General features: G+C 44.9%; 1 protein-coding gene across 5 annotated transcripts; it reads right to left on the minus strand.

Annotated features, from left to right (window-relative positions):
* Positions 1-7,934: 7,934 nt before the first annotated feature.
* Positions 7,935-55,629, minus strand: LOC115099147 (DNA-directed RNA polymerase II subunit RPB3-like). Of its 5 annotated transcripts, none has more exons than XM_029616520.1 (4): positions 55,501-55,629; positions 23,318-23,530; positions 21,816-21,851; positions 18,370-19,108 (listed from the first exon to the last, which is right to left on the minus strand). In XM_029616520.1, exons 2-4 carry the CDS (start codon positions 23,401-23,403, stop codon positions 18,964-18,966), a joined length of 267 nt encoding a protein of 88 aa, XP_029472380.1. In that variant the 5' UTR covers positions 23,404-23,530; positions 55,501-55,629; the 3' UTR covers positions 18,370-18,963. The 5 variants fall into 5 exon arrangements, 2 of the variants coding, with proteins under 2 accessions (XP_029472380.1, XP_029472379.1); XM_029616519.1 differs by lacking the exon at positions 55,501-55,629 and adding an exon at positions 54,030-54,289; XR_003858691.1 differs by lacking the exons at positions 18,370-19,108; positions 21,816-21,851; positions 55,501-55,629 and adding exons at positions 7,935-8,059; positions 54,030-54,320.
* Positions 55,630-72,089: the final 16,460 nt, after the last annotated feature.

Here is a 72,089-nt window from a genome sequence, read left to right on the forward strand (position 1 = left end):
ACATGTAAACTCCATTTACATATATAAAGTCCATTTAAGCATGTAAAACCTTTTGAAAATTACTTCCATAAATATTATAGACACACGGTAAAACATTTAGGGGTAGATTTTTTTAAAAAGCGCGTTCGCGTACTTTTGTTTGCGCACCAGGCGCAAACAAAAGTACGCTGGATTTTATAAGATACGCGTGTAGCCTTGCGCGCGCCGAGCCGCGCAGCCTGTCTCCGTTCCCTCCGAGGCCGCTCCGAAATCGGAGCGGCCTCGGAGGGAACTCTCTTTCGGAGGGAACTCTCTTTTGCCCTCCCCTCACCTTCCCCTCCCTTCCTCTACCTAACCCACCCCCCCAGCCCTATCTAAACCCCCCCCCCTTACCTTTGTCCGTAGATTTACGCCTGCGAGAAACAGACGTAAATCTACGAGCGCCAGCAGACTGCTGGCGCGCCGTGCTCCGACCAGGGGGCTGGTCCGAAGGCCTGGACCATGCCCCCGGGCCGGCGCCACGCCCCCGAAACGCCGTGCCCCGCCCCCGAAACGCCACGTCATTGGGTCCCGCCCCCGACATGCCCCTTCCAAAAACCCCGGGACCTACGCGTGTCCCGGGACTCTGCGTGCGCCGGCAGCCTATGGAAAATAGGCGCGCCGGCGCACAAGGCCCTGCTTGCGTAAATCCGGGCGGATTTACGCGAGCAGGGCTTGTAAAATCCACCCATTATTGTATATTTATTTATTTATTTATACAGCTTTTCTATACCGTTGTTGAGAGAACTATGTCTCTATCTCTACGGTTTACAACATATTAAGAAAAAAAACAATAAATTAATAAAATCTCGTAATATAGAATAAAAATTACATTCAATCGACTAATACAAATAAAAACAGTAAAAGTAAATAAAATGTCATTAAAAAATTATGAAAGAAAGAATAAAACTATAAAACAAAATAAGCTCAAGTTAATAAGATCAGGTTAGTAGCTCTCCGTCTAAAATTCATGCTGCATCCTATGTATTACTCACAAAAAGCTTGCCTGAAGCACCAGGTTTTTAGATCCTTTTTAAAAGTTTTCAAATTTGACTGCAGTCTTAAATCTGGTAGTAAGGTGTTCCATAATTTTGGACCGGTGATAGATATCGCACGGTCTCTAACCTCGCTGAGATGTGCAGATTGAAGAATAGGCCGAGCAGACAACCAAAAATACCCAGATGCCTCTGCTGTACTGTGGCCTGTCAGAGGTGAATGAACTCTGAGAGACTTTCTGACTATTACAGATTCGAAGGATGTAGAAGATTTGGGAAACTTGTAAGCTCTGCACAGCAAGGCATCAATGACTGTTTGCACCACAATACAGGGAAACTGGGTCCAGGCTGCAAGCTTTTGTCTTACAAATGCATAATTTCAACGGACAGAAACCAGTTGAGAAGATCCTATGAGGTGACAGTTTTTCCTGGTGCCAAGAAACGGAATTCAGGCCTAACTCCTATTGAAGCCACAGACTTGCGATTTGTGTACAAAACAAAGAAGAACAACAGGATACTAGAAGAACACAGTGCATCAAAGCCAGGGTGATACAGGAACTTTTATCATGGAAGGGTGGTTTCAGGAAAGACTAGTAAATGAATGATTTTTACAACTGAATGGAGGATGTCCTCACAAGCATTTCCTATACATGATAGATTGTCATGACAACAGCATCATGTGCTTGTGGGCGGTTACACCTTTCTGGAAGTTTCGGCAATACTGAATGTTTTAATTATAAAAGAAGGTTCTCTTCCTGTATGGGATGAGATGCTAGTTATTACAGATAGAGGGCATTTATATCGCATTTCCCAGGAACACTTGTCTTGGACTCTCTTTTAAACAGCTGAATAAATTATATTTTAAAACCTCTTGCTGAATAAGAAGTGTTCTTGTTGCCCTGGCTTTGAGTCCAGAAATTATAAACAAGATCTTACCATAGGAACGGTAAGCAGACCTTTGTTGGCAGATCTTAATTCACGTTGGGGGATATGTAGTCTAATAGTTGAATTTAGCCAATCGGTCTTTTCTCCGTATAAGATTTTATGAATAATGCACAACATTTTATACTTTATTCTAAATTCAATTGGTAACCAATGCAGACTTTGAAGGACAGGAGAAATATGTTCTCTCCGTTTGGAATTAGTCAATACCCGCGCCGCAGCGTTCCGTAATATCTGTAGTGGGTGAATCGATGATTTAGGTAGGCCTAACATAGTAGAGTTGCAATAGTCAATACCTGTAAATAACATCACCTGAAGTATGTATCTAAAATTGTCTCTAGAAAGTAACGGTTTCAAACGTTTAAGCATCTTCAATTTACCGAAGCCTTCATTAACTTTCTTTTTGATATGAGCCTTTAGGTTCATCTCAAAATCTATAAGTAAACCTAAATTCCTGGCTACATCGACCAATTTAAAACAAGTATCATCATTTAGCACTACAGTTTTCTGTTCTGAAAACACATTTTTCCTATCTAAAACCATAAATACTGACTTATCTAGATTTAAAATTAATTTAATTTGGATTAGCAATTGACTAATGATATTCAAATACATCTGAATGCTTTTAAAAGTATCTTCTAAACTCCCTTCAATTGGAATTAAAATTTGGATATCATCTGCATAGACATAATAGATTAGATTAAGACCAGTTAAAAGATGACACAATGGCAATAAATAAATATTAAAAAGGATAGCATAGGCACCTTAGAAATGAGAATCATATTTCCTGTAATAAGCAATGCATTTCAATATAATAACTTGACTCCCAGAAGTCTTCAAGTTAACATGCATACACATATGGGAGGAAATTTTAAAAAAAGATTTACATCTGTAAAACTGGGTTCTACATGAGTAAATGGGCTTTTGAAAATTGCTAATTTTACACATGAAACTTGTTTGAAATTTCTTTCTTGAAAATGCACATTCTTTTGAAATGAATGTGCAATCTGAATCAAAAATGCCCATTTTTGGTTTGGTTCATTCCAAATGAAACTAAACCCGAAAGGCTCAAAAAATATTATTTTGAGGAGGAAATGGTGCATGGTATTAGTGAATAGTGCACATTATTTGCTAAGAAATTAAAAAAAAAAGTCCATTTACTCATTCTGTAGTACTAGTCAAAGGGTAAAAGGGGCAGGAATGATCCCCAATCACTCCTTCTCCACTGGTTATACTTTAAAAATGTCACCAGTGCTGGCCAACATCATGTTGTTTTTCAGTCATAATGTACTGTGAAGCAAGCTTTATGGATAATTTCATTCTATTTGATGTGTTTTCATTTCAAGGAACAATAACTAAATCCGATACTAGCTTCATGACTCACTTTTAACATCATGGACTCAATCTCAAAGAGTTTCTCAGTTTAAATCTATAGCAAAACTCATTTCAAAGTAGCCTATTTATTTTTGTACAAAACATGACAAAAAGCAAAATTAACTGTGAAAATTAGGGGAAGAAAAATCTATTATTTTTTTCTAAATCTCAGGACATATTTACCAGACACTTATGAACTGCCTTCTCTGGAAACTATTCTAAAGATCAAAATCACAGAGCATATAGAAAGACATGGTTTAATGGAACACAGCCAGAATAGATTTACCCAAGGGAAGTCTTACTCACAAATCTGCTTCATTTATTTGAAAGGGTTAATAAACAAGTGGCTAAAGGTGAACCGACAGATGTAATGCATTTTCAGAAGGTGTTTGACAAAGTCCCTCATGAGAGGCTTCTAAGAAAACTAAAAAGCCATGGGATAAGAGGCGATGTCCTTTCATGGATTACAAACTGGCTAAAAGACAGGAAACAGAGTAGGATTAATGGTCAATTTTCTCAGTGGAAAAAGGTAAACAGTGGAGTGCCTCAGGGATTTTTACTTGTACTGGTGCTTTTCAATATATTTATAAATGATCTGAAAAAGAATACGATGAGAGAGGTAATCAAATTTGCAGATGATACAAAATTCTTCATAGTTAAATCACAAGTGGATGTGAAAAATTGCAGGAGGACCTTGTGAGACTGGAAGATTGGACATCCAAATGGCAGATGAAATTTAATGTGGACAAGTGCAAGTTGATGCATATAGGAAAAAATAACTCATGCTGTAGTTACACAATGTTAGTTTCCATATTAGGAGTTACCACTCAGGAAAAAGATCTAGGCATCATTGTGGATAATACATTGAAATCATCAGCTCCGTGTGCTGCAGCAGTCAAAAAGGAAAACCAAATGTTAGGAATTATTAGGAAGGGAATATGAATAAAATGGAAAATGTAATAATGCATCTGTATTGCTCCATGGTGAGACCGCACCTTCAGTACTGTCTACAATTCTGGTCGCCGCATCTCCAAAAAGATATAGTTGCACTGGAGAAGGTACAGAGAAGGGTGACCAAATTGATAAAGGGGATTGAACAGCTTTCCTATGAGGAAAGGCTAAAGAAGTTAGAGCTGTTCAACTTGTAGAAGAGACAGCTGAGGGGAGATATGATAGAGGTCTTTAAAATCATGAGAGATCTAGAACGGGTTAATGTGAATCGGTTATTTACTCTTTCGGATAGTAGAAAGACTAGGGGGCACTCCATGAAGTTAGCAAGTAGCACATTTAAAACTAATCAGAGAAAATTATTTTTCACTCAATGCACAATTAAGTTCTGGAATTTTCTGCCAGAGAATGTGGTTAGTGCAATTAAGGGTAAATTTTCATACCTTCGCGCGGACGTACATGTGCGTGCGCTACTCAGTGCATGCACATGTATGCCCGATTTTATAACATGCATGCCCAGGCGCGCGCATATTAAAAAATAAGGGGTCAGCACGCGCAAGGGCGTGCACCGACGCCCGCGGCCTTCCCCCATTCCCTCCCCTCAAACTAACCTTCCCACCCCTTCCCCTAACCTTTCACCCCAGCCCTACTCTAACCCCCCTATCTTGGTCTTACCTTTTGCGCCTGCCTCTAGGCAGGCGCAAGTTGCACGCGCCGACAGCCTGCCACAACGCGATCCTCCGACACAGTGGCAAATGGCCGCTGTGCTGGAGTCCTCTGGCCCCACCCTCGCCCCCTCCCTCACCATGTGCCTGCCAAAGCATTTTCAAATGGAGGAATCATTGTGGGGGATTTCTAACTTGAAAATGAGTCTGCAGGTCAGCAGGTACTTGGACCTGCAAGCTGCAAAAGGGACTACCAAACCTGCTTCACAAATAAATGTCTGTAATATTAAATTAGCTGTGAATTGTGGCGGTTAGGATTTTATTGTAAAACAAACTATTGTTTCTTGATTACTAATAGATGTCTCTGCTGCAGACATGTGTGCATTCATGTTATCAAAGCATGATATAATTATAGTACCAACATAATTTAATTGCCAATTTGTCATGGTTTGCTGTGACAAGCTTGCTTTTGTATAACTAGAGTTCCTGCTTTGTTTTTTGTTGTTTTTTTTTTTTTTACTTTTACTGAAGTTACAGTTTCATTTCTATTTTCTTAGTATCAAAATAAACACAATTTTGGTTAAAAGTACTGAGCGCCCCCAGAAATAAAGGTTTAACTGAAGAGAAGCACAAGAACTTGATCAGTGAATGACACGAGACTTTAATAATCAAAAGAACTGTAGAAAAAATGATTGCAAGCTAAAAAAAACTCTCTTTTAAGTAGCAACTGCATTGCCTTTACTGGTCTTAATTTAACTGCTTGGACATTACAATAGTCTACTGCACAAAATGAACTTTTCATAGCTGTCAAAAGTTCAATCACTTGCAGCCCGTCTACTAAGTAACAGTTATTCCCTATCTTAGCATTCATGTCAGGTTCTGCCTGAAGAGTAAATTGATTTACAGGACCAAGCATATCTCATAATGTTGTGACTTTAGACATGAAAAAATAAAATCAACCAAATCTTCACAAATAAAATTATTATTTCATTTGCTTATGCTGGAGAGGGGGACATACCCTTGACTTGATCTTTGATCATGTAGTATCCTTGGAAGTCAGTTAATAACAATTCTATCACTCCGATACTTTGGTCGGGTCATTTGTTAATCCAATTTGATTTTAAATCCGGTTCTAGGCTTCTTAAATACTGGTATCCCCAGGTTAAAAATTCCTGGAGGAGCTTGGTTGGTCCAGGGGAGTTTGAAGCGCAATGGGTACAATTGACTGAGAATCTGATTTTTTACTATGTTTCCTGCCTTGTTGATAAGTGGAATCAACCTTTCCTGAAATGTTAGATGCTGTTGCTCCATAATGAATGTGCAGTTAAATAAAAAGGATGGCTTGCTTTGCACAGCAGTAAAAATGAAGAAATATATTTTTCAATGGTAAATTCTATCAAAGTAGCTAGCAATTGAATATATCTCCTACCCATAACACCCAAATCCTGCATGCAACCTACCCCAAGGGTTAAAATAAGCAGAAAAATGCCACTGCTAGCAGTTTCTCTCAGTGGCACAGACAGAAAGACCTTCTCAGATCAATAAAAAAAATGTGCGGTCAAAAACAGTCTGAGTTCAGCCACCTTCCCGGACCACCTCCCCTGACCATCCCTGCCAAGAAAGCGCGTGGCACGCCGCATACTTAACGTATAAATACTGCTGTGTCATCAGGAATAGCGGCACAGAGCACTGAGTGAGTGCGGCGATTGGCTGCATTAGAAAATGCTTAGCTCTGATAGGTTGCATTCTGGTCTCCTTGCCAACCTGTCTGATCCACTCTATGACAGGGCTGTGAGGTCACTTATGACTCACAGGAAAGGGCTGGATTTTGCTATCTCCTATTTCAAACGGCCACTAAAAAATCACTGCGAGCCAAAAGAATGAAACTAATATGATATGTTGTATTCGTGGGGGATCATGATGCGTTTCAGGAACCCATGATTACAACGAATAGGGCCTTATACGTTGCGGATTGCCAATGCGTTGAAAATGAATGCACATCCCTACAAAGCACTAGATTTTAATTGGTGGTCTTGCAAGCATATTTTAAATGTTAACCATGTTGTACCCATATTGTTCCAAATTAACTGCATTATATTTGGGCACAGGCGTACATTTTAAAAGGAGCTTGCACGCGTCCATGCGCGCGTGGTTCCGATGTATGCGCATGGATGCGGTGATTTTATAATATGTGCGTGCCGGCACGCGCATGCCATAAAATCTGTTGGCCGTGCGCACATGTGTGGGTGGCACGTGCAGGGGGGGTGAATTTTAGTAAATTACATGAGTCAATGGAGTTGGGCCTTCTCCCATTCCTTTTCAGTCCAGTCTAATTAAGGAGTGGACTGGGAGGAAACTTCCCTACCCTTCTACCTAACCGTCCTTCCCTTTCCCCTTTCCCCTCTCCACCCCTAACCCCTAACTCCTTGCTACCTAACCGAAAATGTTTTATTTTTCCACTTACTGCTCCTCCTGAGCAGAAGTAGTTTGCTTGCACCAGCCGGCTGCCGGCACGCACTTCCCTGATGACAGCGGTACCACTGTCCCAGTTGGCCTCCGTCCTGCCCCACCCCGCCCCATGCAGCCCTCGCCCCCTGGCCTGCCCCTTCTTCAGGGCCCAGCACTCGTGTGCATTTCAGGATTTACGTGCATGGTCGGGCCCTTTTGAAAATGCAAGCAGCACGCGCAGGGCCCAGCCACGCGTGTAAGTCCTGATTTTTATGCGTGCGGCCATTTTAAAATTTGGCCTTTAATTAATTAATCATTTTTCATAGATTTAGAAAGCAAATATCTGAAGATACCAAGAGATGTGCTGGATAAAGTTGCATTGTTGCCATGCTAGTCCACTTGAATGCATGGAAATAAAAGTTAATAAACACCTTTGTCTTGGACTAACTTAAAACATTTCCTGACTAGCTTTCAGGGGCTGTACGCCCTTCCTGAAGTCAGAACAGAAGGAGCAAAAAAAATCTCAGTTAAGGTTACCTTTTTTGTCATTTATAGTTAGGTTGCTATTAATTCATATATTCATCCAAAGAACAGTACTTCCTAAATGGTGGTGTTTCTTGTCCAAGGCTCTTCACCAACAGGTGGTCTTCTACTCAAGTTTCACTGAATCTGAAAGCAGAAGAAATTTTAAAAAGCAAAGAAGTAGCAATTTAATGAAGCAAAAGTTAAAGCTGAGACTCTATGCTTCTGTCTACAATAGCCATATCTATCTCCAGCTGCTTGCTCACTGATCTTTGTTTTACACATTAGAAAGGTTCAAGCAAGAAAGCGATTTTATTAAATGAAAACCTTTATATATTGCACCAGTGGAGACTTTTTTTCTTTTCTTAATTTGCTTTTGTCCAGACTACATAATCAGTCTTGTACAAATAAGTACTGCATAGTAAGTGGACAAAAATATAAAAGGATTCCTTCCACACAACTCCCCCTGTACGGCAACATAGCCGAGCAAGAGCTGAAAAGAACCCTCATATTTGTTGAGATAGAAAACAAAAATAGTCACTAGATTCCATGGTCTTTTTTACTACATTAATCTGTATTATTATTTTAATGTAATTATTATTTTGGATTTTTCTCTCCCATATCCAGGTAGTTTCTGTTTAACACTAGCTACAAAGTACACTTGTTAAAAGTGCACAAATATTTTCCATCTCTGTGGGAAATTCATAATTACACCCATTAAGTTCATAAAATGATCCTAGAATCTAGTGTGAATTTTCATCCCACAATATGTTAATCTTATTTTTGTGCTCAATGGTTCATATGGCTCTTTTTCATTACAGGCAGATCCAGGACTCCCATTCCATGAAAAAATGTTTTCTTCTTCTGCATTATTTAGATCCACTGCAATATTTGAATTTGTATTTTATTTTATGTATCTTCCCTCTTCTCCCACATATTCACTTTTAGGTCGATATAGTTCGAGTCATAGGGCTTATGGGGCTGACTGTGCACCATTTTGGTAATCTTTCTATGCATTGCTTCTGCTCAGTCTATATTCCTCTAGAGAAGCAATTTTCAGAGACAGATACAATACAGTCTATGATGTCTCAGCAATAATGTCTGTTGAGACACTACCACTTACTTTTATCTACTTATCATGCCTCTCCATATACATATTAGCAGTCCATTCTCATTCCACAGTCAACAACCTTTAAGGTCATCAGATAGGATCACCATCAGAACCCTTTCCTGGGTGTGGATTATCAGTACCTCATTCTTCCCCTACCCCACCACCACCACCACTGGTTTCTGTACCTCAGATGCAGGATTGCATTTCTGTACCAAATTATTTTCAATAAATGTGTATTTCAGTGTTAGTCTTGATTTCTTTTTCTTCTTTTCATGCAATGTTATTCTTACAAAGTAAAACATCAAGGCGGTCAATATTTAAAGGATTTCCCAGCCAAAACAAGTTTTCACTGGTTGAATATAACTGGTTAAATAGCTGGCATCATCTAAGTCTGTGTGAGTAAAACCGCAAACTGCACACATTTAACTGGGCTGGCCAGAGATGATTTTGGGGCAAGTTTTTGAAAATTAGCTGGTCAGTGTAATATTCAGTACTAACCAGCTACATGTACCTCCACAAGTCCATCTGCACACATAGCTGCCCTTTAATCTACCCATTCAATTTTTGAGTGGATAGATTTAGCTAGATATTCAGTCATAAACTTAGCCAAGTAAATGCAGCCCGGTATCCAACTAAAAGAAACTTGGTAAACTTAACTGGTTATCTTTACCTTCTCAGTGGGGTCTGAATATCAATCCTTAAGAAAATTATTATTATTATTATTTATTTATTTATGTATTTAAGGGTTTTTATATATTATTATTATTAATAAAAAAAATAAAGAAAACTGGCAAGAATATGCTACAAAATGTAAAAGCTGTGGTAAAATACTCTTTTTACATGCTTTGCTTATTACGCTGTGAAACTATTTCTAAATCTTGATGATTTCCATTCAGTTGTGCAGGTAATGATCCTCTCTGGCTTAGATTATTGTAAAATGCCATCTACCGTATGTCAGGCTTTCAGCTTCTGCTTTGGCAGGGTTACAGACGCTGCAGAATGCTGTGGCCAGGGCTCGTACCGGAGCCAAGCTCAATGAACATATATCACCTGTTTTGTCCTCGTTCCATTGGCTCCCTGTCCCATGGCACATCAAATTCATTGTCTATAAAGTACTGGGTGATAATGCTCTTTAGTGGAAGCATCAAAAAGGTTTTATACTCTGCACATTGAGATCAGCTGGGCAAAACCTGTTAGAAGTCCCCGCCCTTCAGATGCTGCATCTTGCCAATGGTAGAAGGTCCATTTTTGTGGAACGCCTTACTGATAAATTTAAGAGCTGAGGTAGATGTAAAATCTTTTAGAAGACATCTTCTGTTTTGTGAAAGCTTTCAGGGGGTCCAGCAATAATGCCTAGCTTGTTGCAGTCCTGGTCGCGACGGTCGCAACCCGGCCCTTACCTCGGTCCTGTTCCACCTCTGAGAGCCTGCGGCCTGTTTCGCAGCGTTCCCGCGGGGGGGACACTGCCAAGAAATCCCTCCTGGATGCCATTTCCTTAGGCACGCGCGTGCGCAGCAGCCGCGCTTATGAAGGCCTTTTCCCGCCACTGAAGGCTCCGCCTTACCCCTGATGTCAGACGCTGCGGCCTATGTAAGGTCGCCGTGGAGCCCAGAAATTCGCCTTGCAACGGGGTTCCTTGCGGTTCCCAGTTGCTCCGAGCCCCGGAGTGTGCTATTGCGTTAGCAACTCCGTTCCTGCCTAAGACTTGCTACGCTTCTGTGTCCAAGTCCTGTCTTTGTTTCTGCTTGGTTCCAGTACCTGTCCTGCTTCAGTGCTTGCCTAGTTCCAGTACCTGTCCTGCTTCAGTTCCTGCCTGATTCCGGATCCCTGCCTGCCTGCTTCAGTTCCAGCTTTCGTGATCTCCTAAGTCCCAGCGGCCGGGCTCCTACGGGCTCCTCCCGGGGGAGCTCTGGCTTCCAGGGTGAATCCCCTAAGTCCCAAGCGGCTGGGCTCCTACGGGCTCCTCCCGGGGGAGTACCAGCTTCCTGGGTGAAGCTCACCGTCCACCATCGCCTGCCTGGTATCCGCCTCCCGGCCTGCCCTCATGCAGAGACTATAGTCCATCTCTCCCCAGTCTCCCGCAGGCCGGCCCAAGGGTCCACTAAAACAGCTAATTCACAACATAGCTAGCTCTTTTTTTTTTTTTATCTCCAACTAGGGCAGGCTTCAACTATTGATCACTCTTAAATGTATACTCTATTTGCGTTTTTTCAATGGCATCAATGTGTACAGGCATTTATGTGTACAGGCCAGCCTATGTGGTGGTCACAGTATTATTGTTTGTGCATATTCTTTATTAAGGATGTTGTTTTGAAACTTGCCCAGAATAGGGCGAGTAATAACAATTGTTTAAATAAACAGATAAAACAGCTTTACCCTTTGCCTGTATTTCCAACTATATTTAGACAGTGCACTGTATTCTTTCAGTAAGAAAATAAGCATTAAAACAAGGATGCTGGAAAACTAGATTGGAATCCTCAAAAGAAACAGATGACATTAGTTGCTAAGTTGTCAGTAAAACGTGAGAAGTGACGCTCCAGACAAATTGTGAAAAGAAACAGTACTGTGTTTTTCTCTAAAAGTGAAGGGAAAGCAAGGGCATGGTGGAAGAACAAATGGAGAAGTTGCAGTTCAAATCCCACTGCTGCTGCTGCTTGTGACCTTGGGCTAGTCACTTCAGCCTCCATTGCCTTGTGTACAAACAGACTGTGAGAGCCTTCTGGGCACAGGGAGATACCTAAATGTAATCTACTCTGAAAGGTGAAATACAAATTGAAGAAATAAATACAATTTGAAGAAACCTAAGCATGACCTAGTAGTGCCATAGGACAATAGGGGTAGGCAAGGAGCAACTTGAATGGGAGCTGTGGTAAGGACCCTAACATCAGTAGCTGGACTATAGTGGGTGTCAAATAAGGCACTGAGGTAACCCGCATAGAGTGGTCTTTACAACCTAAACGCTAGAGGCAAGACTGTATTAGGTTTTCAAGGAAGCCTTAGGGTAACCTTGCATGGACTGTCTGTGGTTAAAGCTCAATGAGCAAGGGGAAATTAGACAATGGCTACATTAGTTTTGGTAGCTGATTGTTTAGACAACTTGGTAATAAGACATGGAAGATGACCCGAGTGTTGGATTTAGTGCTGGTCTTGTAAGAATCACAGAAAAAGATGACAAGCACTGATATGGCCCTATTTATTTATTTAAAATCATTTATTAATCACTTAACTGATAAATCTCTATTAGTGGAGATGGTAGAGGCCAGTGCTTTAACAGATTCTGGGAATGCTGGGCACTGAAATTGAAGGCAGTGGTAGGAAAGGGATGGAAAGTTAAGTGTAAAGACATCGATGTGGGGAGCTGATGTTGGGTTGAGTATGGGAATTTATATGTTCATCTACCCAACTGGACAGACTGCATGGGCCGATTTTGTCTTAGTTTATTGCCATCATTTCTAAGTTCCTACATCTCAGAGTGTCATCTTCGGTTCATTGGAAAGCTTTTACAGAAACAGCTTTAGAGAGCTCCTCCCCAAACCTCAGTACTTTGTACTGTGTGTATTTATAATTGAGAACCACAACTCTGAGCCAACAAAAATAATCTGGTGGTTTTGAAATGAAAGTGAGAGGTATGTAGTCAAACAGGAGAGTTGCCTTAGACAGCTATTATTCTTGCTTGCAGAATTGTCCAATGAGTTTCCAGATCCTTTGGCTCAATAATTGATGTCACAGATGGGGGGTGGAGGGTGGGGGAACCTCATGTTTAATTTGTGATATTTTTTTCTCGATTGCGGTTTTCTTTTATTCCTTTTCATCCCACATATCTTTGACTCCTTCTTCAGCATGAGAAAGGAAGGGAGTATGAAGCAAAAAAAAAAACAGTTGTAGCAGGGCAAATTATGGCATGCATTATCCCATTTACAGTCTCCATTATAGAAATGTTACATTGCATGATGGGGACTGAGAGCAGAGAATGGAGCAGGAAAAAATAGGTGATCAGGTCAAACAATGGAATTAATGAAGACTTGAGGTGAAAAAAAAAAATGTGTTCTGTGCACACAGCGCCAATTCAATGGAGCATTGTTATTGCTACTGTTAGCAACACAGAAGAGGAGATGAGAGAGAAAAGCAACAACAATCAACTGGAAATAACTTTTCTCGAGCTTGCATGACCTGGAGATCCATGCCTGTAAAAAAAACAGAAACCAATAAAATAACATCAATAAGGGCTGATTGAACGTATTACATTGATAGGTTATTGTTCTCATACCACATCCCACTAACTGGTAAAATAAAAACATGACACTGAGAAATCTTGCAAACCTAGGAAGGATTGCGTGCAACCCCATCCCCCTTAGCAGCCACCGCTGCTGTTGCTGTGACATACATAGTAAGTAACGCAGTGAACGATGGCAGAAAAAGACCAAAATGGTCCATCTACTCTGCCCAGCAAATTTTTTTTTTTAAAGGGTAGTAGCAACTGCCACTCCATGCAGGCTACCAGTCAATCCTTCTGTTAAGGGTAGTAGCAACTGCCACTCCATGCAGGCTACCCGTCAATCCTTCTGTTAAGGGTAGTAGCAACTGCCACTCCATGCAGGCTACCCGTCAATCCTTCTGTTAAGGGTAGTAGCAACTGCCACTCCATGCAGGCTACCCGTCAATCCTTCTGTTAAGGGTAGTAGCAACTGCCACTCCATGCAGGCTACCCGTCAATCCTTCTGTTAAGGGTAGTAGCAACTGCCGCCGCATAACAGAAGGTTTGGAGGTAGTCTACACTGCTTCTCCCTTCCCCAGCTTCTGTAGCCCCCTCCTCTAGCTTCCTGGGCCATGTGCACAGAGGTGCAGCAGGGGTAGACAGTCAAAGAGAGGTGAGGAGAACCTGCCAGGAGGAGGGAGGGGGGCGGGGTTGTACAACATTGAACTCTATGAAATCTGAAAATCTAAGGCCAGGGCCAGCGGAAGCACTAGGCGAGCCAGGCCTAGGCCTAGGGCACCGAACATTAGGGGGCACCAAATAGCAGGTGTAATTGTGTGAGCAATAGCTGTGTCAGGATCATTTTCAAAGTGAAAGCATGCACGTACTTATGCTATGAAAATTAGTACAAAGTCTGCAGGTCTAAAGCACCTGCAGACTTTACACCGACTAAAAATTCCCTCCAAACTGTTGTGTTGTTTGCTTATTGTGCATTTAGGTATTGTAAGCATGAACCCTTAGGCCGAGGCAGGGTTGACACAATCTGCAGGGAGAAGCCCCTCAGGTCCTGACCATCAGCTGGTGGGCCCGGATGAGGAAGAGGCCCAACTGGAGCTTCGCCTTTACAAGCCCACGTTCCCCTCTGGGTGACGGGGCCAGCAGTTCTTAGGTGGGGACCACTGCTGGTGGAGAGATCTGTCAAGGCCGGGTGGAACAGGAGAAGATGAAGCATATCCAAAGGCAGGCAATTGTCAGAGGCAGGCAGCAAACAAGAATGTCCAGGAATCAGGCCGAGAATACCGGGTACCCATCCATAGGGCAGGAGTGATGGATAGGCAGGGCAGGAAGGCAAGGAGCAGGACAAGCAGATAAAGAACTCGTGGAAGAACTGAAGATGGACCACATTCACTGAAAACAAAGGAACTGGAGAACAAGACACAGGAACTGGAGAACGCTAGAGCAACTCACACTACTGGGCTGTAGAGAGAACTGTTGTCAAGATAGGATTGAAGGGGGAGAGAGCGGGCATTTAAAGATCAAGGCTTGTGAGGTTATCCATGGATACCATGGGAGATTTCCCACCATGTGCCTTTAAATCTGGTGACGTCAGGTGCATGCACACCTAGTGGTGGCCATGGGGAGAGTCGGTGGTCTCCTGCTGTACATCACGTCTGGCTTGTCAGAATGAGGCAGCCTGCCACACGTCCACACGGGGAATCCTTGGTGGTGGCTTGGGCCTAGAAGGAACATTAGGGGCAGTTAAGAGCTGTCAGTGTTAGAGGAAGGAGAGTCCAATGCTCTGCAGCTGGTGGGGACTCTAGATAAAAGGTTCCTGCACCTAGCAAGCAGGGGTGGATTTCAGGAAAATATCAGCCCGGGGAATTTTTTTCAAAACCGGCCTACAGGATATACTATCTGACTCCCTCGTACACATTCTCTCCAGCACATATGTCAACAGCTCCCTAAAGCATGTCAAGCCAACTCTGGAACCTGGCAGAATTTATCCTAAATATCTCTAAAGGAAAATTAGTTTCTTACCTGATAATTTTTGTTCCTGTAGTACCATGGATCAGTCCAGGACACCTGGGTTGTGACTCCGCACAAGTAGATGGAGACAGAGCAAGATCTGTCGGACTTGGCTATATATAGCCACGTGCCTCACACAGCCCCTCAGTCTTACATAATGTCAAAGTAGAACAAGCTAAATAACTATTCCCAATGGGTCCCAATTCAAAAACCCCAACTGGAACAAAGCTCCCCAACCGGAGAAGCAAACCAAGAAATCAAGAAATCAGATTAGGTGAACAAACAAACAGCGAGCGGACTCTCCGTTACTTCAGACCAGCAAAAAACATGGGTGGGATCCTGGACTGATCCATGGTACTACAGGAACGAAAATTATCAGGTAAGAAACTAATTTTCCTTTCCCTGTATGTACCAGGATCAGTCCAGGACACCTGGGATGTACCAGAGCTATCTTACCGAGGGTGGGAACCAGAGAGTCCCGCTCGGAGTACCCTCTCTCCAAAACCCCCAGAGTCAGTGGCCTGAACGTCCAACCGGTAATGCCTAGTGAAAGTGTGCAACGACTTCCAGGTGGCCGCCCTGCAAATCTCTTGAGGCGACACCTGCGAGGACTCTGCCCATGAAGCCGCGTGCGACCGTGTCGAGTGAGCCCTAAGACCCATGGGCACAGGCTTACCCCGTACCACATACGCTGAGCCAATGGCCTCCTTGAGCCAACGAGCGATTGTAGTCCGGGAAGCCGCTCCACCTCTTTTTGGACCAGAAAACAGAACGAAGAGGTGATCAGATACCCTGAAAGGATTAGTGACTTCCAGGTAGCGAAGGAGGACCCTCTGCACGTCTAGCTTCCGTAGTTCCCTGGATTTCGGATCCGACAAGTCTGCAACAGGGAAGGCAGGAAGCTCGATCGATTGATTCAAATGAAACGCCGACACAACTTTTGGTAAGAAAGAAGGAACCGTCCGTAAGGAAACCCCTGAATCCGAGATCCTCAGGAACGGCTCCCTACATGACAACACCTGCAACTCCGAGACTCGCCTTGCCGAGGCGATTGCGACGAGGAACACCGTCTTCAACGTAAGATCCTTGAGTGTCGACCGCTTTATTGGCTCAAAAGGCGACGAGCACAAGACGGAAAGTACCCAGTTGAGATTCCAGGACGGACAAGGATGGCGCAATGGAGGGCGCAAATGCTTAGCCCCCCTAAGAAAACACGCTATATCCGGGTGTAGTGCCAGAGACACCCCATGCACCTTGCCCCTTAGGCATTCAAGTGCTGCAACCTGAACCCGTAGGGTACTACACGAGAGACCTTAGCAAGGCCAGCCTGAAGAAAAGCTAGAATATCGGAGACGGAAGCCGAAATAGGATCCACGCTGCGCTCCGCACACCAGTCATCAAAGACCACCCAGACCCGGACATAAGCCAAGGACGTGGACTGCTTCCTAGCCCGCAACAACGTGGAAACCACCGCATCCGAATAACCCTTTCTATTCAGGTGCTGCCTCTCAAAAGCCATGCCGCGAGACAAAAGTGATCCGCATCCTCCAAGCAAAACCTGAGGAACCGTTGATAAAACAGCTGGATGCCGATATGGAGGTACGCTTCCGTGAGGTCCAAGGACGCCAGAAACTCGCCCGGGTGGACTGAGGCAATCACAGACCGAATTGTCTCCATTTTGAAATGGAGAATGGGAAGACATCTGTTTACCCCTTTTAGATCCTAGGAAGAGCCTGAGGAGTAAATGTTTTCATCTAAGAAGTGGGGTCCCTTATTAGAGGAAAGGAGTTGAGTGTATTCAAGGGCTGTATTTGCTGCAGACTCAGGTTTGTTCCACTTGAGAGGAGAGTGCCTGTCTGCTACTTCATAAGGAGATCTAAAGAATTTAAGAAGACTTCAGGAAAAAGGGTAGAGAAAGATAAAGGGTAAGAAATGGCATCCAGAGAAATTAAAAGACTTTATTATTAGAAGAGTGAGGTCACAAGTTTATTAATCTTTCTGCTGTACTATTATTTATTTACTTTATTTTAAATGCTACATTGAGTGCTGCAAATATTCTTCAGACAATTTAATAACTATCAGAAAAGAAATTGGAAACCACATTGCTTCCTAGTGTGCTTTTTGGATGCAAAAAGCTGTGATTATTATCAGTGCTTGTTAGAGTGAAAGGAAAGGGGCTTGAACTGGGACAATTGCAAAAGGACCTTGGAACTATTGTTCTCCTCTCAGGGAGCCCTGGAATTCAGAAGTAAACGTAGAGACAGAACTGCGGGCAGAAAGAGTCCAGCCCTCTTCCTATAGGCCCCTGGGTGCAGCATAAAGGATTTGTCCCGCCCGTAGGAGGAGGTGTGGACCTTTACATGAGAACTCATGGAGTAATGGACCTTTGAGAAAGTTATTGATGCTGTATCTCCATCACAATATCATGTTCATGGCATCCCCACATCCCAGAGATACATAACAAAATTGATGACTTTCTTTCACTTTAAATGGTCTTCTTGCTTGTCTTTCACACCAAGGGTGGACAAACAAGGAACATATGGAGGCTTGCCACCAAGAGGCATAGGATCTAATCATGCAGTCACTCTCTGAGAGCATCCACAGTTTTTACTGGTGGTCACTGACTAACAGAGAGGCTTTCTTGTAGAAATAAAGCATTTCCTTTTGCTGGCCACTATCCAAGCACAGCATCATACACTTCATATGAAAGTGTAGGGCATCAGAAATGTCCCTCCCCATTTTAAAGACACAATTGGCAGGGCTAATTTTTTTTTTTTTGCTAAGGTCCTGTGGTGTGATGAGTGGAGGAGTAGCCTAGTGGTTAGAGCAGTGGGATGTGAACTAGGGAAGCCAGGGTTGTGAACTAGGGAAGCCAGGGTTCATAAAGCTGTAAAGAGTTAAGGCTGTGTACTCATGCCCACTCCAGAACCTCAACAGCTTGTAAGCATTTAGACTAGTCTCTCTCCCTTGGCTCCTGGTATATATGAAGATGGAGCTCCGCTAATCAGTTCTACAGGGTTCTTGTTGCGCCGGTTGTGGACCCTTGGGTTGAGGTAGGGTTGACGCTACCAGTAGGAGGGATCCTATGGCTCCCCACCATTGGCAGACACTGAACGAACACCAGCATTCACAGAAAAAATAATTTTATTGCATATAACTTAAAACAAATACACAAACTAATTAAACTGGGTACTAAAACTCTCTAGAAATCTAGAACAAGATTCCAATTTAGCAGTTTTATAAACATTTTAAGTATGCAAAATTGAGGCCAGACTTCCTGCACACAGACTGATGTATTACGCTAAAGTCAGCAGTCTGGAGAAAAATCTGCAGCTAGCAGGGATTGCAGAGAATAAAAACAAATTTTTCCCTCTCAGAATAATTAGAAAGCATGAGCTGTTGGGAACGGGAATTGTATATATTCTTACTATGCTTTCCCCCACTCAAACACATCTGGCAATGTAATCAAAAGAGATTTACAAACAGGATATGTCGCTCTTATAGTACCATCATAAGAATACATCATTGTCAGGAGAAGGGGGAACCTCCTTTCGGAGAATTTGGTAGATAGTAATGGAGATACTGTGGTGCAGGCAGCCAGACAGGTATTGTTTGCACTTCAGTGCCTTGGCAGAGGTGCCCTAATGTCTGTTTCCAAGTTCTCACACTAAAGTTTATGACTCGGTAATTTCTGAAAAAGCACTCTGGCAGGGGTGTGGTTTAGTTAATGGTGAGCATGTCACTCTGGATCTCGTGACTCAGTTGGGTCTGCAGGTCGCTAAGTTTTTTCTTCAGCCCAGATAATGCAGAAAGCACAATGGTTTCTGGGCGCAGAGAGCCACAGGACTCCACATTGTAGTAAAACCTGAGAAAGTAGAAATAAAACATCAGTTCAGTATCAACACTTCTCCTTTTGTAATAGTGAGATGGCCTGGGATAGATAGCACGATAGAACAGATCCATTAAATACTAACTACTGGTAAGTACCAGCTCCACTCGCCAAATAGACTGGGATAGTGTGACAAATAGTTGTAGCCAGCTATTTAATAGACTTAGTTTTTGGGTACTTGCCAGGTTCTTATGGCCTGGATTGGCCACTGTTGGAAACAGGATGCTGGGCTTGATGGACCCTTGGTCTGACTCAGTATGGCATTTTCTTATGTTCTTAAGGATGGAGGCCTGCTGGCGTTTCACCAATACCAGCCCTCGTTTCCCAGGGGTTGAACCTTTGGGTACCGGTGCCGGCTGGACTTAGTATGTCGTCGTTGATGGAAAGACAGAGAGGTCAGCCCAGAGGCAGCAACAGTGGAATGGAGGAATCTTTACTGGATGAGGTGGAGTCCCGGAGACCCGGGTGCCAGACAGGGGGCACCTGAGTAAGAACAGGCTGAAGCCTGAATAGGCCAAGTCCAGGATGTACACTGAAGAGGCATCGTAGAGCAAGCTGGTCAGGGCCAGCGGCAATCAAGAATCAGTGGCAAGACAAGGCTGAGGTCTGGACGAGGAGAGAGTCGGTAGCATAGTCAGGCAATGCAGAGGTCTGGGCTAGGAAAGAGTCAATAGCGTAGTCAGACAAAGCCGAGGTCCGGGCTTGGAGAGAGTCAATGGCGTGGTCAGGCAATGCAGAGGTCCGGGCTTGGAGACTCAATGGCGTGGTCAGGCAATGCAGAGGTCCGAGCTTGGAGACAGTCAATGGCGTGGTCAGGCATTGCAGAGGTCCAGGCTTGGAGAGAGTCGATGGCATGGTTAGGCAATGCAGAAGTCTGGGCTTGGAGAGAGTCAATGGCGGTCAGGCAATACAGAGGACGTGTCCGAGAAAGCAATTCAATGAAAGGTTAGGAATCAGGAATGCAGGAACAAAGGAGAACAGGAACAGGAACTAGCGAGCATCAGGAACCAGGAATGTAGGAGAATCACCAGGAAGCAATGAGTACACGACCAGCGTGGAGACTTGTTGCAAAGGCAATCATTGGAAGATGAGCCTGGCCTTAAATACCGGAGTTCCAGCGACGTCATCATCCAGGGACGCAGCCAATTTCCCGCCATGGGCCCTTCATAAAAGTCAGTGATGTGTGCACTCGCACCTAGGGAGGGGCGTGGCGCTGGACAGCGGCATCTCTCCACGGGCCATGCGGAGAGGCACAACGCAGAGCACAGGAGTCTGTAGCTGAAGCTGAGGCACCGGAGGTGGCCCCAGGACGGAGCTGGTGGCCCACCGCCACCAGGGATGAGGAACCAGGCACTGGATTCGTCAGAGAGAGGTAAGGGGACAGGTCCGCGGGTCTGCTGCGGCACGAGTAATAGTTCTGAAGATTATCGTAGTTAAACTAGGCCTGGAAGTGAGTAATTCAGAACACATTCCTTCCATATAGGTGCAGCCACCTCAACATCAATTTTGGGCATGTTGTAAAGGCACTCATGGCAATAGATAGATGGCAGTTTTTCATTTCAAACCTTATATGCACCCTGTTTTTAATCAACTACAGTGGACCCTCGAGTTACAACCGGCCTGACATATGAACAACTTGGGTTACAACCAAAATTTTAATTTTGAGTTTTAACAAGTCTTGAGTATGCTGGCCAAGGCCATGTGTATTCGCTCGTGTGTGCGGTTGCTTCTAATTGGGCGTTTTTTCCTGTCAATCGTGGTTTTTTTGGGCTTGGTGGGTGGGAGTTCTGCTCTGCTGTTGCAGTGATTGGCTGCTACTGCTGCCGATGAGGCCTGTCCATCTCAGGCGCACCCAGAGCTGCAAATGTTCACAGGAGCAGACAGGCAGACCCGGCATGGCATTTCAGCAAGCAAACGGCATCACTGGTGACCAAGGAAGCTTCTGTGCAGCAGCAGAAAGGGAGTGTAGCACTCAGCTGGCTACAGGAAGGTATCAGGAGGGAAGGAATGAGTATGCTGGGAGGGGAAATGAGTGTTTGGGGGCCTGAGATGTGCTCTGAGAGGGTGCAGAGGGGGAATCCTCCCCCTCCTCCCTTCCTGCAAGTCAAAGATGGAAAATTGAATGGTGAGTATAGTATGAAATTGTTGTTTCTGGTAGGCTAGGCACATTTTATAACTTTTTGGTGAGTACACTAGGAAAATTATTGGTATTTCTGGTAAATTAGACATATTGTTCAACCCTTTTTTATTATGAAAAGGTTAGGTAAGGGGTGTTTTGGGAGGTTTGGAATGCATTATGGGTATTTCCATTATTTCTTATGGGAAAAATAGTCTTGACTTACAACCAACTTGAGTTACAACCAGCACTCACAAACGAATTGAGTTCATAAGTCAAGGGTCCACTGTATTCCTATCTTGTGTCTCCAGACCAAAACAGATTCAGAAGGTTTGGCTATGCATTTGTGTCTTTTGGCCAGCAAAGATGTCCTCCATGAGAGCTCAGGCTGAAGAACCAGGAGGATCTTGATGACCTGGAGAAGGACTAGATGAATTGGTGGGGTAATTGGTAAAAGTGGTAATTTTACTTCATGTTACACATAAATCGAGATTTAAGCGAGTAAGCCCCACTTTATTTTTACATGAATATAATTTTAAAATAGATAGGAAAAAGTAAAATACTCACCTTCTATGCACTGCATGTATTTGAGCATAGGTTTTGCTGCACGGTAAAAATATGCATATTTTATAATATGTGCATATGTGACATGCATGGGTTATAAAATACTATGGTAAATCTATGTGCAACTAAATTTATTTATTTATTTATTTATTTATTTTGTTTAAGGGTTTTTTATATACCGAGGCACATTTGCAAAACATCACCTCGGTTCACAATGTAACATAACTTAGCAACAAGCTTTACAATAACAATTTTTTAACAGGGAGAGGGTTAACAAGGGTAGGAGTAGAACATACGAGAATTACATACATATGTACATGTTAGTTTTAGCAAGTGAGTTCATCAAAGCAGTCAGAATAATTAGCAGGGGAAAGTAATAAAGGGAAGGGGAAGAGGGGAGTATACCCACTGAGGGCGGAGGGTAGGGAGAGTAAATAGATAGGGCGAGAGTCAGTCGGGTGGTCATATCGCATCTTTGGGAGGGGGAGTCAATTCGTTAGTCAGGGTACGCTAGTTTGAACAGCCATGTTTTAAGATTGTGCTTGAATTTTTTGTGGCAAGGTTCCTGGCGTAGTTGGGAAGGCATTTTATTCCAGTGGGCAATTCCTGCAATGATAAATGATCGCTCTCTAAAGGTGGTATGCTTCATGAGCTTGGGAGAGGGAGTCTGGAGTTTGGCCTGGTGTGGCGTTCTTGTGGGTCTGGTTGGAGTGTGAAGCAGGAGATGTTCTGGGAACCATTGCATGTCGTGGTTATGAATGGCTTTGTGTATGAGCGTGAGTACTTTATATACTATCCTGGAGGTTACGGGGAGCCAATGTAATGATTGGAGGACGGGAGTGATGTGGTCATGACGGTGTGTATTGGTGAGGATGCGTGCAGCAGCATTTTGTAATAACTGTAGCGGTTGTAGAGTATTTTTTGGTAAGCCTAGGAGGATAGCGTTGCAATAATCAAGTTTAGACAGGATCATAGCTTGCAGTACTGTGCGGAAGTTGGAGGTGTGAAGAAGAGGTTTGATTCTCCTCAAGGTGTGGAGTTTGAAGAATCCGCTTTTTATAGTGGCCGAAATGAATTTTTTGAGGTTAAATTGGTTATCTATCATAATGCCAAGGTTGCGGACTAGTAGGGTAGGAGGGCAGCTGGGTGGTGAATAAATACTCGTGTATATGCTACTGCGCACAGTTGTTTGAAAGTTATCCTCTCTGGATACAAAATAGCTGCAGACATCAGCCCTACGGGGGCTATTTTAAAATTGTTCTCACTTTGTCTATGGGAGAAAAGCTAGGTGAATCAGGCCCTAAACTGAGTTGGTCCTATGCTAAGTAACCTACATTAATGTGCAAAAAGTCTATCCTGATTCTGAGAACATGTACAATACCAGATGTAGGAGACTTTCATTTACAAAGTCAATATCTGCTATTTCGATGAAAGGATAAATCTCACTTTTGCCTCAAACTCATGTAGACCAAAGACATTACATAAACAGTCAAATATAGACTCACTTCAGTACGTGGAACAACCATCCATCCTGGGGGGGGAAAAGCCAAAACAAAGCACTGTATTGGCCTGTTCTTTCCATATCAACCATAGTCTCATATGATTTCTTTGTAGTCCGTTTTAAAAGGTTCCATCATTTCACAGCACTACTTCAGTTTTAAAGCCACAATCATCACTGTGATACCAAGATAAAAGGAGCATTTTCTGGATAAGAGCAACTGAAAAAGAATAAAATGCATATTTTAGTTGAAAGAGATGGGGGACAGAGTTACAGTTAACCTGTATTATGCAAGAAACTGAGGGCACTGACAGAGCAACCTTAAAATATGTTGCCACTTATTTTGAGCGCAGCTGCACTCTGCATGCTGATGAACAATTCTTCTGCCATTACTTCGGGCACAAGCTTCCAGGCACTGAAGTGTTGCAGCGAGCACGAACCGTTTCTTATTCCATGAAAAAAGACTATGCCCTAGCACTCAAAATGGCTTGGGGGGGGGGGGGGGGGTAGGGGGAGAAAATATTAAAGGTTGCACATAAAGCATGGCCTCTCAGTACAATGAGCGAGGGAATAAAAGTCTTCAAGAAGACTGCAGAATTCCTGTTTTGAAAAGACCCCCCAAGTCTGACAATCTGAATTCCATCAGCATGCCTAGGCGGGTTTAAGATGAGCATGGAAGAAAGTGCAAAAAATAAATAAATCATACTGTAAAACAAACAAGCAAAAAGGTTCACCCTCCATCTTCCATTTCTAAGTGCATCAGAAATGACACAGATTTATTGAAGCATAAGATGTCAAGGTCAAGCTCCCACTTTCTCAGTTGCAACAGGAGTGAGTGATTAGTTGGCATGAAATATCTTCAAAATGAACTGAGCTTACAAACTGGCAGGTTCTAAAGCACTAACACTAATTTAGAAGAAATTAGGTTGTATTAATATTTTATTATTATGTTTTGTTGGGCCCCCTCATTTCCAGTTAGAATTAGAATTTCCTTCGCCTGGCTCCACGTCAGAAAGAACAGGCAGATCCAGTCTTGGTTTTACCCTATTGAAGGGCTTCCCAAACTTTTAGCCAATGTGACCCCAAAATTCACATGACCCCAGACAACCAAAACAAATTAGTAGGAATGTGGCTCCCACCCAACAATCACTCCACTCTCACTTTTACCACACTCAGGTTGATCTTCTCTCTCAACCTCCATCCCCTCCAAAGGACCTCCTCTCTTAATATCCTCTTCAGCAGAACTCCTCTCAACCTATGCCACTCCAGGAGATGTAATTCTCTTACATCTCCCAGATGCACTCATTTATCCTGCCATCCCCTTCTCTCTGACCCTCCCCATCCCTTTTCTCTTCCCCCCAGTTGATCCTCTCTCACCACAAGCTCTCCTTGCCAGCTGATCCTCTGTCATCCATCCCTCTCACCCCCATCCACATTCTTGCCTGTCATCCCCCATCCTCTCTCTCTTACCCCACCTCATCTCTTCCCCTCCAAACCTTCTTTCACATACTCCCAGCTTATCGCCTCTCGCCCCCCAGCTCCTCAGTTGATTTTCTGTCATTCCCCTATCTGCACCCTCCACAGCCAATCCCTCTCACTGATCCAACCTTCAAATCCATCCTGCATCTGATCTCTTCCTTCAAACAACCCCTCTTCTAAAATCCCTCTGACCAGGGTCAGCAACAACATCTTCCTTTGGGTCCTAGGCCAAAGGTGGATGACATCTGGTGGGGATGGCTGATGACAAGAGCAACATTTTTCTCTTTGATAGGTTTAGTGATGGGTGAGGAGAGGAACAGTGGCAATTTCCACTGGTCCATGCACACACAGCCCTCCCCTCCCCTCATGGCTGGCTCCAAACCTGATGGTGATCTGCAAGCAGCAGTAGCATTAGTACAGGGCTTGTGAGATAGTGTAAACTCACAGACCCTGCAATGTCCCTAAAGCCTCCTTATGCAGGGCCTCCTATTACCACAAGCTCACGTGAGGGTAGAGCCACTGCAGGGACTGTGAACACAATCTGGCTCACAGGTCCCATGCTAACTTATACTACTAATGCTGTTGGCAGCTGAGGCACTGGTAGCCCCAGCTGAAAGTTTTGTGATCCCATTTGGAGTCCTGACCCACAGTTTGGGAAGTCCTGCCCTGTTGCATGCATGGGATTGCCTCATTGATTTTATTTAAGAAAACCAGAACTAGAAGGTTCTTTCCTCAGACCTGGTTTAATATAGCAACGTTGTGAAACAGATATTAGTGAATTCTCACTACGAACAACTCCAAGCACAGCCAAGATCAATCTGTGACTTGCCTATAGAAGACAGCAGTAAGAAAGAGAAACATTTATGCTTTTTTATATTTTTTTTCATATAATTTACAGTGTGTCAGCTTGACTATATATAACCACATATACAACTAAAATAAAAATATTGTACTAGTAATGATTGATGCACTTTAGGTACCGTGGCATTCAGAGCTGTCAAAGGGGAAGTAGCAGCAGCAGTAGTAGTGAAATGAACACTTCAAGGCACAGTGAGAAGGGCAAAAGCGCCACAGCAGTAATGGGATAAATACCTCAAGACACGGTGAGATGGGTTAAGGAGCCACAGCAGCAGTATTAGCATGAATGGACACCATAAGACACCTAAAGAGGAAGAAATGGCACCAACAATAGTGGCACGAACACCATATGACACTTAGGGGCTGATGCAAAAAAGTTGTGCTGAAGGCGGGCACTGAGTTTTCAGCGCCCGCTTTCGTAACGCGCCCCCAGGCATCTCTCCTGGGGGCGCGATGCAATATATAAATTAGGGCTCATGCTGTCGAGGAGGTACTAGAGGCAATTGCGTGCCCCTAGCCCTTTACAGTGTGCGCTGGAGAGGAGTCTGCTCTCGGCGGCTGTGCCCCAGTTAAGAAAACAGACGCTGAATTTATCAGCGTCTGTTTTCCTAACCATCTGTCCTGAAAGGGGATCGGTCCTTTTCACTGACAAATGTCAGTGAAAAGGACCAATGGGCAATAAGTGAAGGAGTGAATAAATGAATATTAAGTGCCCGACACTTTAATATTTATTTATACACTCCTTCTGGTGCCGGTAGTCAGGTTCAGAGAATGGACTCAATTTATCAGCGTCCATTTTCCTAACCAGTGCATGCGCCAGGGATTCAGGAAACAGACGCTTGTCAACTGAGTGTCCACTTCCTGCACCCGACTGCCAGCGCTTTTTTACAAATTATTTTTTTAAAGAGTTGTTCCTCCTACTTAATATCCCAACGATATTAAGTAGGAGGCAGTACAGAAAAGCAGTTTTTTCTGCTTTTCTGTACTAGTTTTAGTAGCGCTCAGTAATTAATGCCTGCTCTGGGCATTAATTGCATAAGGGGATTAGTTAGCGCCTATACAACCCGCATTGAGCACATTGTATTGCACACTGTATTGAATCGGCCCCACAGTGTGCTCGGCTGAGCACACTGTATTGCATTGGCCCCTTAAAGAGAAGCAAAGAGCACCAATAATAGTGGCATGAGCATCACAAGGCACCTGCAGAGCAACAGTGGGATAAACACACCAAGACACAGTGAAAGGGCGAAGTAGAAGAAATAGCAGCATGAACACCTGAGGTTTAGAGTGTGGGGACGGCGCAAAGCAGATTGCTAGCAAAACCCCAAAGTGCGGGATATAGGATGTGGCAAACAGCAGAGTGGCATCAAAACCTCCAAAACTATACTGCCACCAAGTATAGGTGAACTCTGTATTCAAGAAATCCAAACAACGATCACTCAAAATGATAACCCTATTAATATTCAGACAACAAAACAGAAAAAGTTCACATATCCAAGATGAGATGATGAATTGGCAATGAGATAAATCGCTCTCATGTACCCTTTTTTCTGTTTCGTTGTCTGAACATTAATTGGGTTATCATTTTGGATTCATCCAAACCTCCAAGGCCTAGAATGTGAGGCACTACAAACCCTTCCATCCCCAAAGACACCTATGGGGGCCTAAACCTATGCGGCTACACTAAGCCAAGCCCATCCAAGGCCGCCCCAGATCCCTGAAACCCCTATCCCCATATACTCCTTCCGTGGAGGAGGGGGGTCATTGGTGAACAAAAGAGCAGGAGCAATGCCTATTCACTCCTGCCATTGGCCCTGGAAATAACATCAAAGTGATATCACTTTGGCAACATTCTCAGGGCTAGGTAGTGGCATAAAGTTGTGCTCCCTCACACACACACAAGCAGGATCCCACACACATTCTCTCCCAAAGTTACCTTATACACACACACATTCTCTCCAATATACTCTCACTAGGCTCACACATATAAACATGATCTCACTCTCACAGGTTCCCATACACACACACACATATTCTCTCTCTCACGCTCAAACACACATACTCACACAGCCTCTCACTCTGAGCCTCTCCCTCTCTTCTGGCCTCTTATTCGGCTGACACAAGGCAGGATCTGCAGTAGACTTACAGGCCTCTTCTTCGGCTTCACGGGTCAGGGTCCATGGTTGCCTTCCAGGCCTCTTCTTCAGCCACTGTGGAATGGGGTCGGGAGAATGCAATACCCTGGGATGATGGTCCGTAGGTTCTCCCATCGGGTGGCGAGGCAGGAACAGAAGACGTGACCAGCTGGCCCTCGGCACAGGAGACAGAGGCGACTGTGAAGGCAGATGGAGTGGTGAGATGAAGAAAGGAAGTGTGTCTTTGTCACTGGAAGTCTGCGATCCCCCCAGGAGGAGCCCATAGGGACCCAGACCGCTGGGACTTAGGTGGACCTTTGAGAGGTCAAGGAATCGATGCAAGGGCTGACTGGAGCTTCACCCTGGAAGCCCACGGTCTCCCAGTGAGGAGCCCATAGGGACCCAGATCTCTGGGACTTAGACAGGCCCTTGGAGACGGTAGTCCAGAAGAATTCCAAGGTCAGTGCCAGAGGGTTGTTGCTCACCAGTCCGGTCACGCACCGAGGGATCACCACTTGCCAGTCCAAAGTCACATGCCAGAGAATCACTGCTTGCCAATCCGAAGTCACACACCAGAGAATCACCGTAAGCCAGTCCGAAGTCACACACCAGAGAATCATCATCAGCCAATCCAGTCAGGAACCAGGAACACCAAGGCAAAACAGGAACAAGGATCCGAAGCACAAGGAACTCACCGAAGCAAGCAGACTAGACAGCACTGGAGAACGTTGCCAAGTCAAGGAATGGTCAGAGGAAGTCTCCTTTTATACTTCCTCTGGCCCTGTGGATAGGAATCAGCTGAGAGCACTTAAAGGGACGAGGTCTTGGATGGAAGGGAGTCTTCAGAGCTATAGGAATGTAGGCCCTCGTGGAGCGAGTACCGATTCCTATGTGCAATAGAACTCCCTGTGTTCACGTCTGCGATCGCAAGCAATGTGGAGTCTTCAGGAACGTAGGCCCTCGAGGAGCGAGTACCGGATCCTGTCTTGGCAATCTGAAATCAAGAAGAGAGAGCGGGGCCCCCGTGGAGTGGGTACTCCTAGTAAATTTGAAAAGGCTGAGCAGTGGAGGATTCCCCTGGCTGACTCGGATTGTTGTTGCAAGTAGCGTGGACTGCCGAAGCAAGTCCTGTTGGAGTTCCTTGCTACTCGTTAGAGGTTAGCAAACAAAGACCTTTTAAAGTGGAAATGGATGACGACACTATGGGGGGACGCCCCCGAGGTTCATGCCTTTGCTGGTACAAAGTCTGGCGTGTGTGCACACCCTTAGATCATTGGGAACATGGCAGATCCATAGCGTCAAGCCAGCCCGGGGACACCGGGACCAAGAGGCAGGGAGAAGCCACGGCTGCATCTGTCCGTCAGAGCTGAAGGGAGTCACTTCCAAGGTAGAGAGGGTGGAACGAGGGGCGAGAAGAGGCACGAATGCAACAAAAGTGAGACATCTTTGAGAACCGGTCAACAGTTACCCAAATTGTGTTGTTTCCTCCAGAACGTGGTAAGTCTACCATGAAGTCTGTGGCGATGTGTGTCCACGGTTCATCAGGTACTGGCAAGGGTTGGAGCAAACCCCAAGGATGACCAGGTGGCATCTTCTGTCTGGCAGAATTTGCACAGGAAGCAACATAGGAGAATGTGTCTTCCTTCATGGTGGGCCACCAATAAAAGTTTTGTAGCTTAGACAGAGTTCTGCATTGGCCAGGATGTCCTGCCAGTTTAGAGTCGTGAGCCCATGCTAACAACTTCTTTCTGAGGTTCCTGGGTATGATAGTCTTTCCTGCAGGTACTGAATGAGAAGCTGCCAAAATAATCCTGAGTCAATAATGTGTTGCGGTTCCTCTGGGATGTCCTCTGAGAGGAATGATCGAGACAAGGCATCTGCTCTGATATTCTTATCTCCAGGGTGGTATTTTAGCACAAAGTTGAATCTGTTGAAAAACAGAGACCATCTCGCTTGTCTTTGATTTAGGCGCTGTGCGTGGCAGAGGTACTCCAGATTCTTATGGTCTGTATAGACAGTGACTTGATGTTGCGCTCCTTTGAGCCAAGGGCGCCATTCTTCGAATGCCATCTTTATAGCCAGGAGCTCTTTATCTCCTAGTCCATAATTTTTCTCTGCTGGAGAGAAGCGACGGGAGAAGAATGAGCATGGTTGTGGAACCTTTGAATCACCGGCCTGGCTTAGTACAGCCCCTATGCCCACATCTGAGGCATCAACCTCCACGATGAAGGGCTTAGTGAGATCTGGATGTTGAAGACACGGCTTGCTCGAAAATGCATCTTTTAATTTCTGGAATGCAGCTATTGCCTCCGGAGACCAATTTGTATAGTTGGCACCTTTCTTTGTCATAGCTGTAAGCGGAACTGTGAGTGAGGAGTAGTTTTTGATGAAAGTCCTGTAATAGTTGGTGAAATCTAAGAAATGTCTGATAGCCTTCAGACCAGTGGGCTGTGCCCAATTCTTGATACTCTCCAGCTTCTGTGGATCCATTTGAAAGCCTTGGTTGGAAGCTATGTAACCCAAAAAGGGCACTGATTCCTTGTGGAATTCACATTTGGATAGCTTAGCATAGAGATGGTTTTCACGGAGTCTTTGCAGTACTCTTTTGACATCCTCTATGTGGGTGGTCATGTCTTGAGAGAATATCAAGATGACGTCCAGATATATAACTTCACAGTTAGAGGAGATCCCGGAAGATTTTGTTCATTAAATTTTGAAAGACAGCCGGGGCGTTGCACAGGCCGAAGGGCATCACTAAATATTCAAAGTGACCGTCCTGGGTGTTGGCCGTTTTCCACTCATCACCAGCTCGAATGTGAAGTAAGTTGTGGGCTCCTTTCAGATCAAGCTTGGAGAAGATCTTGGCTCCCTGTAGTCTGTTGAAAAGCTCTGAGATCAGAGGCAGGGGATAACCATCTTTCACTGTTATTTCGTTGAGACCCCTGTAATCGATACATGGACGCAAGGTTCTGTCCTTCTTCCCCACAAAGAAGAAGCCTGCGCCAGCAGGACACTTGGAGGGTCTTATGAAGCCTTTTTGGAGATTTTCCTGAATATATTCGGACATGGCTTTATTCTCTGCCACGGAGAGAGGGTACACCCGTCCCTTGGGTGGTTCAAATTAATAGCGCAGTCATAGGTTCTGTGAGGTGGTAGTACGTCCACAGCCTCGTTTGAAAAGATATCTTGGAAAGATGCATATTGAGGCGGCAAACCCGGCATTACTGGGGTGGTTGGCATGCAAGATATAGGAGCGACCTCCGTCAGGCATTTCCCGTGGCAGTCTGGACCCCAACGTGAAAGTTCTTATGTAGCCCAATTAAACAGGCATATGCTGCTGCAGCCATGGTAATCCCAGTACTATGGGGTGCATGGCCTTCTCTAATACAAAGAAGGAGATATATTCAGAACGGAGAGCACCGGTCCATAAACATACTGGTTCGGTGAGTTGGGTTACTTCACCCGGTAAGGGCTCTCCATGAATGGAAGACAAAAGTAGTGGAGTCTTCATAACGGTAGTGGGGATCCGTAGGTGCTCCACTAAACGTTGTAGAATGAAATTGCCTCCTGCCTCTGAGTCCACCAGGGCAAGAGTCTGGTACTCTAAAGGTCCACAGATCAAAGATACAGGGAGAGAGAGTGGTAGAAAAGGAGCGGTAAGACCTAAGAAGAGTCCTCCAGCAGGACTTAGGTCTGCCAGTTTCCCGGACATATAGGGCATGATTGAACAGCATGGCCAGCTTGTCCACAGTACATTCACAGTCCCAATTTCTTCTGTGTTCTCTGGATGTCAGATGGCTGCGGCCTAATTGCATAGGTTCTTCTTCGCCAGCATCTGGAACCAAAGGAACCGGCCTGGGAATGGACTTCTCTTGCTTCACCCTGGAAGGGTTTTCTGAGTCTCTTGAACCTTGTCACGAGGTTGGTGATCAATCCTTGTTGCAAACTTCACTAGTTCAGCCAAAGTCTCAGGCATCTCACGAGCGGCAAGCTCATCCTTCAGACGAGAATTCAGTCCTTCAAAGAAGAGGGTCCTCAGGCATTTCAGGTCCCAGGATAATTCACACGCCAGTGTCTTGAATTCAATAGTGAAGTCAGCTAATGGTTTATTACCTTGCTTCAAATGAATCAAAGAATATCTTGCAGTGGTATACCGGGCAGGGTCATCGAAAACTGATTTAAACAGTCCGAGGAATCCTTCAAGGTCATGAAGAATTGTATCCTCGCGCTCCCACAGTGAGGAGGCCCAAGACAAGGCTCGTCCATCTAGATACGACAGGATATAAGTAGTCTTGGCATAAGCTGTGGGAAAATGGCTGGGCTGCAGGGAAAAGTGCATGCAGAACTGGTTAAGGAAACCTCTGCATCTCCAAACCTCCCCCGAGAAGCGGGTAGGGGCAGATAGAGGTACAATAGTCTTGACAGTCACCTCCGATGGTATGGCTTCTTTACCTGTGGTGGTAGGAGAGTTCATCTGTGTGTGCAGTAGGTTGAATGCAGTGTTCAAGCCCTCCAGCACATTCTGCTGTTCGGAGATTTGCTGGGCCAGGCCTAGATTGGCCTGCAATGCAGTGGGCTGAGCTGGATCCATGGAGTTAGCAATCTGTTAGGAATGAGCGGTGATTGGGTGGATCCTTGGTTACCATGGCAGATGACCACACCCATGGGGAGGAGCCCCGTGAGGAGCCACAGTACTAGGCTAGACTCAGACACACAAACACAGTAAGTTCTTTATTAAACAGCTTTGAAGAGTGCCACCAGAGGTGGTAATAGTGAGGCAGTCTGGTAATTGCAGTCCCAGGGACCTCGGCAGAGGGAGCCCTTCTTACCCCATTGGTAATGGGAGGTTCTGAAGCAGGTTTCCCAGCAAGGAAGTACTGTGGATGAGATAGACTGAGAGTTATTGTACTCACTAGGTGTTTGCTGTAGATAAGCGATTCCACCAGGTTGTAGAAGTAAGTGCAGACACCAAGGCAGGGAGAGCAGGCCCTCGAGGAGCGAGTACCTGTTCCCTGTAAGGCACCTGAAATAAAGCAGAGGGCCCCCGAGGAGCAGGTACCCAGGTTAGCACTTACCCCGAAGGGCAGAGAGAGAGCTTCCAGCGGTAGCATGGAAGCGGCAGAGTAGCGTAGACAGGAACAGAACATATCCAGAATCAAGTCCTTGCTAACTCAATGAGCTAGCAAAATAGTAGATGTTATATACCCGGATGGCATGACATCAGTAAGGGGGAACGCCCCCGAGGTTCGCACCAAGGGTTGCATAAAGACATGGGTGACGCGCAAGCACGCACCCTAGTAGGTACCTGGGAGGAGCATGGCGGGAGGCAGCACCATAGCTGTTCCGGGGACGCTGGAGAGGTTGGCTTGTAGATGCGGCAGTAGCCATCTTTCCTAGGTAAGTGGGAGGAGCCGTGAATAAGGTGAAGCAAACGGGGCGAAGCCATTTAGCACCGACGGACGCAACAATTTGGAAATGCTTACCATCTCTTTTCAGTAGATCCTGTTAGAATTCATTACAATAATCCAACCTGCTGCTCACTGAATGCAAACTTTACATTGGTTAAAGCCTCTACTAACATTCTAGGACTTCCGACCTGTTTTACAACAGATTACTGCTACTCACTATTACTAGGCCTACCCTCAGGACAATTAAAACCATTACAGCTACTACAAAATGCCTCTGCAAGACTACTATTAGGGAAAGGGAAATTTGATCACATCACCACTTCGCTTATTGATCTACACTGTTTGCCAGTACAATCAAGAATACACCATAAAATACTAACATTCAACTTCAACATAATCAATGCCAGTAACTCCTGCTTATTAGGCATGACTCTCCAACAATATACACCACAACGAACACTTAGATCACAAAACAAAGGACAACAGTACCTACACCACAGAAACCTCATCTATCGCAAATAATATTTTCTATAGCAGGCCCCAAAATATGGAACTCTCTACCTGAGTCGCTACGTCTGATTACAGAAAGAAAGTGCTTCAAACGTAAACTGAACACATGGCTTTTCAAAAAAGCGTATGATCTAACATAAAACAACAACTAGTAGAAAATTACATAGATATAATTTGATGAATGAACGACAATTACTAAAAGACTTAAACAGTATTAAGACAACTCACTGATTACCTCATGAAGGTTACTTAATAAGATCTGGTTGAAGACATCCACAGGATAGCAAAGAAAGGAGAAGTGGTGATCGTTGGAGACTTTAATATGCCAGATGTAGACTGGAGAATCCCATCTGCAGAATCTAATAATAGTAGAGAAATAGTAGATGCCCTGCAAGTAGCTTTGTTCAAACAAATGGTAATGGAATCCACGAGAGAAGGAGCTATACTCGACTTAGTGCTCACTAATGGAGATAATGTCTCAGACGTCCAGGTGGGTGCCCACCTCAGCACCAGTGATCATCAAACGGTATGGTTTAATATCACAAAAAAGGACACGGAAAAGAAGCACAAAAACCCAAGTTTTGATGTTCAAAAACACAGACTTTGATGAAATGGGGGAGTACCTGGAGGAAGAACTAAAAGGCTGGGAAAACGAGAGAGATGTGGATCAACAGTGGACCAATCTAAAAGGAGCAATTACCAAGGCAACTAATCTATATGTTAGAAAAGTAAAGAAAAGCAAAAGAAAAATGAAACCTATCTGGTTCTCAAAGGAGGTGGCTGACAAAATAAAGGCTAAAAGAACAGCATTCAAGAAATATAAAAGATCCCAAAAGGAGGAGCACAAAGAAGAATATCTGGTAGAACTGAGGGAGACGAAGAAATTAATCAAGATGGCAAAAAGTCAAACGGAAGAGAGGATTGCCAAAGAGGTAAAGAGTGGTAACAAAACATTTTTCAGATACATCAGTGAAAAGAGAAAAGAGAAAAGTGGTATAGTGAAATTGAAAGGTGGAAAGGATCAATGTGTGGAGAGAGACGAAGAAATGGCAGAAATATTAAATGAATACTTCAGTTCTGTGTTCACTAAAGAGGACCCTGGAGAAGGACCGTCACTAGTTAACAAGAAACTGGAGGGGAATGGAGTAGATGTAACTCCATTTACAGTAGAAAATGTATGGGAAGAGCTGGTGAAACTGAAAGTGGACAAAGCCATGGGGCCTGATGAAGTTCATCCCAGAATACTGAGGGAGCTCAGAGATGTGCTGGCGGGTCCGCTGTGTGACCTGTTCAATAGATCCCTAGAAACTGGAGTGGTGCCGAATGATTGGAGGAGAGCGGTGGTGGTCCCGCTTCATAAGAGTGGGAACAGAGAAGAGGCTGGTAACTACAGACCGGTTAGCCTCACTTCGGTGGTGGGAAAAGTAATGGATTCACTGTTGAAAGATAGAATAGTGAACTATCTACAGTCGGGAGAATTGCTGGACCAGAGGCAGCATGGATTCACCATTGGAAGATCCTGTCAGACAAATCTGATTGACTTTTTTGACTGGGTAACCAAGGAATTGGATCAAGGAAGAGCACTCGATGTCATCTACTTGACTTCAGCAAAGCTTTTGACACTGTCCCGCACAGGAGACTGGTGAATAAAATGAGAAGCTTAGGAGTGAGTGCCGAGGTGGTGGCCTGGATTGCAAACTGGTTGACGGACAGAAGACAATGTGTGATGGTAAATGGAACTCTCTCTGAAGAGAGAGCGGTTTTAAGCGGTGTACCGCAGGGATTGGTGTTGGGACCGGTCCTTTTCAATATCTTTGTGAGCGACATTGCGGAAGGGATAGAAGGTAAGGTATGTCTTTTTGCGGATGACACTAAGATCTGCAACAGAGTGGACACGCCGGAAGGAGTGGAGAGAATGAGACGGGATTTAAGGAAGATGGAAGAGTGGTCGAAGATATGGCAGCTGACATTCAATGCCAAGAAGTGCAGAGTCATGCATATGGGGAGTGGAAATCCGAATGAACTGTATTCGATGGGGGGAGAAAGGCTGATGTGCACGGAGCAGGAGAGAGACCTTGGGGTGATGGTGTCTAATGATCTGAAGTCGGCGAAACAATGTGACAAGGCGATAGCTAAAGCCAGAAGAATGCTGGGCTGCATAGAGAGAGGAATATTGAGTAAGAAAAGGGAAGTGATTATCCCCTTGTACAGGTCCTTGGTGAGCCCTCACCTGGAGTATTGTGTTCAGTTCTGGAGACCGTATCTCCGAAGAGACAGAGACAAGATGCAGGCGGTCCAGAGAAGGGTGACCAAAAAGGTGGAAGGTCTTCATCAAATGACTTGAGGAGAGATTGAAGAATCTAAATATGTACACCCTGGAGGAAAGGAGGAGCAGAGGTGATATGATACAGACTTTCAGTTACTTGAAAGGTTTTAATGATCCAAAGACAACGACAAACCTTTTCCGTAGGAAAAAAATCAGCAGAACCAGGGGTCACGATTTGAAGCTCTAGGGAGGAAGATTCAGAACCAATGTCAGGAAGTATTTCTTCACGGAGAGGGTGGTGGATGCCTGGAATGCCCTTCCGGAGGAAGTGGTGAAGACCAGAACTGTGAAGGACTTCAAAGGGGCGTGGGATAAATACTGTGGATCCATTAAATCAAGAGGCTGTCAATAAAGAGTGGGTGGCTCGCCAGAATGATGGCTACTGCCTGGAGATAATACCCTTATTCAATAAACATACACATGGTTACTGTGACTCCAACATCGCTCTAAGCTACAACAGCAAGAGGAAATGTGGAAAAAAGGATTCGCACTCACAAAGCGGGGCGTAGCTGGCTTGTTGCGGCGGTTGCTACCCCAGACCAGGTAGGCCTGATGCTTCACTTTCAGTGCATATCCAGCATAGCTCTCTGCTTTAACAGCAGGGGAGAAGAAAAACTGATGCTTCACGCATATCCAGCGTGGCTCTCTGCTTCAACGGCAGGGGAGAAGAAAACTGATGCTGCGCACATGTCCAGCGTAGCTCCCTGTTTAAACGGTAGGGGAGAAGAAAAACTGATGCTTCACGCATATCCAGCGTGGCTCTCTGCTTCAACGGCAGGGGAGAAGAAAACTGATGCTGCGCACATGTCCAGCGTAGCTCCCTGCTTCAACGGTAGGGGAGAAGAAAAACTGATGCTTCACGCATATCCAGCGTGGCTCTCTGCTTCAACGGCAGGGGAGAAGAAAAACAACCAATAAGGGCTGAATGGCATATTCTGGGTAGAGCAGGTGGGCATGGGTGTGGCTTGCTTGTTGCGGCGGTTACTACCCCTACTACCCCTGACTGATCGGGCTAGATGTTTCACTTGGAAGCAGCTCCGTCACTGCTGTCTGCATTGATGGTGGGGGTGGAAGGGGAATGGAACCAAGGAGCTAGGAGAAACGGATAGGTATGAGAAAAGGTGTGAGAAGCTTGCTGGGCAGACTGGATGGGCCGTTTGGTCTTCTTCTGCCGTCGTTTCTATAGATCTAATTTATCATGAATTACTATTTAAAAATCTAGCTAACATGTTTTGAATTTGTGTTGACCTATAATGTGAATGCTGCTTTTGTAAACCATTATGATCTTCTTTTGGAATTATGATATATAAAATGCCTGACTGGGTAGTGGACTTTGAGGATCACTGGTCTACCTAAAAATATACTTGATATGGAAATTCATGAGTACTTTTAGCCAGAATGAGTGAGGGAAATTTTCAGACACGTAGATGGTTTTGAAAACTGCCAATATACTACCCGCAAACAACAAAATATATTGCCCCTCATAGTTAAGTCACATGGGGTGTGTGCATGGCAATACATTTAGTTTAATTTTGTGTTATATTTTTAGGTTCTTTTTCTTTTTTTTTTTTAGTTTTGTATTTAAAGTTTTTGATTTTAGTGCACAGTAAATCAAATGGGTACGCACTCAAATAGCCAGCATTAACTAGAAATTGTGCATGCTATTTCAAGTTAGTGCACAATTTTAGAGTTAATGTGCAATATTTGATTTAGTACTTGTTATTTGAGTTAGTGCACACTATTCTGAATTAGTGCACACTTTCAGTTTAATGTACATTATTGTTAATGTGTGCACTAAAAACAAAAAAAAATGAAATTTTGTGGATTTTTGTTGTTTCCTTTAAAAAATGACATGAAATGATATAATTAAACAGTGTCATTAAGTCATTTCAAATAAAGCATATCTCTAATGACTACTAAGATATATCATAATCAGAAGATGTATTCAAATGTAAATTTACTCAAGCAGTGTATATTGGACAGATATTTCATAATGACACAAACCTCGTCATGTCCAGCAAATTGTGTGCAGTGGAATATATAAAGTTAAGAAATTCAGGATAATTGAACAGAACTGTTCATAGCAAATTGACCATGTGGTTCAGAAAGATGTTGTTTTATTTTACTTATGTTGAGCAAGGCAACAAATTGCAGCATAAATATAAATTTCACTGTCAGCTATGAAATAAACCACTGCCATACTGATGAATGTACCTGCAAAAATTGATGCCTCTGAAATTTGATTCAAGGATCATATATAAAGGCCTCCATAATAAAACGTATGAATTCAATATACAGGCTCTGAACCATATCGTAGGGCATGGGACTAACCCAGTATATCAATTATTGTGAAACATCCATTTAAAAAAGGTTTTAAACTTTGGTCATTGCATATTCAATTGTGATACAGATGTTCTTTTATTCTCACTGGGAAAAAAAAACCCTGCTTTGTCAAAATTTAGAGTTCAAGAGCAACAGAGAGAAATCCCATAACATATGAAAAAGATGAAATGTAAGTAATTTGTAGCTTCTACACTAGTCTTGGAATAGTAATTTGTGCTTTGTGGCAAAGCTGGCATTAATTATCTTCAACTTAATTTGCTTTGATTAATTAATTGCTTTAGTAATTGTTTCACAATACAGGAAGTCCTCAGACTTAAGACATAATTGGTTCCTGAAAACTGTGTCTTTAGTCAAAACTTTGTAAATTGAAACTGATTAACCCATAAGAACAATGGTATAAATCGAGGGTTGGTTCCACCATCAGAGCCCAAGTCCTCATTTTCAGCAAAATAAACCAGAATTTAGTAATATACAGTGCTGTAAAAGCAGTGACACATTTTAAAGCATTACTTTTTGAAGAGTAAAGTGCTAAGATATTGTCTACTGGAAATTAAACCAACACCATTTTGAGAGGGCGCCCCTGCTACTCTTCCTACTGACATCATCAGCTCACCGAAAGCTGTGTCTGTTGGGAAATGCTCAGATTTCTTAAGTCTAAAACAAGTAAGTTGGACAATGGGTGTCAGTTTAAAAATGTAACTGAATTATTCTCTCGAAATAGAGCCAGGACCTCCTGTAAAAATCAGATGGAAAATCTGTTCACATAATATAATTTATAAAACTTCATAATTTTATATCTGCATATTTAAACCATTTTTCATTCAAAACAACTATTGAAAGCAAGCCTTTCCACAAGGAATACAAACAATTAATTGTTTTAAATCTATTTACAAGTAAATATCTGCAGGTGGATGTGAATCGTGTGCCTGATCGTTTTAACGATCAGGTTCGGCTGGGGGGGGGGGGGGGGGGGGGGGGGGGGAGGGGAATCTGATCGTTATGAGATGTGAATTGGAATCGGTTCCGATTCCAATTCACATCACTAATTTCTTTTAGTGAGGCCCGCACCGATAAAAAAAAACCACACCCGACCCTTTAAAATTACCCCCTTAGCCTCCCCCACTCTCCCGACCCCCCCCCAAAAAAAACCTTTTACACATACCTGGTGGTCCAGGGGGGCCGCGGGGAGCGATCTCCCGTTCCCACGCTATCAGCTGTGCTAAAAAAAAATGGCGCCAATGGCCCTTTGCCCTTACCATGTGACAGGGCAAAGGTAGCGCCGGTGCCATTTTGAATATTGGCAATACGGCCCGCATGCAGGAGATCACTCCCGGACCCCCGCTGGACCCCCAGGGACTTTTGGCCAGCTTGGGGGGGGGGGCTCCTGACCCCACAAGACTGGCCAAAGGTCCAGCGGGGGTCCAGAGGGTGTCCACCCTCCCCCGATTTTTCACGATAAATCGGGGGAATTTCTATTGTATTGCGACTAACGATTTTTGACAATTTAAAAAATATCTGACAATTTTTTTAAATTGTCAAAAAACAATTCACATCCCTATAAAATTATGCTCTACCCACATAAATGGCCTATTACGAGATTGTCCACCTGATGTGCTCTTGCATGTGTGTCATGTTTGTGTGCAAGTTTACCCAGAACAGGCGGAGGCATTCCTGGGAGTGGGCTTGGGGAGGGTTTGCACTTATGTAAATACTTTTTGCATTTTCAAAAGCATATGCCTAAACCTTACTACAACATTTTCAGTACACATAATAGCAGATGTAATTGTGTGCAGGTACATTTGGTAGGATAATATTCAAAGCAGACTGATGGTTGTAAGCCTGATTTGAACATTTGTCTAACTTATATGCGCCTATTTGCCAGCTAACTCATGCAGACTATTATAACATTTCCCTCTGAATGACTCACTTGTTTATTAAAACACTCATATACCACGTTATCTATGATTATAAGTAGTTTATAATAAAAACATTCCTAATTTAAATTAACACAATATAACAAATAAAACAACAAAATGGAAACAGAACAAAAAAGGAAAGGAGCTTGTTGTCTATCAAAAGATAATGTGGATTCTTCTGAGAACATATCAAAGAGCAATAGAAAATAGTGTGGGCAAATGTTTTCCTAAACAAATAGGTTTGCAGGTCCTTTCTAAAGGTCTTAACGCACTGGTGCTTATCCAAAGAATCTGGTAAGCCATTCCATAACAAAGGACCTGCCACGGAAAAACTCCTCTCTCAAGATTTCGACAGTCTAATAAGGCGCACAGATGGAATATCTAATAAACTTTGCCCAGCTGAACGTAAATTCTTCTGCTGCCTGTAGATTTTTAATAATGAGCTGATACACTGTGGTGCCTCATTATTAAGCCCTGGTAAAACTTTAGGAGAAGTTACTTTAATATCAAAACCAAACTAAAGTGAACACTACTTTCAAACCCTTGTCTCTCCCATGTAGCCTTTTTCTTTTTAATATATCCAAGTGCTGTAGCCATTATTGGAAGGATGACATTTCTACATTCTGACTGCCCTGCTCACCAGGATTTAAATGTGCACCCGAGGCTTATTACATATTACACATATTCCATTCTGCTGGGCAATGGGACATGGAATATAGCCTCATTATCTGTCATGTTGGAAACCCTATAATACTCTTTTTGTGCTGTATACACTACAGTTCTGTCAATGTGGGGCTCAAGCTCCATACAGAAAATAAGAACAGCTTTACCCTATCTCACAAAAAGCTATGCAGTTCAGAGTACTGTCAAGAAGGAGTGCTTCTTCACCGTACACAGAAATATCTCCATGTGCTCTTCTGTCAGAGTGCAGCTGACTGCTCTCACAGTGCTTGCTCTCCGACTACATGTGTGTCTCCCACAGCAACGCCAGCAAAGAGCATTTCTCACATACAGAAACTTCCCCATGTGCTTGGTGTCAGGCTGGAGCTGGCTGCTGTTTAACTTGTAAGATCAGGCAAGCTGTTTCTGCAAGCTGGGGAAGCCTGGACACAAACTGGTGAAAGGATGTGGGTGGGCAGAAATTGCACTAGGTTTCTAAGGACATCTCCGCTTGGGACCTGTTTACTTTTTCAAGGCTCTTTTTATCCAAAACGCAATAGTGGGCAAGCAAAAAAAAGTTCTATAGCTTTATTAGTGTGTCTGAAATTCTCCACTACACGGAAGCTAACTTTGAAGCAACTGCATGCAGTGGCATATACACATATATATGACTGCACATAGTTTTACCATAGTATTTTATACATGTGGGTATCACATACATGCATATTATAAAATAGGCATAGGTTTACCCCACAACATACTTGTGTATGTAGGTCAATAAGCGAATACATTTCAGTGAATTGAATGTACCTATTTTACCCAACAATTTGAAAAATATACGTGTATATTAATATATATTTTAATCATCATTTTTATTCCACAATAGCGTACAGAAACATAAACCTAATAATAATCATTACACATGGAAATAAAAACACTGTGAAAGTACAGTAGTAAACCCAATGAGATAATAACCTCACAAACAAGTGCAAATTGTGGGATTTCTATTTTTACCCAAAGGTCTAACAGACTTCTCATTCACGCTACAGCTCTTCTAATTACACTGTTAACCCCTCCCTTCCACAATCCAGTGGGAAGATGAATTCCCAAGTCATCAAATATCCCAGATCAACAAGCCTTCTCTGTTGCGCTGCGGATGGGAGAGAGCACCAGGGGGCGCTCTCCAGCGCGGGACAAGAGATGTGTTCCCTTGCGGTGAATCATCCTTACCCTGAGCCTTGACCGGACCTGCATGCTTCCTTGAGACCACCAATGCAATGGTGGTCTTTGAAAGGTCCTCCAACCATTCCAAGCCCTTTCGGACTGCCGCTAGGGAGCAGCGGGAAGCATCTGGCTGGACAGAGGACAAGGCAGACGAAGACATCAGGCGTGACAAAAACACAGACAAAGATTTCAGACGTCGTAGGGCAGACAAAGACTCAGGACGTCGTAGGGCAGACAAAGACTCAGGACATGGCAAGGTATGGACAGGTAAGGCAAGGCAGGACAGGGCAAGGCATGGCAAGACTAAAACCAATGGTTAAAAGTCCAGAACCTCCAGCAGACAATGTCCATTCTGGCGCCCTACTCAGCCCAGCCAGGCGGAGTCGTGGATCACACGAGAAGGCATCAAAGCCATGGAAATCCAAGGACAGGAACGGGCAGGCAACCCTGTACCTCAGGCGCCCTACACAGTTCAGCCGGACTGGTCACGGACCACACTGCAGGACAGGACCTGTCCAGAGAAGGACACATCAGGCAAGAACATCAAGGCAAGGCAGTCATCAAGGTTACGGACATCAAGGCAGACTGACGAGGGAAGAGATGACTCCTCAGCGCCGTCTGATGGAAAGGCCCACCAGCGCCCTACACACTCTAGCCGGGGTGGTCGCAGACCACTGGGCCACTATGCGCCCTACCAGCCCAGTCACAGACCACGAGGGATGAGTCAGGCGGAGCTGAAGACATCTGGAACAGACGGACATATAGACATCAGGAACAGAAGGACATAATGGATGAGCAGACATCTGGATATCATGGACAGGCAGACAACTGGATGTCATGAAACATCAAGGAAATGCAGAGACCGGAACATGGAATAAAGACACGGGATCCCACATGGAACAGAGTGCCTAGGAGGAGAAGCAGACGAGGAGTCCTAAGGAGGACTTACTCCTTGCAAAGGCAAAGCTGGAATGAAGATTGAAGCTTTCTATACTGGAGAAGAAGTGGATCCAATGATGACATCAGTGAAGCACCACTCCCTCGCTGTATCTTTAAATACTGAAGAAAGAGCTGACCTCGCCCCCTAGGAGGATGCAGGAAGCAGTACAGGACCCTGGACAGCGGCCCTGCTGCACGGGAGACTGCAGAGCTGAAGAGGTAGGCCTCAAACCAGATCTAGGGCTGTCAGTTGCTCCCAAGCCGCAGGGAGAGCACCGGAGGTGGTTTCAGGATGCAAGCAAGATCGGGGATGATGGCCCTCTTCCACAGAGGGCCCATGGTAAGGTTAGCGACCTCTGGGTTGCATGAGGGTATTGTAGGCGGCTCCATGCCTCAAAGGAAGGCAAGGACGGCCTCCGGGCCATAAGGGAGGTAGAGACGTGGTTCCGGTAATGCAAGGAGAAAGATGACGGCCTCCGGGCCGCAAGGAATGCAGCAACGTGGCTCCAGCCATGAGCGACTGCGTCGGCAGCCTTCTGGCCGCAAAGGATATCGCAGCACGGCTCCAGCCGCGGAAGAGAGCCCTGGTGCTGCTCCTACAGCACCAGCAAGATGGCGGCCTCCTGCCGCTGTGGAGAACCCTGGCACGGCTCCTGCCATACCAGTAGAATGACGACGGATATCGGGCCGGCTGGCCAAAAGAAAGGTGAGAGCCTGCTCATGGCCCTGTCGTGAGCAGGATTGCAACATTCTCTGCACATCAGTTTCCAAAAGTCTAAAAACGTATTCCCAATTGGGTATATAATTAGCATGTATTTTATACATTGGCAAATATCTTATTGCATCTTTCAAACTGCATAAGTGCCATCATTTTCAGTTTCCACAAAGCAACAGAAGAATGATCACCCCCAAGCCAAGTCAATATATACATTTATCCGCTGTTTGCATGGTGAGAAGTATAAATCTGTTCATATACAAATTAGATTATGCTATCTTCGACATACCCCCAGTAGGAACATCTCCCCCATTTTAGGCACCATTATCCCTGTGCACATCTGAAGAATTTCACCTCAAAAAGAAGATATTATAATACAAAATAAGAATTTACGGAGAAGGTCCCCTCATTCTATTTTATATTTCATATAGTTTGTCGAATTATCTAATCCCATATGAAACCTGTGAACATAGTCTATGTAACAAAGATGTAATATTTTGAACTTTATTTCTTTCATATATACATTATCAGTATGTAAACGTAAATATTTTTGTTATGTTTTTTGTTAATGAAATATTAAGAGCAGATGCCTAAAAAAAGCGAATCTCTTCCAGTGTTGTTTTTGATTCTCTCTCTTTATGTAATTTGTACCATTTTGAAATAGAGTTGTGGCTATCACCCACTTCATATATACTCTTGAGCAGCTTCTATTCTCTTTGGGTGCGCATGGTTGACTATTTCAAGGAAGACCAGTAGTGTCATATTTGTAGGCAAGCAAAACAATGAGAATTAGGTAGTTCACATTCTGTACGTAACTGTGTAAAAGGTTTTAGATGAACATTGTCTCCCTCTACTAAATGTGTCAAACAAGCGAGCCCTATATGCTTCCAAGATTGAGAAGAGCCCTGCCGCACCATACCTGGCAAAAATATATAATTCCCCACAATAGGGAATAACGTGGAAGAGGATCACCCCCACCATTTCCCGAAACCATTCCCATGTCAATCTAGCAGTGTTGAGGAGAACATTTTCGTTGAGTGCTCGACATTCTCCATCAGGTCAGATAAAGCATATCACTGGAAGCCCACGTGCATATTTTAAACGCAAAAATAGAACAGGGCTCATTTGCATTAGTTGGGATTACACATGTAAATCAATGTATTTTAAAACATATGCATGAGTGTGAAATTACCGATTTCACTAAATAGTACAACAGTTAGCCCGGTCCTTCTCCAGATCATCGAGAAACCTTCCTGGTTCTTCAATCTGAACTCCCTCCCAGTTCATGCAGACCTCCTACCCAGTCAGTAGTACACAATAAACATGTTTAATAGGGATGTGAATCATTTTTTGACGATTTAAAATATCGTCCGATATATTTTAAATCGTCAAAAATCGTTAGGGCCACGATACAATCCCAATTCCCCCGATTTATCGTTAAAAAATCGTAAATCAGGGGAAGGGGGAGGGCAGGAACTTACTTACTTGCCCTAAACCAATGGCAGGAAAACCGGCACACTAAAACCCCCTAAAACCCACCCCCGACCCTTTAAATTAAATCCCCCACCCTCCCGAACCCCCCCCCAAATGCCTTAAATTACCTGGGGGTCCAGCGGCGGTCCGGAACGGGCTCCTGCAATTGAATTGTGTTGTCTTCAGCCGGCGCCATTTTGCAAAATGGCGGCCGCAAAATGGCGGCGGCCATAGACCAACACGATTCGACTGCAGGAGGTCGTTCCAGACCCCCGCTGGACTTTTGGCAAGTCTTGTGGGGGTCAGGAGGCCCCCCCAAGCTGGCCAAAAGTCCCTGGGGGTCCAGCGGGGGTCCAGGAGCGATCTCCTGCCGCGACTCGTTCAGCGGGGGTTCCGGACCGCCGCTGAACGACCTCCTGCCGGCGCCATTTTCCGTACGGAAAATGATTCGCGGCAGGAGATCGCTCCCGGACCCCCGCTGGACCCCCAGAGACTTTTGGCCAGCTTGGGGGGGGCCTCCTGACCCCCACAAGACTTGCCAAAAGTCCAGCGGGGGTCCGGAACGACCTCCTGCAGTCGAATCGTGTTGGTCTATGGCCGCCGCCATTTTGCAAAATGGCGCTGGCTGAAGACAACACAATTCAATTGCAGGAGCACGTTCCGGACCGCCGCTGGACCCCCAGGTAATTTAAGGCATTTGGGGGGGTTCGGGAGGGTGGGGGATTTAATTTAAAGGGTCGGGGGTGGGTTTTAGGGGGTTTTAGTGTGCCGGCTCACGATTTTAACGATTTTCACGATATTTTAAACACCCGAACGGCAACAATACGATTCCCTCCCCCTCCCAGCCGAAATCGATCGTTAAGACGATAGAGGACACGATTCACATCTCTAATGTTTAATATCACTTCGCCAAATTTGCTGGGTGCAAATATGGTTTGTAAAAATGAGCAAATAAGTTGGAAAATGTATGTGCATAAGAGTCTTTAAAATAGCAATTTATGCACATAACTGTTGGCCCTGTCTAAGAATGGCCTATACCACCCATTTCTAAGCATTAAAATATGCACTCATTTTGGACTTTTCTAAAATACAGAAGTTGAGAGTAGAGGCTACAAACATATGTATATGCTAATTTATACACACTTAAATTCACTTAAAATTGTATTTCTATTGAATGCAGTACTTTTTTCCTAGAAAAGAAAAGGCACTGATACTCAGATGCAGGGCATTGCTTCAGGGGAGCAGAAATAGGGCATCTGGCCAGTGTCGTGCAAACCCAGGGTAGCCCTGCCGCCTGGGAGCTACCAATCAGGTATCAATTGGTACCAATCGGGTACCAATCGGGTAGGCGTCTTAGTGGATAACACATTGAAATTGTCGGTTCAGTGTGCTGCGGCAGTCAAAAAAGCAAACAATGTTGGGAATTATTAGGAAGGGAATGGTGAATAAAACGGAAAATGTCATAATGCCTCTGTACTGCTCCATGGTGAGACCGCACCTTGAATACTGTGTACAATTCTTGTCTCCACATCTCAAAAAAGATATAATTGTGATGGAGAAGGCACAGAGAAGGCGAGAAAAATGATAAAGGGGATGGAACAGCTCCCCTATGAGAAAAGGCTGAAGAGGTTAGGGCTGTTCAGCTTGGAGAAGATACGGCTGAGGGGGATATGATAGAGGTCTTTAAAATCTTGAGAGGTCTAGAATGGATAAATGTTAATCGGATAATAGAAGGACTAAGGGGCACTCCATGAAGTTATCAAGTAGCACATTTAAAGCTAATCTGAGAAAATTCTTTTTTAATCAATGTATAATTAAGCTCTGAAATTTGTTGTCAGAGGATGTGGTTAGCACAGTTACTGTAGCTGGGTTTAAAAAAGGTTTGGATAAGTTCTTGGAGAAGTCCATTAACGGCTATTACTCAAGGTGACATAGGTAGATTTTAAAACAAGCGCACATGGATGCGATCATTTTATATGTGCACCTTTTTGTTGGCCCAGCACTTCTGTGCATAACGGGGGTTACGCGCGTGGCTGTGCCTGTTCTAAAATGCGTGCAGCGCGCAAGGCCCAGCCATATGCATAACCCCCATTTTTTATGTGCGCGGCCTTTTAAAATTGGGCCTTTAGGGAATAGCCACTGCTATTACTGGCATCAGGAGCATGGGATCTACTTAGTGTTTGGGTACTTGCCAGTTACTTGTAGCCTGGATTGGCCACTGTTGGAAACAGGATGCTGGGCTTGATGGACCCTTGGTCTGACCCAGCATGGTCATTTCTTATGTTTTTATGCTTCCTGCAATTGGCTGCAAGGTTCAGTGATCCTCCCCACCTCTCCCCTCCCCCCATCCCCACCCACCCTCTTGCTGGCATAAGAAGGCATGTGATCAATGTTCTTAACTGTTGTGGTATGGGAAAAGCACTGGTAGGGGAAGGCTGAGAGAAAGAGAGAGGCACCACAGGCATTTTTCTCTCCCTCTTCCCACCCCCTCCCCCTTCCCTCATGTTTTTCTCTCTCACTCCCCTACTGGCAGATTTAGATTCAGGAAACTTTTTCATCATGAGAGATGTGTACATGGTTTGCCAAAGTAATAAATGAAGCGGTTAAAAGGAAGAAAAATACCACATAATAGTGCAAATAAACAGTAATTGAAATAACAGGGTAGAGAATGGTTAATAGTATATGGACCATTGCCAGGTTCTGGTGCTGTCTGGCCAGTGCCCTGCAGAGAAGAGTCCTCTGCTTCCTGCTCTGTTCCGCCCCTCTCCTCCCAGACTGCAGCCTGCTGAGACTGGAGCAGCCAGAAGAGAGGAGGGAAGAACTGCCCTGTTCCCTAAACCACCCCTCCTGTCTTTTCCTAGGGCCTGATACGGGGGTGCATCTCATCTAATGAGCTAAGGCGGAGGGGCACGAGGGGGTAGAAATAAAAGGTGCAGGTACTGAGTATTGTCAAGTAGCATCAGAAAATCAACAGCCCTGATTGGAGAATTTCAGATGTTAAAAAAGCTATAGGATGTCTCATGTATTTATTGGTTTCCCATTCCTGCATTTTGGATACATTTTCTGTGGGGTTCCTTTGGCTTTTTATCTATTTTGCAGCTTGTACGTTTTTATTACACATTTCCTATCCATTGTAGCCATTTACAAAATGGCACCGAAACTGTATTAGTTATCCAGTGCACTTTCTAAACACGGTCAGGTTTGGAAAATGAAAGTTCTAGTATCAATATACTGCACACAGTTCGTCTGAGTTTCCATCATATTATTATTTCTTGCAGTAGAATAAGAAGATAGAAGCTTGTGAAATTTCCTGTCCCTGCTAAAGAAAATACTGACACTGGAACCAAAGTACTACAGTGCATTAGGTTTAATGCAGTATTAACATGCATTAAACATGCATTAATGTGCATTAACTTTAACACACTGGTACATTAGCCTGTGTTAACATTAACATGCAAAGTAGCTTATTGATATTTAAAATGGGTTAACACAAATTCCATTGAGCAAAGCAGAAACTTAACTACAGTCCTTGGTGTGGAATGAAAAGACTGCATAAGGTCAGCTGTTGCTATTTATTTAGATTGGCTGGGCATCCTTCTCGCTTGTCTTCATCAACTGTAGCCCTATTTCAAATGGGATAGGCTGTGTGGAGGGGGGATCCTGATGGGAGGTGGGTTATCAGGGGGCCTCTACTTGCTTACTGGGGTGGGTGAAGGGAGTTGGGGAAGGGGCGAGCCTTAACTTGCCTGCTGGGATGGGCATAGGGATGGGAGCCCAAATTGGGGAGTCTGGCAATGCCAAAGATGCTCCTATTTCTATAATTTTAGGTTTCAAGGAAAGAAACTTCTTTCTCCTTGCCTGAGTAGGCTTAGATACATCAGGAAATACGTATACCTTCTGCCCGCAGAATGTCATATCTTTCTTTTTAAAGAATTTATCAAGAATGGACTCTTTATCCTTTTCTAAAACAAAGGAAACAAATAATGTAGCCCTTTTATTTATCAGATCTAAAGAGTCTTCCAAAAATGTAGATACACCTGGTGTATTCTCCTCTTCTCCCCCAGGCATATTACCTATTTGGAACGGGAAGTAATATATTTTAGATATTAAAGGTATCTCTTCACAAACTAGGTTTTCCCTAACATATTTAGAAAACATTTCAAAAGGTGACATTAGTCTCGTAAAAGGGAAATTTACAAAACGTAAATTTTTTACTCTAATAAAGTTTTCTATGTTCTCTAAGTTAGCATGCAAAACCATGTTATCGGAAGTATGACAATTTTCCAACATTTTTACATTTTGTAATTCTGATGTTAAATTATTAATTACAGCCTCAACATCTTTTAATCTAGTCCCTTGTTCTTGTATAAGAGACTTATTTCCATTTACAATTGTAGTAAAGGAAGAGTTCATCTGTGTCATATTAGGGTCCAACTTTACCAACATCCTCCACAGATCACCCAGGGTTACTTTAGATTCTAGGGATGTGAATCGTGTCCTCGATCGTCTTAACGATCAATTTCGGCTGGGAGGGGGAGGGAATCATATTGTTGCCGTTTGGGGGGGTAAAATATCGTGAAAAATCGAAAAATCGCAAAACCGGTACATTAAAACCCCCTAAAACCCACCCCCGACCCTTTAAATTAAATCCCCCACCCTCCCAAACCCCCCCCAAATGACTTAAATAACCTGCGGGTCCAGCGGCGGTCCGGAACGGGCTCCTGCTCCTGAATCTTGTTGTCTTCAGCCGGCGCCATTTTCCAAAATGGCGCCGAAAAATGGCGGCGGCCATAGACGAACACGATTGGACGGCAGGAGGTCCTTCCGGACCCCCGCTGGACTTTTGGCAAGTCTCGTGGGGGCCAGGAGGCCCCCCACAAGCTGGCCAAAAGTTCCTGGAGGTCCAGCGGGGGTCAGGGAGCGATTTCCCGCCGCGAATCGTTTTCGTACGGAAAATGGCGCCGGCAGGAGATCGACTGCAGGAGGTCGTTCAGCGAGGGTTCCGGCGCCTCGCTGAACAACCTCCTGCAGTCGATCTCCTGCCGGCGCCATTTTCCGTACGAAAACGATTCGCGGCGGGAAATCGCTCCCTGACCCCCGCTGGACCTCCAGGAACTTTTGGCCAGCTTGTGGGGGGCCTCCTGACCCCCACGAGACTTGCCAAAAGTCCAGCGGGGGTCCGGAAGGACCTCCTGCCGTCCAATCGTGTTCGTCTATGGCCGCCGCCATTTTTCGGCGCCATTTTGGAAAATGGCGCCGGCTGAAGACAACAAGATTCAGGATCAGGAGCCCGTTCCGGACCGCTGCCGTTCCGGACCGCCGCTGGACCCGCAGGTTATTTAAGTCATTGGGGGGGGGTTCGGGAGGGTGGGGGATTTAATTTAAAGGGTCGGGGGTGGGTTTTAGGGGGTTTTAGTGTGCCGGCTCACGATTCTAACGATTTATAACGATAAATAGTTAGAATCTCTATTGTATTGTGTTCCATAACGGTTTAAGACGATATTAAAATTATCGGACGATAATTTTAATCGTCCTAAAACGATTCACATCCCTATTAGATTCATCCATAGTAGCTAACCATGGGCTATCTAATTTAACCGTCAGTTCCTACACTTGCTTCATGCTGCTCCAGCTCTAAGCAGGGAGGCATTGCAATTTTCGGTGACTCAGAGAGCAATCCAAAGCCACTTACATTTGCAGCTTCTCCGTTGGGGATATTACATCCTGATGTTCCTCCTGGGGGCTGTAGAGGTACAGGTCCAGTGCCAGAACTTAGGGTGGCATCCAAGAAATCTCCCTCACTGTCCTTTCGTGGCATATTCCCTCTACTCAAGTAAGCATCCATGGGTCCAGTTTTTTGTGGAGCTGGAGATGAAGTCACAAACTTGGCTTTTCTTTTATGCCCCATAAATCCAAAGAAAATTAAAAGGCGATCTACAGGCGATCAAAGCCGATCTAAGCCACGCACGCCCCTTTTGCGTGCGCGGCTTAGGCAGGCGCCGGCGGCGGCAGTGCGCCGCAAACCGCGGGCTTTTACCCTTGCGGTCTCTGGCTGATGATGTCAGCGGAGGAGTCCCACAGCTGAAGCTGGATGTTAATCATTTCTAGCTCCATTAAGCCAGGCAGATTAGTGGCAGCCTCTCTCTCACCACAATCGCCGGTCCCACTCTCACCTCGGCACCGCGGGCTTTTCCCCTCGCGGTCTCTGGCTGATGATGTCAGCGGAGAAGTCCCACAGCTGAAGCTGGACGTTAATCAGTTCTCTCCGTTGAGACAGGCAGGTTAGTGGCAGCCTCTCTCTCACCACAATCGCCGGTCCCCCCAAAAAATGTGCTTCTAATTCTTCTCTTCCTGACAGTGAAGTCTGTCCTCACTGGATCTCATTCTCAGACAGGGGCAGATTAGGAGAAAGGTCTTCACTGATCAGGTCCACAGCCATTTACAGTTCAGAAAGTATTTTAAGAATGATTCATCTTGTACATTTTTCCCACCTCCCACTCTTGCCTGCTTACACCAATCATGCCAACAGCAGTGATAATTAGTTAATTACTGGCTTAGAGGTGAATTTTCAAAACAGTGCAGAGCAGCTGAATGGCCTAAATCTTACTGGCCAGGTTTGGCCACCTAGGTTTTGGAAAATTTTCAGCCTCAAACTTGGGCACCTGATGCATGAAAATGTTCCTAATGCTAGGTGGCCAGAATGTGACTACCTCCATTTAGGTAATTCAGACTTGGAAACCAAAGCTTTTGGCACCCTTCTTCCCTTTTGGGCTTGCATTCTCACGGGGGGGGGGGGGGGGGGGGGGGAGTGCAATATGGTGCACTCCCCCCCCCCGCCCCCTCCAAATGGTAGCCAGGGCAGTTGCCCTTCTTTATCACTCTTTGTGATGGTCCTTGACAACCATGAATCTTGATCTCCGATAACCCCGCCCCCCTCGCTTTAGGGCTCCAGGACCCAGGAGTGACGCCCCTCCCCAAGAAGCCACACATTGGCCTCTTTTAACCCTGGTCCTATGCCACACCCATAAGAAGGAGAAGAAAGCTTAACCGCTCCCTGTAAATTGCCTTTATGTGAATTCTCTCTGGCTTTAAGTTAATTTCTAGCTCAGGGAATTGTGTTTGGCATATGAGAACCCTAGTGACTTACATAAAGGGACACATATGAAAATCCCTTCCCTATTGGGTATCTATCCATCTATCTATATCTATTTAAATATACATGTATTATAAATAAAATTATAATAATATATAACCCAATCAATGCTGCTCCTGCCGGTTAGGAGGGAAAGCAGAGGTTAAAAAGAAGGACAGAGGCAATATCTAGATTACTAGTTATCTTTATATATGTATTTTTATTTTTCACAGCTCTTCAATCAAAGATATACCAGCAATAAATTACTTCTGCTACAAATTTCTTTCAGATAAGTAACAGTAAGCTTTCTCTTAAACCTTTTATTAAACTTTTTCTATTACTCATATAAACCTTTGAACTGTGTTATTTTTGTCTTTTGGTTCTTTTCTTTTAGGTATGATCAACAGTGTTTTCCTGGAGTCTTTTTTGTTCTATTGATGCATCACTATGAAGGTATTAGTTTTTTTCTTTCTTTATAAATGTATGCAATAAATATGCTTGTTTATGTAATCACTTAGCTGTTTTATTCTTCTATATTTTCTTAGTCCTCTTTTCTTCTTGTAGGGTTCACAGCTAGACATGTATCTTTTTTTTTGTCTTCTGACTTTGCTTACTACTTATTAGAGATGTGATTCGGGCAAACTTTTTGGTTCAGCCTTCGTTATCGGCCCGCTGCAGGAAATTTTGTGTATGTTGCAGGATAAAGATACGTGAATTTTGTAATACGGGTTATAAAATACTATGGAAAATCTTTGTGTGGCCATATAAACATTATATGATGCCACATGGTTTGTGTGAAAGTTATCTTCCCTGTGATTATCAACCATTCTATCACACTCTATACCAGTGGTTCCCAACCCTGTCCTGGGGACCCCCCCCCAGCCAGTCAGGTTTTCAGGATATCCACAATGAATATGCACGAGAGAAAATTTGCATGTTATAGAGGCAGTGTATGCAAATGTTCTCTCATGCATATTCATTGTGGATATTGTCGTGGGCTCCTCCGGCTGGCTCCCCGGTGGGGCTTATTTTCTTCCTCCCAAGCTTTGCAGGCCCTTCTATCCCGATAGCACGGCTGCAACCGCTGGTGTCCGCTGTAATCCTAGTGGCTCTGACAACCCTCCAATATGGTTATTTGCAAGCCTTTCAAAACAGGCCTGAATCCTTAACAGAGCTAGTCACTCTAGCCAGTACCCTGTTCAAGGTCCATACAAGTGGGGGAATAACAGCTTTCCTCCTCCCCCACAGGGCATGGGTAAACAAACCAAACAAAGAATAGTTTAGTATTAGTTCCAGCTTATTTCTCTCTCTCAGTGTTGTGCAGTAATCCTTCTTCTATAGTCCTGTGACAGAAAAACTGCAACCTGGAACCTCTTTATCCAAATGTCTGCTGTCAGGCTTTAATCCTGGCCCTAACAGCCTTTTGTGTTTGGGATCCAGCACAACTCACCCCTTCCCCCCTACAGCTGTGCTATAAGTAATGCTTTACCTCTACCCCACAGTCAGCACCTTCTTTAGTTAGTGCCTTTTTGGAGAAACAGGTGAGAAACAATTTCCCCCAACAGGTTCTCAGTTCTGTGTCACATTACTTCCCCACTTACTCTATCTCCATGCTGGATAAAGAAGTCCTCTGTAGGCAGCTCCCAGTCCATCTCCTCCTCTTCCTCAGAGCAACTGCTCTCCTCGTTTCCTCCTCACTCAGGGACACACCCTCTCCTTCCCACAGCATGGACTCAGCTGACTCTAATTCCCCCAGATCACCTTCAGCAGCCACCTCAGCCTCCTTCTGGTCACGAGCCTTCCACTGCCGCTCTGGAACTCTGGGTATTGTAGTCCATACAGGTTGTCTCAACGCCCCCTGCTGTTTCCCCTTGGTATAGTTAGACAACTGTTTAGTTGGGACCCGCTTACTATCCTGCCGGGATAGGAGCTTGTTGCTCTTCTCATTACAATATCCTGAAAACCTGTTTAGCTGAGGGGTCCCCAGGACAGGGTTGGGAACCACTGCTCTATACCAATAGATGCTTAATAATTCACATTGTTTTTACAAGGAAAGTGCATATTTTACAAATAATGTGATCCCTGTGATCACTAGATTACTCTTTGCTGAGTTTCTCTCAAGATATTTCAGTCTTAGACATGTTCCTTCTTGGAAGCATAAAGCAGATGCCTAATAGCTGGGACAGAGATAGCAATTCACTTTTCAAGAGTTTTAGTTTATGTTTATTTTATTTCATGTTACCATCATCTTGAAAGAAGCAAAAGTGTTTATGTTAGTTGCTGTTCTTGTTCTGAAATCCCAGTCACATATCTTATGATTTTCAGATCAAACATTGAACATTTTATGTCTATGGCCTGGATTTATCAAAATGCACGTGATAGAAAAAGGGGAGTATTTTCTGGTAATAGGCAGAGAGAGCCTAACTGTAATGCCTGCACCCTAGATAGGTATTTATATCTCTATGGGAGGCCCACCTAGTAACTCGAGGTGAGGTTTAGGTATTAGTGTAGGGGGTTAGGGGCCACTTTGACATTCAATGTGAGACTTATGAACAGAACAGTGCTCTCTTGTGAAAATTTGATGACCTTCGGAGTGAGAAAACACCCAAAGATGAGATTTGTGCAATGTTCTCTCAACCTAGCTTGATGGACTCTCTGCCTGGGAGTGATTCCCCCTTCTAGTACACCCAGATGTGTGCTAGAAGGGGGAATCACCCACCATCGCTGATAGACAGAAGAAATGGGAGCCAGCTATTGCTTGCACTGCCTTGTGCCATGATTCAAAATAGTCCCTACCTGAGAAAAATGATTTTTTTTCTTCTTATATTTTATTTTTCTGTTTCGTCCTTTTTATTTCTTTTTTTGTGGGGGCATTGTTTTTAGGTAAGAGATAGGAGACTGGATCCTGGGACCTCGCTAGGGTCAGGGAGGGGACTGGAACTCCAAGTGGGCTCTCTTGCTCCTCAGCTGGAGTTCTGAAAGGGATCACCCCAGGCCCTTGGTGCAAATGTACTTTTGCCGACCCCCGTTAGCGTTCCCAGCCGTGGCCGCCCGCGGCTGGTCCCCACTCACCTGCGGCACAATGTTGGAACAGCCATCGGCATCACGGCAGTGGCGGGAAGACGCCCCCGGGGAAGGCTTGGTTCCTCTCCGAGCTAAGTGCGCCCTCTCGGGAAGGGCGGCACAGGACGCACACTTCCTGGTTCCCCCTCGATGGCATCGGGCCGCACAGCCCTCTTCCTGGTCTCAGCGGGCCAGCCCTCTCTTAGGCATGCGGCCCCGCCTCCTGCCTTTTCTTAAAGGGCCAGGATGACTAATTATCTGCAGCTGCCTAAATTGAGGTGGAGAACCTGGGAGTATATATATGGAGACTTCCTCTTCCTGTCCTTTGACTTGGCAATGAGTCTGCTCACTCCTGTGAGTCTTCTGGTCCCTCTGGTAGCCTTTCTCCTGCCTCTGTTCCTGGTATTCGGACTGGCAAGCGGGATCCTCTGGTGTTTGACCTCGGACTGCACTTCGACAGATCTTCCTTCCTCAAGGGCCCACCTAAGTCCCAGTGGTCCGGGTCCCTACGGGCTCCTCCCGTGGGGCTGCGGGCTTCCAGTGGCGAAGACTCAACTGGTTCCTGCTTTGATCCAGCCTCGCCACCCAATGGGGGAACCCGAGGAGCCATCTCCTCAGGTAGTACCAACTCCTCATCGGTCTAGGGGTCCACATCTTCTCAATCTTCGTTACACCCCCTGCACTAACCATTGGGAAAGCAGCTTTAAAAATACTCACTATAAGCCAATGCCAGGGAACCTTTAGAGACACTCAATGGCATCACAATCTGCTCTGACCTCTAGGAAATTTCATCTGAACTAAACATGTCTGCTTCCTTCTAGGAAATAAAAAGGAAACTGAATTCTAAATGTCAAGGCCAAGGAGAGCACATGAAAAGCATAAGCCAGGGGATGCTTGGTGCTTTCTTATATGGCAGAAATTTGATAGAGATGTGTATTTATTTTAAACAAATGTGTTTTTTTTGTAATGAAAAAGTCTATTTTGGGTTTATTCTGAATATAAAATGTTGAGATATTTTTAGTTTGTTACTGAAAATGCAAAAGAAAACTAATCAAATAGGGGCCTCCCCACTGCTACTTTAACTAAGCCTCAGCCTCCTCAGGTGCCTCCACTCCTCCCACCCCCCCCCCCCTCTCGTAAAAACCTGGGTCATCGGATCCAAGATGGTGGCACGCTGTGTGTAGGAACGGAGTGATCTCCTGCTTCTACCGTGAAATATATTATTTCCTGATATTCAGAATACCACCAAAAAGGAAGGGGAAAATCAGGGTATACACCTCTACACCCCCCACCATCATCGGCTATGCAGCAGGAAATTCTTCGGTTCCTTACCTCCTCAGCTATAGAAATTCCAGGAGTCGAGGAGCCCTTGGTGCAAGGAATGGAGAGCGAAGTTCCTGCACTGGAGGAGACTACGCTGAGTCCAGATCAAAGACCAGCCCCGACGCAAGGAACGGGGTCAATGTTTCAACCCGACGCGCTGAACGAAGGAATCTCTTCCGGGTTGCTTGCAATGACTCCAACGCTGACCGCAGCCTCTCAGGCAATACCAGTAATCGCGGTTGCCTCGGGTGAGATGATTAGCGTGGAAACAAGAAGACTCGGACTTGGAAAAGGGGCAGCTGGGGTAAGTCCTGATGGTTTAAGCCTGCAAATACCTCAAGAGTCTACCCCAGATTTTAAGCCCCTAAAAATCCCTGAACGCCCTGAGGTCATCATAATTTCTGCATTAAAGGACCTGATGGTGGAGGTTGCAACCACACGGGCGGATTTTAAAAGCCCTGCTCGCGTAAATCCGCCCGGATTTACGCGAGCAGGGCCTCGCGCGCCTATTTTGCATAGGCTGCCGGCGCGCGCAGAGCCCCGGGACGTGCATAGCTCCTGGGGTTTTCTGAAGGGGGCGTGTCGGGGGGGTGTCGGGGTCGGGGCCGAACGACGCGGCATTTTGGGGGCGGGACGCGGCGAGCCCGGGGGCGAGCCCGGGGGCGAGCCCGGGGGCGTGGTTTCGGCTCGGGGCGTTCCGGGGGCGTGGTTGCGCCCTCCGTAACCGTCCCCGGGTCAGGTCTCGGCGCGCCAGCAGCCCGCTGGCGCGCGTGGATTTACATCTCCCTCCAGGAGGCGTAAATCCGTGGATAAAGGTGGGGGGGGGGGGTTTAGATAGGGCCGGGGGGGGGTGGGTTAGGTAGGGGAAGGGAGGGGAAGGTGAGGGGAGGGCGAAAAAAAGTTCCCTCCGAGGCCGCTCCGATTTCGGAGTGGCCTCGGAGGGAACGGAGACAGGCTGCGCGGCTCAGCGCGGCTCAGCGCGCGCCGGCTGCCCAAAATCGGCAGCCTTGCGCACGCCGATCCAGGATTTTAGAAGATACGCGCGGCTACGCGGGTATCTTATAAAATCCAGCGTACTTTTGTTTGCTCCTGGTGCGCGAACAAAAGTACGCGAACGCGCTTTTTTTAAAAATCTACCCCACAGTGAATAATTTGAGTGAGAAAGCGGAGGCTCTGGCTTCTCAAAGCACTCATAGTTCACATGATTTTCAAAGGAAATTTGATCAAATTTCTAGGAAAGTTGTGACCTTGGAGGAGAAGGAGCAGGAGAACTTAAAATTTAAAGTGGCAGTTGTGAAGGATAAAGAATTTCTTGCTAGAAGAGTGGAAACTCTTGAGAATACTTGTAGACATTTAAATATAAGGATCCTTAATTTTCCTCATGTGTTGGGAGAAACTCCCTATGTTTCCTGTAAAAGATTTATGCAAGAGGTCCTTGGTTTGGAAGAAAAAAATTTACCAGCAATAAATAAATGCTATTTTCTGCCTAGAGTTGCCTCAACACTTGGGGCCTCATTTTCCAAAGCTATCACAGGTTTGCGCTGTTAGCGCAAGCCTGCGATAATTAGCAAAAGTAGCACAGGCCTGCGCTACTGAAATTGGGGCGGAGTCGGCCCCGGAAGAGGAGTCAGGGCCATCACTGGGGCCGACTCCGCAAGGACAGCGTGCACAGCAGAAAGGTAAGGCCCTTTTCGCTGGCTATTTTGCGCCCAATAACTACACCTTCTATGGTGTAGTTATTAGGGATGTGAATCGTTTTTTGACGATTTAAAAAAATCGTCCGATATTTTTTAAATCGTCAAAAATCGGTACAGTCCACGATACAATATAAATTTTCACGATTTATCGTGAAAAATCGTTACTCCCGTTAGTGTCCACTAACGGGAGTTATTTAGGGGGAGGGCGGGAAAACCGGCACACCAAAACAACCTCTAAACCCACCCCGACCCTATAAAACTAATCCCTTACCTTCCCCACCCCCCGAACCCCCCCAAAAACTTTTTACGAGTACCTGGTGGTCCAGTGGGGGCGAGGGGACCAATCTCCCACTCTTGGGCCATCAGCGCCATTTTGACTGCCACTCAAAAATGGTGCCGATGGCCCAATTAAAAAAAAAACCCTTACCATGTGACAGGGTATCTGTGCAATTGGCCAGCCCCTGTCACATGGTAGGAGCACTGGATGGCCGCGGCCATCTTTACGATGGTGGCGGCCATCTTTATAGATGGCGCCGGCCAGCCAGTGCTTCTACCATGTGACAGGGGCTGGCCAATGGCACGGATACCCTGTCACATGGTAAGGGCAAAGGGCCATCGGTGCCATCTTTATGATTTGCAGTCGACGGCCTGAGAATGGGAGATCGCTCCCGGGACCACCACTAGAGCACCAGGTAATTTAAAAATGTTTTGGGGGAATCGGGAGGGTAGGAGAAGTTAAGGGGTCATCTTTAAAGGGTCGGGTGGGTTTTTTTTTAATCGGGCCATCGGTGCCATCTTTGAGTGGCAGTCAAAATGGTGCCGATGGCCCGAGAGCGGGAGATCGGTCCCCGCGCCCCCACTGGACCACCAGGTACTCGTAAAATGTTTTGGGAGGGTTCGGGGGGGGGGGGGGGAAGGTAAGGTGTCAATATTAAAGGGTCGGGCCTCACTAAAAAAAAATTGACGATGTGAATTGGAACCGATTCCAATTCACATCTCCAACGATCAGATTTTTTTTTCTCCCTCCAGCTGAACCCGATCGTTAAGACGATCGGGCACATGATTCACATCTCTAGTAATTATTGGGCTCGATGCCAGCAGCGATCGCATTGCGGAGGTGCAATTGCTGCCGGACTGCCCCCCCCCCCCCCCCCCGCTTCGGCCCCCACCCCCCCATTAGCGCGATTTTCTAAAGTATCGCAGGCAGCAGCAGTAGCAAAGGAACTCATTGTCAAGTCGATTAGTGCAGGCCCTGGGCAGTGCTTATGAATCCCGGCTGGTGATGTCATCAGTAGGTGATAGAGATGTGAATCGTGTCCTCGATCATCTTAATGATCGATTTCGGCTGGGAGGGGGAGGGAATCGTATCGTCGCCGTTTGGGTGTTTAGAGTATCGTTAAAATCGTGAACCGGCACACTAAAACCCCCTAAAACCCACCCCCGACCCTTTAAATTAAATCCCCCACCCCCCAAATGCCTTAAATTACCTGGGGGTCCAACGGCACACTAAAACATTCTAAAACCCACCCCCGGCACACTAAAACCCACCCCGACCCTTTAAATTAAATCCCCCACCCCAAATGCCTTAAATTACCTGGGGGTCCGTAGCGGCGGTCCGTAGCTTAAATTACCCCCGGGTCCGTAGCTAAATCGGGGGAAGGGGGAGAGCAGGAAATCCGGCACACTAAGTCGTGGTGTCTTCAGCCGGCGCCATTTTGCAAAATGGCCGCCGCAAAATGGCGGCGGCCATAGACCAATACGATTCGACGCAGGAGGTCGTTCCGGACCCCCTCTGGACTTTTGGCAAGTCTTGTGGGGGTCAGGAGGCCCCCCCAAGCTGGCCAAAAGTTCCTGGGGGTCCAGCTGGGGCCCTGGAGCGATCTCCTGCCGCGAATCGTTTCCGTACGGAAAATGGTGCCGGCAGGAGATCGACTGCAGGAGGTCGTTCACCTCGGTGAACGACCTCCTGCGTCGAATCGTATTGGTCTATGGCCGCCGCCATTTTGCGGCGGCCATTTTGCAAAATGGCGCCGGCTGAAGACACCACGACTTAGTGTGCCGGATTTCCTGCTCTCCCCCTTCCCCCGATTTAGCTACGGACCCGGGGGTAATTTAAGCTACGGACCGCCGCTACGGACCCCCAGGTAATTTAAGGCATTTGGGGTGGGGGATTTAATTTAAAGGGTTGGGGTGGGTTTTAGTGTGCCGTGGGTGGGTTTTAGGGGGTTTTAGTGTGTCGCTGTACCCCCAGGTAATTTAAGGCATTTGGGGAGGGTGGGGGATTTAATTTAAAGGGTCGGGGGTGGGTTTTAGGGGGTTTTAGTGTGCCGGTTTTCCTGCCCTCCCCCTTCCCCCTATTTACGATTTTTTGACGATAAATCGGGGGAATTGGTATTGTATTGTGGCCCTAACAATTTTTGACGATTTAAAATATATCGGACGATATTTTAAATCATCAAAAAACGATTCACATCCCTAGTAGGTGATGCCCCTGAGGTTCCCGTCATAGCATCCTTAAAGGTAGACTCAGTGGCACATGTGCACGCCTAGGAAGACCCGGAGGAGTCATGGAGGTCGGCGGTGTCCCAGTCGCCATGAGAAATTCTGAGAGATGGGTGGTATGCATCGGGAGCCACAGCCGTGAGTACACCCAGAGAGGAGAGCAGGGCAGCATATGATGTCAGTTAGATCGACTGCGGGCAGTGTGGCCAACGGTCATAAGAAGAGGTAATCTACATGGAGCGGCAGTCACTACTCTCAACAGAAGTCTTTGGAGTAACCTGCACAAAAGCGGCAGTAACCTTGAAGGCTTAAGAGAAACCTGCACGAAGCGGCAGTTACTAACCTTGAAGGCTTGGGAGTAACCTGTACGAAGTGACATTTATTAAACTTGAAGGCTTGGGAGTAACCTGCATGAAGCAGCAGTTACCAACCTTAATGCTTGGGAGTAACCTACATGGAGCTCAGTTACTAACCTTGAAGGCTTGGGAGTTACCTGCATGGATCTCAGTTATTAACCTTGAAGGCTTGGGAGTAACCTGCATGAAATGGCAGTTACTAATCTTGAAGGCTTGGGAGTAACCTGCATGAAGCAGCAGTTACCAACCTTAACGCTTGGGAGTAACCTGAATGGAGCTCAGTTACTAACCTTGAAGGCTTGGGAGTAACCTGCATGAAGCAGCAGTTACTAACCTTGAAGGCTTGGGAGTAACATGCATGAAGCAGCAGTTACTAACCTTGAAAGCTTGGGAGTTACCTGCATGGATCTCAGTTATTAACCTTGAAGGCTTGGGAGTAACCTGCATGAAATGGCAGTTACTAGGGATGTGAATCGTTTTTTGACGATTTAAAATATCGTCCGATATATTTTAAATCGTCAAAAATCGTTAGGGCCACGATACAATACCAATTCCCCCAATTTATCGTCAAAAAATCGTAAATCGGGGGAAGGGGGAGGGCAGGAAAACCGGCACACTAAAACCCCCTAAAACCCACCCCCGACCCTTTAAATTAAATCCCCCACCCTCCCGAACCCCCCCCCCCCCAAATGCCTTAAATTACCTGGGGGTCCAGCGGCACACTAAAAAACCCTAAAACCCACCCCCGGCACATTAAAACCCCCTAAAACCCACCCCGACCCTTTAAATTAAATCCCCCACCCCAAATGCCTTAAATTACCTGTGGGTCCGTAGCGGCGGTCCGTAGCTTAAATTACCCCTGGGTCCGTAGCTAAATTGGGGGAAGGGGGAGAGCAGGAAATCCGGCACACTAAATCGTGGTGTCTTCAGCCGGCGCCATTTTGCAAAATGGCCGCCGCAAAATGGCGGCGGCCATAGACCAATACGATTCGACGCAGGAGGTCGTTCCGGACCCCCGCTGGACTTTTGGCAAGTCTTGTGGGGGTCAGGAGGCCCCCCCCCAAGCTGGCCAAAAGTTCCTGGGGGTCCAGCGGGGGCCCTGGAGCGATCTCCTGCCGCGAATCGTTTCCGTCCGGAAAATGGCGCCGGCAGGAGATCGACTGCAAGAGGTCGTTCAGCGTCGCTGAACAACCTCCTGCAGCGCCGCTGAACAACCTCCTGCAGTCGATCTGTCGGCGCCATTTTCCGTACGGAAACGATTTGCGGCAGGAGATCGCTCCAGGGCCCCCGCTGGACCCCCAGGAACTTTTGGCCAGCTTGGGGGGGGGCCTCCTGACCCCCACAAGACTTGCCAAAAGTCCAGCAGGGGTCCGGAATGACCTCCTGCGTCGAATCATATTGGTCTATGGCCGCCGCCATTTTGCGGTGGCCATTTTGCAAAATGGCGCCGGCTGAAGACACCACGATTTAGTGTGCCGGATTTCCTGCTCTCCCCCTTCCCCCGATTTAGCTATGGACCCGGGGGTAATTTAAGCTACGGACCGCCGCTATGGACCCCCAGGTAATTTAAGGCATTTGGGGTGGGGGATTTAATTTAAAGGGTCGGGGTGGGTTTTAGTGTGCCGGGGGTGGGTTTTAGGGGGTTTTAGTGTGCCGCTGGACCCCCAGGTAATTTAAGGCATTTGGGGAGGGTGGGGGATTTAATTTAAAGGGTCGGGAGTGGGTTTTAGGGGGTTTTAGTGTGCCGGTTCACGATTTTAACGATTTTAACGATACTCTAAACACCCAAACGGCGACGATACGATTCCCTCCCCCTCCCAGCCGAAATCGATCGTTAAGACGATCAAGGACACGATTCACATCTCTAGCAGTTACTAATCTTGAAGGCTTGGGAGTAACCTGCATGAAGCGGCAGTTACTAACCTTGAAGGCTTGGGAGTAACCTGCACGAAGTGGAAGTTACTAACCTTGAAGGCTTGAGAGTAACCTGCATGAAGTGGAAGTTACTAACCTTGAAGGCTTGAGAGTAACCTGCATGAAGCGGCAGTTATTAACCTTGAAGGCTTGGGAGTAACCTGCATGAAATGGAAGTTACTAACCTTGAAGGCTTGGGAGTAACATGCATAAAGCAGCAGTTATTAATCTTGAAGACATGGGAGATACCTGCATGGAGCTCAGTTATTAACCTTGAAGGCTTGGGAGTAACCTGCATGAAGCAGCAGTTACTAACCTTGAAGGCTTGGGAGGTACCTGCACGAAGTGGAAGTTACTAACCTTGAAGGCTTGAGAGTAACCTGCACGAAGTTGAAGTTACTAACCTTGAAGGCTTGAGAGTAACCTGCATGAAGCGGCAGTTATTAACCTTGAAGGCTTGGGAGTAACCTGCATGAAATGGAAGTTACTAACCTTGAAGGCTTGGGAGTAACATGCATAAAGCAGCAGTTATTAATCTTGAAGACATGGGAGATACCTGCATGGAGCTCAGTTATTAACCTTGAAGGCTTGGGAGTAACCTGCATGAAGCAGCAGTTACTAACCTTGAAGGCTTGGGAGGTACCTGCATGTAGCTCAGTTACTAACCTTGATGGCTTGGGAGTAACCTGCATGAAATGGCAGTTACTAAACTTGAAGGCTTGGGAATAACCTGCATGGAGTGGCAGTTACTAACCTTGAAGGCTTGGGAGTAACCTGCATGGAGCGGCAGTTACTAATCTTGAAGACTTAGGAGAAACCTGCATGAAGTGGCAGTTACCAACCTTGAAGGCTTGGGAGTAACCTGCATGGAGCAGCAGGGCAGACTGGATGAACTCTTTGGTCTTTGACTGCCATTATTTACCATGTTCCTATGTTAAACAAAAAAAAAAGAAAACAAACAAAACTTTGCATCCCTCAATTTGAATTAAGTTGGACTAACAGTTCAAAAGTTATTAAGAGAAAACAAACAGTGATGTTATAACGCCAGTTTTCCTAAAGGAAACTAGGCCAACCACAATGGCCAATTGGCCATCCAAAAAGGACAAGGGTATTTAAAGCCAAGATCATAGGTCTTGAGGGTAGTAGAAATACAAGGTTGAATTAAACTGCAGACATCATAATAGATTATTTCCTTTGTACCTTTCATCCTAGAAATATATGTATTTGTATTTATTTATTTGATTTATATTTCACTTTTCGGCACTTCAATGCAGGTTACATTTAGGTACTGGAGGCATTTCCCTGTCCCTAGAGGGATCACAGTTTATACCTGAGGCAAATTTATTTGCATAATCTGCTCTTAAATCCTCCAGTGACCAAGATTCCTATTTATTTAGTTTATTTTGGTTTATATTCCTCACTCCAAATGGAATAACTTTTCCAGTGCTTAATTATCGTTACAGAAGAAAATTCTCTTCCTAATATGTAACCTATAACTTCCCTATGTCAGTTTAAGCCCACCACTCCATCCTATCATCTGTGGAGACAGCAAAAACAGTCCCCAGTGCCACCCTTTATTTAATATGCTTGTCAAAACACCCTTCAGTGTTGCCTACATCAATGCAAGTCCTTCAACCTATCTTCATAAATCCAAATGCCAAACAAATACAACTTGTCTCATTAAAAATAATATTACCTGTTATATCTAAATAAGTTTGGGGTACAGACCAACCCAACCCAACTCCTTTTATTGGCTCCTATCAGAGTCCAGCATTTCCATATATCATTGCTTATATAATGTTAATTAAATATGTTTAATTGCAGTCTGTACATCATTATTAATCTTGACCCAAAGAGAATTAATGCATGACAAGGAAATTATAATGCAAAGCATTCAGATGGAGTTGTCTTTGGTATTTTAATATTTTTTTGATAATTCTAATAAACTATTCATATTACCAAACTCTAATTTAAGATTTAATGATGCATTAAATGTTAGGAAGAAGGTTCACAAGAGACGGAAACATGAGGAATTTAGTTTTACCATACTATAATCTAACTTGCAAATCCTGGTCAATATGAGTAGTTTTTTTTAAATAATGATGTCTGCCAAAGTAATAAGCAATCAGTAACTTCTGATTCAGCTGAATAATATAATAACATAGCCACAAATAATCATCTCATTCAAACATGGGCTTAAACTATCAAGCAGATTACATTCAGCATTTATAATTGCATCATTTGGTGCAATATAGGAATTAGGAATACATTTGTAATAATGTGCAGTAGAAGTACCATAGTACATGATGAAGGTGTATACCCCCCAAGCAAATATGCAAATCAAATTAGGAGGTAAATAACTAATAAATGGCAAGCACAGTATAACAGAAAGATGTTACAAAAAATATATATATTTTCTACTACTGTTTCTTAAAACTGTAATGATTTTCCAGATTGTTGTCATATCAAAATATGAACACCCTTCACATTCTTCAAATTTCAGCATTATATCATTCTCAGAAACACAGTGTTGCATTCGCACTTACCTCCAGCCCCAAGCTCGGTGGAAACAGTGCTGACAGCAAGGAAGGCCCCGAAAACATGCACAGCAGGCCGTCACATTCAACATGCCCTCCAACCTGTCCTGCGCATATGCACATCACTTCGGGAGATTTAAAGAGGACGTAGCAGGAAAGTCTCCATGGCCCTTGCTGATGATGTCATCAAGGCTGCCCTATTTAAGGGCAGCTCCCCTGCAGCAAGATGTCTTGGTAATAGGTCAACTACCTTGGTAGTGCAAGTTGCCTCAGCATATTCCTGGTCTTTGTTCCTGTGTTCCTGGTCATCTTGGCAATCCCTGGTCTTTGTCCTATGATCAGTCTTCAGTTATTCTTTTTTGTCCTATGGTCAGTTTGCAGTTCTTCAGTGTCTTCTCTTGGCCGCCTGTGTTGTTCCTCACCTTCCTGCCTGCCTATCCATCCCATTTTCCTTTGCACGGATCTCTGGTTTTGAATTTGGGCTGCTTGACACCTGACTATGATTGAACTCTGGCTGCCACTGACCACTGCCTGATTCATGGCTACGATTAAACTACTGCCTGACTCTTGTCCATACTTCAACGCTGCCTGCTTTGACCATTGTTTGTCTCTACACCTGCACCTATTCTACCCCATACCCTGGCCTGTGACTCGCCCGTCTCCACAGAAACATAGAAACATAGAAACATAGAAATGACGGCAGAAGAAGACCAAACGGCCCATCCAGTCTGCCCAGCAACCTTTCACACTTCTTTTTTTCTCTCAGTAACCTTTTTTTTTATTCTATTTTTTTTCTATCAGTAACCATTTTTTATTCTATTTCCCTTCCACCCCCACCATTAATGTAGAGAGCAGTGTTGGAACTGCATCTAAGTGAAATAGCTTAATTTAGCTAGGGGTATTAACCACCGCAATAAGCAAGCTACACCCATGCTTATCTGTTTATTCAGACTGGGGTAGATTTTAAAAAGCATTTACTCGAGCAAAACTGGTTTTTGCTCGAGTAAATACACTTTACTCAAGTAAGTGGGCTTTTCAAAATTGCTACAATATATGCCATTGAATTGTCCATAGGATTTACTCAAGTAAGTGCACTTTACTCGAGTAAATAGCTTTTGAAAATTGCTACGATAGTATGTCACATTTACATGCGTAACTCCTTTGAAAATGACCCCCTATGTGTAATTCAGTCCTTGTTGATTGTTGCCTGAATATAGATCAACCTTTCTTCATTCTCCCCTGTCGTTGAAGCAGAGAGCCATGCTCTCTGCTTCAACGACAGGGGAGAATGAAGTTGAAAGTGAAGTATCAGTCTTGCTCCCCTGCCGTTGAAGCAGAGAACTATGCTGGATATGCGTGAAGTGTCAAACTTCCTCCCTGCCGTTGAAGCAGAGAGCTATGCTGGCTTTGCATTGGTGAAATAGACTTGCTCCCCTGCCGTTGAAGCAGAGGGCTATGCTGGATATGCGTGAATTGTCAAAATTTCCTCCCCTGCACAGATGTCCACCTCGTCAACAGAAGTCCACACCTGAGTCCTGCTGGCCCCAGAACCTGAGGGCTCAACCTGAGGAACAAGAGCTGGTATAGGTTGGGCCTCTGCCACAGCTAGCTCCACCAGCTGACCGTGGGGACCTACATAGCTCCTCCCTGCAGGTTGTGCCAACTTCACCTCAGTTCAAGGGTCCATGCCTGCAACACACAGAAATACTGATGATGAAATGAAAAGTTTAACATTATGCTAAAAATAAATATCAAGTGTATCATGTTGGTGATGGGATGAAATTATGATGTTTTACCTCCCATCCCTTTATATGCATGAATGTCACAGCCATATCAAAGCCAAAGAAAACCAAACATACACACATAAACAGAGAAAAAAAATCATTGATAAACAGACTACTTCTTATTATTCCCTGAAAAGTAAGTTTCTGCTTGATTGGAACTAAGCCAGTTTTACAAGCAGAATTTATTCCATAGTTGCTCAGTAAATCTAAATAGAATCAGCTCAAAACAAGCACTTCTACCAATCTTCTGTTGATCTATTTTTTTTAAAGCATATGTGTATTTCTTCTAAAAATAGAAAAGAGGAAAAGCAAGTACGTCAGACTCTCTTCTCTCCTTTCCTAAACTAGCAAATAAACAAAAAAAAAATCTGCAAAGCTTCGGCAAATAGGAGAAAATAGAGGAAACAGCACGCATCATTTTTCAAACAAGGAAGATCTGAATGCACCATTTTGTCTTTATCTGCCATCATTATGTTATTTAAGATATGAGCAATGACAAGGATACCTTGAAAAGGAGGGCAATTGCTTAGTTTGTTGCTGAGGTATATACATTTTTGGAGGAAGTTATGGCATGAGGAACTCTACTAAACAGCATTTTAAGTAACCAATTAGACAACAAAAATTGGACCAGCCTGATAGAGCTCAAAGCTGTAGTGAAGGTTTGATTTTCTTGTCCAGTGAGGTAAGTATGACGCAGGTGCGCTTTGGAGATGATACTCTCAAAGAAATAAAGTAGTGTGGTTGGCATATTGATGCTCTTGAATACATAGAAATATAAGGTGGTACTTTTTAACTAGACTTAGCATTTATTGAATACGTTTTGGGAACTAACACTGTCATCTTTAGGTCAAAATAGAATGGGCAGTAAAGAGTAGTATTTTCAATGGTGGCATGAAGAGGACACATTCTGCTGCTGCTCATTAAGCTTTCCTCTTTTGTTTTTTCCTAACTCAAAATGTCTCCTAAACATACAGAGAAAGCGAGGGTCTATCCCTCAGAACCTCCACCTTCCCCATGGCAGTTTACCATTCCACAGTTCATGTCATCTGCATTGGATTTTGGGGCAGTGGTGCCCATTGTCGGCATCAATGAGGGACAGTTTTCACTGGCTGTGATTGTAACATCTCTTAGCCCCCTGGATGACCAGCTTCCACCTGATATCCATTTGTTTCCTCCGGATGCATCGCTGTCGCAGTCCAATGATGTGGATAGAAACGCTGACTTTGAGGAAGCTGAAGAAAATAGAGGTCACGTTGAAGAAACTTCATCATTGGTGGGAGGAAATGGTGGAATTTCAGCTTGGAGTGTAGGAACATCAGTCACGAGAAGGAGAGGGAATCCTCCTTCTGCAGGCTATCCATTGGTGGGTGCTTTATTTCTCCCTCAGAAAACGTTACTTTGGATACGCTATGGGACCTTTCTGCAAAGCTCGAGTTGGCATTCTCTGAGAGTGCTATGAAGGTAAATGACATTGAATCTTTCACCAAAGATACAGCCTAACATCAACAAAATTTCTTCATTGGAGAGAGATGTTAATGCAGTCAAAATGTCCAAGCACTAGTGCGCACTAATCGGAAAAAACAATTTTTAACGATTTTTCAACGAAATAATCGTGCCAAACACGATTTTCTTCTCCTGCCACACGATTTCAATCGTTAAGACGATATGGACCGGTAGCCAGGTCAGTTAAGGTCAGTTTAGGAATGCATATGTATTCCTATTGGCTGCCCTCTTATTTATTCATGTTACCAAGGTTCCCACTGACAGTATATGGGGGATGGGAAATGGAAACAGTTGGTAGCTTGACAAAAAAAGTAATGTGATCAGTCAATGTGACTAGAACTTGTGCCCTAACCCTGATACCAGGGGTGTTGTGATCTTCATGTACACACAGTGCCCTATCCCTATTAATACCAGGAGTGTTGTGATCTTCCTGCACACAGTGCCCTAACCCTGACACCAGGGGTGTTGTGATCTTCCTGCATGCAGTGCCCTATCCCGCCTGCATTACTAGTGAGAGGCTGGCTTCACAGACAGGGGGGAGCTGCCTGACTGTAGTAGATTGAATAAAGATCTGATGTTTCTGCTCTCCTCACACCAAACAAAAGCAACACACAAGCAGAGAAGCCCTTCTTATAAAGTTGAGCTAGTGAGTTAAGTAGGAGGAAAAGTAAACATACTGGTGGCCAGTGTGGCTACTTAAAAAATACAATTACCAACAATCAATTACCACATATATTTGAACTGTGTATAATAGTTCCAGCCAGGACCACCTTTCTAAAATGCACAGTGATTGGCAAATTCAACATGCACTAGCATTTCACATGCCTGCTAACAAAAATAATAAACAAACAAGTTCTAGTCACATGAGTGATGATCATCACATTACTTTTTTTGTCAAGCTTCCAACTGTTTCCATTTCACATCCCCCCAACCATTACCTCAGTGGGAACTTTGGTAACATCAATAGATAAGAGCACAGCCAGCCAATAGGAATACATATTCATTCCTAAGTGACCCTTTACTGACCTGGGAAGTGTCAACACTTTGTTTCATTTTCTGTTGGTGTTCGTGAGTTTCCAGTTCCATTTCCCATCCCCCCCAACCATCACCTCAGTGGAAACCTTGGTAACATCAATAGATAAGAGGGCAGCCAGCCAATAGGAACACATATTCATTCCTAACTGACCTTTACTGACCTGGAAAGTGTCAATTTGTATCATTTTCTGTTAATGCGCACTAACGGGAGTTAGTGCGCACTAACACGATTTAACGATTTTTAACGATAAATCGTTAGAATTTCTATTGTATTGTGTTCTATAACGATTTAAGACGATATTAAAATTATCGGACGATAATTTTAATCGTTGAAAAACGATTCACATCCCTACTACTGTGTGGGTATCCACAGAAGAGTGGAATTCATAGAAAATAGGTTGAGACATTTGAACTTACAATTGCTGAATTTTCCTAAAGTGGTGGGGGGAATTATCTCATGTTACCTTAAATAGATATTTCACAGAAGTTTTGTTGATCACACAAGAATCTCTTCCCACACTAATAAGGTTTATTTTTTAACCCAATGATTAAAGGAATCAACCTGCAATAATTGTCGGGGATCTGTCTGCCTTCTTGAAGTCCTCCACATATGAAGTTAATGAAAAGGCTACCTTATTAGTTTCCTTTCATTTCGAATATGATTTGAGTTGTGTTATGAAGAACTATTTTGGGAAATTATCTGTTTTATTTATGGGTCACACTGTAATGATATTTCCAGATCTATCAAGAGCTATGCAAGAAAGAAGGAAAGCTTTCTTAGCTTTACATCAGGAAACTCGAGCATTAGGTAGATCCATCTTTTTGAGATACCATTGCAAGTAAAGTTCAATCATGATTGTTTTGTTTTTTATGTTCCTGAACAACTGAAAGCCTTTTTAGACTCTAAGAGACGCATAACCCCAGTTTGGTCTCCTAGACCTAGATTCATCAAAATGCTATAAATATCACGGAAATAGCGCCCACGATTAAAAAGGGGGCATAGTTAGGGTAATTTTCCTGGTACCGCACCACATAGGTATTTTTCTGCAATGTGCGTTACATTTATCGCACCCACCTTATGTCACATCACAAGCTGAGACATCCATTTTACGCAGCTAGGTGGAGAGTGCATCAAGCTAGTTAGAGAGAACATTGTACAAATCTACTCTTCTTTTATCTTTCATCATTCCAAATCACATAAAATATTCACTGATAGCAACTGTGCTGTTTGGGGTAGATTTTCAAACAAGGCGCGTTGGCGTACTTTTGTTGGCGCTCCAGGTGCAAACAAAAGTACGTGGGATTTTAGTAGATATGTGCGGAGCCGTGCGTATCCGCTAAAATCCTGGATCGGCGTGCGCAAGGCTATCAATTACGTATAGCCGGCGCGTGCCGAGCCGCGCAGCCTACCCCCGTTCCCTCCGAGGCCGCTCCGAAATCGGAGGCCTCGGAGGGAATCCTCTAACGCCCTCCCCTCACCTTCCCCTCCCTTCCTCTACCCACCCCCCCGGCCCTGTCTAAACCCCCCCCCTTACCTTTGTTGGGGGATTTACGCCTCTCGGAGGGAGATGTAAATCCCCGCGCGCCAGCGGGCCGCTAGCGCGCCGGGACGCGACCTGGGGGCAAGTACGGAGGGCGCGGCCACGCCCCCAGACCGCCCCGGGCCGTAACTACGCCCTCGGACCCGCCCCCAAAATGCTGCCGACACGCCCCCTAAACGCCGCGATGACCGGGCCCGCCCCCGACACGCCCCCCTCGGAGAACCCCCTGCTTGCCTAAATCCGCCCGGATTTGGGCGGATTTAGGTGAGCAGGGCTCTTAAAATCCGCCCCTTTGTTTCTATGATTGTGTATGTTAAACAGCCCCCAAATCCTGCCCACCACCTAAATCTCACCCCGAGTTCATAATGCCCCCTCATAGTGCTATAAAAAGTTTACGTAGATGCAA

This window comes from Rhinatrema bivittatum, chromosome 9, assembly GCF_901001135.1.
Source record: "Rhinatrema bivittatum chromosome 9, aRhiBiv1.1, whole genome shotgun sequence".
Classification (NCBI taxonomy): domain Eukaryota; kingdom Metazoa; phylum Chordata; class Amphibia; order Gymnophiona; family Rhinatrematidae; genus Rhinatrema; species Rhinatrema bivittatum.

What these genes read in the sequence shown, in the direction of transcription:
- LOC115099147 (XM_029616520.1), bottom strand. Translation starts at nt 23,403, where the DNA reads ATGGTTGATATGGAAAGAACAGGCCAATACAGTGCTTTGTTTTGGCTT. An exon ending in TGGTTGTTCCACGTACTGAA is followed by an intron (nt 21,852 to 23,317) that starts GTGAGTCTATAT and finishes TTTACCGTGCAG; the next exon opens with CAAAACCTATGCTCAAATAC. An exon ending in ATACATGCAGTGCATAGAAG is followed by an intron (nt 19,109 to 21,815) that starts GTGAGTATTTTA and finishes CTACTTTCTCAG; the next exon opens with GTTTTACTACAATGTGGAGT.